This window comes from Apodemus sylvaticus, chromosome 7, assembly GCF_947179515.1.
Source record: "Apodemus sylvaticus chromosome 7, mApoSyl1.1, whole genome shotgun sequence".
NCBI lineage: Eukaryota > Metazoa > Chordata > Mammalia > Rodentia > Muridae > Apodemus > Apodemus sylvaticus.
In genome coordinates this window covers 91,095,323-91,167,411 of record NC_067478.1, presented here as the reverse complement: position 1 = coordinate 91,167,411, position 72,089 = coordinate 91,095,323, and the positions used below count along the sequence as shown (strand labels likewise).

Here is a 72,089-nt window from a genome sequence, read left to right as displayed (position 1 = left end):
AAGTAATCCATGAGTCTTGATTTTTAAGTCTAGCACTTTTTAATATATACTCAGTCTACTGCATCATAAAATTTCATTTCAGTACGACAATATTGGGATAACAATTCCCTTTTGGAATTTGACTTTGAATAGAGGAAATATAATACTAATTTAAACAGTTTTATTTTGATTCTTTACTTTTTTTTACTAATTATTTCTATACACTCAATATTTTATTCTTCACCCTGCCAACTCATGTCCATCCCCCAACTGTTCCATATCTCATACCTATTGCCTCCCCCATTTTCATGTGCCTGTCCTTATACCCCCACCCTACCTGACCTCTACACTACCTGGGGCCTCCAATCTCTGGGAATTAGGTGCTATTCTTTTTTTTTTTTATCATACACTTTTTTGGATAGAAACCAGTTGTTACCTCTCATTTTGAGCTAGAGGGTACTCATTTAAAGATTGGCTGAAATTTGACCCTGGTATTTTTTACCAATGATTTCAGAATCTGTTGCTCTGTTGAAAATGTTTTATCCTGTGGTTACTATTTAAATGAATGATCCACAGATTCTCTTTGGCTCTTTTCAGTGTCTTGATTTTCTTTTCAGTAGCATTGTTAGGATGTGGACCTGAATTGTCTGAGTCCTAAATTGATTTCTAGGTTTCACCCATCTGAATATTTGAATTCTCTCTGTGGTCACTGATTTCTTTGTAAAGTATGCCTTTGACATTTTCATTTCTATATATTTCCCTGTTCTACATAATCCATAAAGTGAACCAGAGTGTGATCCTGTCCTTTTTGATTCCCTTCTTGTGTTTTTATGATTCAACCATACCTTAGAATGATCCTGTGCTTTATTATTTTTATGCCTAAATATATTCTGAGAATGGGAAATAGAATATTTTCATCCATTCAGTAGTTAATATATACCTGGTAAATTTACACAAAATGACCTACATGTTTTATTTTTATTTTGCTTGCTTGTTTTGTGAGATTTTTTTTTGGAGGGTGTTTTATTTTATTTGGTTTTGATTTGGCATTCTTTATTTTATTAATTTTTTGTTAGATTGTTTTTGTCTCTGCTTGAGAAATAACTGAAGTTGAATCGATAAAGACGTGGGAGGTTCTGGAAAGAGTTGGGAGAATAGAAATAATGAAATTGGTTTATATGAAAATATTTCAATAAAAGTGTAAAACTGGTAGGTAGTTACTTACAAATAAGGTTCTAAAATACACTTATCAATTAGAACCAAGATTACTTTACAAATATTTTCAATTCCACCTAGTATCACTTATAGTTAGAACTTCAAACAAAGTGACTGTTTCTAATTTTTTAAACTGTAATTTTACAATCTTAAGTGTTTCTGTTTCATTACATTTCTGTTACATTGTTTATGATTATAAGCAACATATGAAAGATATCACATCCCCTACACTGCAATAAACATTAGTTATTGTCCTTCTTTTATATTATTTACCATAGGTGGTGATGTGAATGTTTACAGGAAAACCAGCTTAAGATAAAGTGTGTATCCTGTGAGGTTAGTATCAGTATGTAAAATACTGTGCAAAAATATTATCAAATCAACTGCAGATCACTGTCCACCTCAAGATTTAGAGATAGTGCCAATACTCATGACACTGACCTGATCCCATGGTCTGTGGCACCATTCAGGTACCAGGAGAAGGTGGTACTCATGGAAGAAGTAGCAGTAGTGACAACAGCTTAGGACTATTGAGAAACAGAAACTTAGGAATCCTACTGAAGACAGGCTGATGCACAGTCTTTGAGGCATCTCCATTGTCCAGTCCATTAATAACTATGGTTTTGATGTGTGCTCAAGGTCATCAGAAGATAGAGTTTCGTGCCAAGCATCTTCCCAAAAGAGGATGATGAGGAAACAGGAAAAAAATCTTTGAAAGGAGTTTTAATTGATTAAAAGTGATCAACAATTTCTAATAGACATACATTTTTCATAAAAATATTAACAATTAATTTTGGATACATAAACTGACTACGAGATAGTAAGATTTTATAAAAAGAATTTCTGAGGTTTTAATATAATTTTATTACAGCTGCTCATCTCTATTGTTTAGGAAATATTCAAGAGTATATTATTATTTCATATTAATTAATTGTAAAGGGGAAGCCATGGGACTCTCACAAATTAGTCATTTTAAAGAGTGAAGATAACCTCATGGGGACATTTGCATCAAAACATATCCCTGATATATGTGCAATAGCATTTTAAAAATAGTGAAAAATAATTTTATTGTTATAGAACAATGTGTTCATTCTTTTATATTTCACTATTTAAACATCATCTGTCTTTTGGCTGCTAGCCCAGAAGTTAGATAGCTGGATCCCTTGGTATACATAATTTTAGTTGTAGAAAAACCTTCATTTTGTTGTTCCACCTCATTTCCCATGAGATGCATGTATGAATAAATTATTAATATATTTGACACTGTATGCAGTAAACTTGAATTAAGACATCCCTTTGATTTATATGTGGACCAATATTTGTTGAAAATCAATACCATTCTTCAAAACTGATAAAGATGATCATTAATGTATCTGAAATTGGAATTTTAAAATTTTAATATTAAATATTTAATAAAATTTAATTTCTTAAATGTAAGTCAGGTTATATTACTAATTTTTGAGATATTCATATACATACAACACACTACAGAAATATTTCAACTAATTTGTCTTTCCTAGTGGTCATCCCCAAATATAAGGATATAACTGCAACATTAAATGGACTTAGTCAATTGCTTTATTTTATAAATATGTTTATAAATATTTTTTCATAAATAATTCATTGTGAAATGTATCTACATCAAAAAATTTCAAGTTACATATCTATAAAATTGTACATGATAGCTTGTATTTATATTCATTACTTATATTTGGATATAAAATAAGGAGTCTGTCATTTTTTTCTTTAGATATTTTATGTACTTACATTTCGAATGCCATGTCATTTCCTCATTTCCTGTTTGAAAACACACTATCCCATTCCCCCTCCCTCTGCTTACAAAACCACCTGGCTTCCCTGTCCTGTCATTTCCTTACACTGGAGGATTGACACTTCACATGACGAAGGACCTCTCCTCTTACTGATGTCCAACAAGGTTATTCTTTGCAACAGATATGGGTAGAGCCATGGTTACATAGATGTGGACACTTTGGTTTATGGTTTAGTCACTAGGAGCTCTGGGGGTACTTGCTGGTTCATATTTTTGTTCCTCCTATGGAGTTGCAAACCCCTTTCAGTTCCTTGGGTCCTTTTTCTAGCTCCACCATTGGGTATCCTGTGCTCAGAAAAATGGTTGGCTGAGAGCAGCCACCTCTGAAGAGCCTCTCAGGAGAGAGTTATATCAGGATCCTGACAGCAAGCACTTGTTGGCATCCACAATATAATCTGGATTTGTTAAGTGTATAAGGGATGGATCCCCAGGTGGGACAGTCCCGGTATGACATTTATTTCAGTCTCTGCTCCATACTTTGCCTCTATATGTTCTCCAATGGGTGCTTTGCTACCCTTCTAAGAAGGACCAATATCCACACTTTGGCCTTCCTTCTTCTTGAGTTTCATGTGGTCTGTGAATCGTATCTATGGTATTCTGAACTACTGTGTAAATATCCACTTATAAGTGAGTGCACAACATGTTTGTTCTTTTGTGATTGTTTTACCTCACTCAGGATGATATTTTCTAGTTGCATCCATTTGCCTAAGAATTTCATAAATTCATTGTTTTTAATAGCTGAGTATTACTCCATTGTGTAAACGTATGACATTTTCTGTATCCATTACTCTGTTGAGAGATATCTGGGTTCTTTCCATATTCTGGCTATTATAAATAAGACTGCTATGAACATAGTGGAACATGTGTACTTATTACATGTTAGAACATTTTCTGGGTATTTGCCCAGGAGTGGTATATCTGTGGCTTCAGGCAATACTATGTACAATTTTCTAAGGAAACCCAAAACTGAATTCCAGAAAGTTTGTACCAGCTTGCAATTCTACCAACAATTGAAGAGTGGTTTTCTTTCTCCACATCCTCATCTGCATCTGCTGTTGCTTGAGATTTTGATCTTAGCCATTCTGACTGGTGTGAGGTAGAATTTCAGGGTTGTTTTGATTTGCATTTCCCAGATGACTAAGGATGTTGAACCAAGGTGCTTCTTGGCCATTTCGTTCCTCAGTAAGGAATTCCTTGTTTAACTCTGTACCCATTAATAATAGGTTTATTTGCTTCTCTGGGGTCTAAATTCTTGACTTCTTTGGATATATTGTATATTAGCACTCTATCAAATAAAGAATTGTTAAAGATTTTTTCCCAATCTGTTGTTTGCCATTTTTTTTCCTATTTACAGTACCCTATGCCTTACAGAGTCTTTGAAAATTTATGAGGTCCCCTTTGTCAATTCTTGATCTTTGAGCATAAGCTATTAGTGGTAAGTTCAAGGAACTTGCCCCTGTTCTCTCTTGCTTGAGGCCCTTCCTAGTTTTGTTTTCTATTAGTTGTAGTGTATCTGATTTTATATAGAGGTCCTTGATCCACTTGGACTTGAGCTTTGTTCAAAGAGAAAAGAATGGATCATTTTGCATACTTCTACATGCTAACCACTAGTTTTAAAAAAAACAACACCATTTTTTGAAAATGATGTTTTTTTTTTTTTTTCTCCACTGGATGACTTTAGCTCCTTTGTCAAACAATAAGGTAACCCTAGGTGTGTGAGTTCATTCTGTGTCTGCAATACTTTTCCATCAATCTACCTGCCTGTCACTGTACCAATATCATGCAGGTTTTATCAAGATTGCTTTGTAGTGCAGATTGAGGATTGTGATTATTCCAGAAGTTCTTTTATTGTTGTAAACAATTTTCACTATCCTGGTTTTGTTGTTATTTCAGATAAATTTGAAAATTGATTTTTCTAACTTTATGAAGTCTATGAGTTGGAATTTTGATGGGGATTGCATTCAATCTGTCGATTGCTTTAGGCAAGATGACCATTTTTACTATATTAAACCTACCAATCCATGAGCATGGTAGATCTTTCTGTCTTCTGAGATCTTCAATTTCTTTCTTCAGAGACTTGAAGTTCTTGACATACAGACCTTTCACTTGCTTAATTAGTGTCACACTAAGGTATTTTACATTATTTGTGACAATGCTGAAGGGTGTGGTTTCTCTAATTTCTTTCACAGACTGTTTGTCCTTTGATAGGCCACTGATTTGTTTGAATTAATTAAATAGTCAGCCACTTTGCTGAAGTTATCAGGTTTAGGATTTCTCTGGTGGAATTTTTTGAATCACTAAATATATTATCATAACATCTTCAAAAAATGATATTTTGACTTCTTACTTTTCAATTTGTATCCTTTTAACCTCCTTTTGTTTTAGAATTTCCCTGGCTAGAAGTTTGAATACTATATTAAATAGGTAGGTAGACAGTGTGCAGCCTTGTCTAGTCCCTGATATTGGTGGGGTTGCTTCAAGTTTCTCTCCATTTCCTTTGAAGTTGGTTACTGGTTTGCTGTATATTGCTTTTACATTATTTAGGGGTGGGCCTTGAATTCCTGATCTTTCCTAGACTTTTATCATGAAGGGGTGTATCAAATGCTTTCTCAGCATCTACTGAAATAATCAAGTGTTTTTTCTCTTTGAGTCCGTTTATATAGTTGATTACATTGATGGATTTCGATATATTGAACTATCTCTACAACCCTGGGATAAAGCCAATTTGATCATGATGGATGATCATTTTTAGATGTTCTTGGATTTGTTTTGCAAGAACTTACTGAGCATTTTTTGCATCAATATTCATAAAGAAAATTGGTCTGAAATACTCTTTCATTGTTGGGTCTTTGTGTGGTATAGGTATCCAAGTATTTGTGGCTTCACTGAACTAATTGGGTAGTGTTCCTTCTGTTTCTTTCTTTTGAAAGAGGTTGAAGAATATTGGAATGATGTCTTCTTTGGAGGGCTGAGAGAACTTTGCACTAAACCCATCCAAATGGATGCTGGTATCATTTGGTTGGCAGACTGTTAATGACTGTTTCTATAAAGTTAGGGTTTATGCAGCAATTTTCATAGTTTATCTGATTCTGATTTAACCTTGGTACCTGGTATCTAGAAATTTCTCCATTTCATCCAGATTTTCCAGATTTGTTGAGTATAGGCTTTTGTTGAAAAAATCTAATGTTTTTTTTTGTTTTTTTTTTTTTATTTACTCAGTTTCTGTTGTTACTTTGGGTACGGTCTCTCTTATTGATTTTGTCAAAGAACCAGTTTCTGTTTTTTTTTTTTTTTAATAGATCTTTTTGTTTTTTCTTGGTTTATTTCAGCCCTCAATTTGATTGTTTCCTGTTGTCTACTCCTCTAGGGTATATTTGCTGTTTTTTGTTCTAGAGCTTTCAGATGTGCTGTTATACTGCTAGTATATGCTGTATTTGGCTTCTTTTCTTAGGCACTCAGAGCTATCAGTTTCCTTTTAGCACTGCTTTCATGTTGTCCCATAAGTTTGGGTGTGTTGTGGCTTTATTTTCTCTAAATTCTAAAACATCTTTAATTTCTTTCTTTCTTTATTCCTTGATCAACATCCTTAACCAAGTTATCACTGAGTTGAGTGTTGTTCATTTTCCATGTGTATGTGGACTTTCTTTTGTTTTTGATTTTATTCAAGGTCAGACTTAGTCAATGGTGATCTGATGGGATGCATGGCATTATTTAAGTGTCCTTGTACCTGTTGAAGCCTGTTTTGTCCCTAATAATATGGTCAGTTTTGGAGAAGGTACCATGAAGTTCTGAGAAGAAGGTATATTCATTTTTTTAGGATAAAATGTTCTAAAGACATCTGTTAAATCCATTTAATTCATAACTTATGTTACTTTCACTATGTCTCTCTTTAGTTTCTGTTTCCTTAATTTGTACATTGCTGAGAGTGGGGTGTTAAAGTTCCCCACGACGATTGTGTGAGACATTTTGACCATAAATGTTCAGAATTCAGATTTCTTCTTGGTAGATTTTTCCTTTGACATGTATGAAGGGTCCTTCCTTATCTTCTTTGATAACTTTAGGTTGAAAATCAATTTTATTCCATAGTAGAAAAGTTACTTCAGCTTGTTTCTTGGGACCATTTGCTTGAAAATTTGTTTTTCAGCCTTTTACTCTGAGGTAGTTTCTGTGTTTGTCATTCAGGTATGTTTTGGGCATGCAGCAAAATGTTGGGTCCTGTTTATGCATCCAGTCTGTTAGTCTATTTTTTTAATAGATACAATTAATACAATTGGGGAATTGGGAACTGGATACAATTGGGGAATTGAACCCAGTTATATTAAGAGATAGTAAGGGCAAGTGATTGTTGCTTCCTGATATTTTGGGGACTAGAGATGGAATTATGTTTATATTGCTATCTTCCCTTTGGGTTTTTCAAAGAGAATTTCCTTTCTTTTTCCAGGGTGTCATTTCCCTACTTGTGTTGCAGTTTTCCATCAATTATCCATTGAAAGTCTGGATTTGTGGAAAGATTTTGTATAATTTTTTTTGTCCTGGAATATCTTGGTTTATCCATCAAGGGTAATTGAGGGGTTTTCTGGGTATGGTAGCCTAGCCTGGCATTTGTGTTCTCTTAGGGTCTGTGTGACATTTGCCCAGAATCTTCTAGCTTTCAAAGTTTCTGGCGAGAAATCAGGTATAATTCTGATAAGTCTGCTTTTATATGTCAGTTGACCAGTTTCCCTTACTGCTCTTAATATTCTTTCTTTGTTTAGTGCATTTAGTGTTTTGGTTATTATGTGAAATGAGGAATTTATTTTCTTGTCCAGTCTATTTGGAGATCTGTAGGGCTTTTTTATCCTTATGGGCATTTCTTTTTCTTTTTCTTTTTCTTTTTTTTTTTTTTTTTTTTTTTTAGGTTAGGGAAGTTCTCTTCTATTTATTTGTTTCTTCTTTAAGGGCTTCTACTTACTTCCCTGTGCTATCCTATATTTCTTTCAGTGAGTTTTTAATATCCCCCTTACAGGAATCTATAATCTTTATAAAATAGGATTTTTAGGTCAGCTTCCTGATTTTCAGGTGTGTTGGTTGTATTTGGAGCTTACTGTGGGGGAAGAACTGTGTTCTGTTGGCTGAACTGTGTTCAGCTATGATTATTGGCTTCTGTAGTTTATGTTCTTGCTCTTGTCTCCCACCATCTGGCAATCCCTGGTCTTTGCTGGTCTGGGTGACTCTGTCTGGAGTCTGACTCTTTTGTCACTGGGTTGCTTCAGGTTTCTCATTTGGCCTGCAGCCCTTAATGTAGCAGACCACCTTTGCAGCCTTGAAATGGGGCCTCTTCAAAGGAGCAGAAAAGCTGCTGATCTGTATCTGTGGCTGCAGTATATCTCATGGAAGGCCTTTGAACTGTTGGGTCTACATTGGAACAGTCTAGAACTTGTCCTGTGTTAAGATGTTCTCCAGGGGCCCTTAGGACTGTGGCTTCTGCTTGCTTATATGCAGCAGTACTCCATGGAGTCTTTCATTCTCTTGGGTCTGCTGCCCTGCATATAAGAGAGCACCAGGGAGGTGTTCAGACTGTGGTGTCTGTTGCCCAGTTGTTCTATGTACAGAGGTGCTCCTGTGAGGCCTTGAAGCTGTGGTATCTTCAGGGGACCAGACAAGCTCACAATCAGTTAGTTACTCTGTTGCCCTGTGTTCAGAAGATCTCCTGGGATGCCTCAGACTGTGGTGTCAGTTGCCCAACTGCTCTGAGTGCAGTGGGTCTTCTGTGATGGCACAGGATCTGTGGTGTCTTCAGGGGAACAGCCTGGCTAGCAGTCTGCCCCAACAGGAAGGACCTGTCAGAAAGGGAGCAATATTCAGTAGGCAGAGGTTTTGGGAGTGGTGGGTCCCAGATCCACTGTACTCCAGTGGCAGCTCTGAGATTTGGGGGTGGGAATTGGTTCTTACCAACTGCTCTGGGTACAGCAGATCTTCTGAGGTGGCTCAGGCTATGGTGTCTTCAGAGGATAAACTGGCTATCTGTCCCAGCTGAAAGGACCAGGCTGAATGCTCATTTTCTTATTAAGACCCATTTGGTCTGATATTTCTTAAACTAATCATAAAATGAAAATTTTAGGAACTGATAAAACAAAAATAGAAAAGTTTCAAATATAATAATCTCTGAAGCTCAAAATATTAGCATAACACATTGATCCTCAAGAAAAGTTAGCAAGTGGGGAAGATGAGAGTTATAAAATTACAAAATAAAGTAGGAAAATTCCATTAATGAAGCTTCAAATTTCGGTGACCATATAGAAAAATACTCAATTAGTCCTTCTTCAAGAGACTTAGACTGACTTTATGAAGCAAAACAAAATACCTATATATTCTGTCTACATAAAACTCATTTTAATCTTAAGGTTATAGATAGAATGAAAGTAAAGGGATTGAAAAAAAACATTCTTTGTAAACCTAAAGTTAATGAGACAATAATTTTATCAATAAAGCAAATAACAAATGCAAGAGGGAATGTGTATCTACTATCCATGTAGCTTCTATGAAAATTTGTATAGAATTTCCTCCTACATATGATCTACAATACCACTCTATCACTGGGGTCTCCACTTAGACACTTATACTCAGTTTTATGAATCTCCATTCAAATAATTGAGAAAAGATATACAGAGCGTATTATAGAGAGTTTGTTGCAGCAAAGAGTGGTATATTCAAAATTGATGAGAGACAATGGCCACAAAGGTGATTGTAGACCAATGGGTGATATCAGAGGGTAAAAATGAACTATTGTGCCTATGTATTCTATGAAGGTTTTACACACACACACACACACAGACAAGAATTTTATTCAAACATAAACAAAAAATTGAGTCCTATTAAGGAGAATGCAGAAAACAGAAGATTTTCTCGTTATTAAACCTAAACCAGACTCAGAAAAATAATCATCACAGGTATTCTGTTCTGTATGATCAAAAGACACAAAAGGGCAATGTTTAGTGTTACCATGAAGGGAAGAAAAGAAAATGAAATGGAGATAAATATGAGAAAATTACAATCATATCTATTTATAAAAATGACAAACAAGAGATGAGGGGGACATAACACCTCTCCCCAAAACAAAAGTACCTGGGACCAGTGGGACCCAGACAATTAGGCACAATTTCACTGGCACAGGTTCCTATAAGTCTGGGCTGCTGCCCTGAGCCTACCACGGTGAAAACTTGGAACCCAGTCCCACAAACCCAGAGGAAGCTCCACTCTCAGGCACTTTAACACACCCAGGATGACAGGGGCTTGGTCACAACAGGATCTCAGTATCCCAGAAGCAGCTTGATTCCCAGGAGCTTGGACACACTCAGGATCTCAACAAACTCAGAATCTTGGATTACAGGATCTCAGCATCACAAGTTTACAGAGACAACTTGACTCTGAAGAGTTCTGATACAACCAGGACCACAGGAAGGAGAGGCTCCAGTCAAATATAAGAAGGACATGCATCGCTAGAGATAACCAGAGGACAGGAGGCAAGCATAAGACTATAAGCAACAGAAATCAAGGTTACTTGGCATAATCAGAACCCAATTCTTCCACCATAGCAATTGTTAGATATACCATCACACTGGAAAAGCAAGAGTCAGATCTAAAAATCTCTTCTTATGATAATGATAGAAGACTTTAAGAAGGACATAAATAAGTCCCTTAAATAAATACAGGAGAACATGGGAACAGGTAGAATACCTTAAAGAGGAAACACAAAAATCCCTTAAAGAATTACAGGAAAACACAATCAAACAGATGAAGGAAATGAACAAATTAGCTAAGATCTAAAAATGAAAATAGAAACAATAAAGAAATCACAAAAAAAGAAAACCCTGCAGTTAGAAAACCTAGGAAAGGGATCTGGAGTCATAGACGTAATGATCATCAACACAATACAAGAGATACAAGAGAGAATCTTAGGGGCAGAAGATACTGTAGAAAATATTAACACAAATGTTAAAGAAAATGCAAAATGCAAAAAGTTCTACCTCAAAACTTCTGGGAATTCCAGGACCCAAAGATAATAGGTATAGGAGAGAGTGAATATTTTCAACTTAAGGGACCGGTAAATATCTTCAACAAGATTATAGAAGAAATATTCTCTAACCTAAAGAAAGAGATGCTTATGAACATACAAGAATCCTAAGGAATTCCAAATAGAGTAGACCAGAAAAGAAAATATGTTGATCACTAAATGCATAGAGCTAAGAAAGACTATTAAAAGTTGCAAGAGAAAAGGGCCAAATAACATGCAAAGGTCTGTCAGAATTACACAAGTCTTCTCAAAAGAGTCTGTGAAATCTAGAAGAGCCTTGTCAGAAGTTATACAGACTCCAAGAGTCTACAAACTCCAGCCCAGGCTACTATACCCAGCAAAATTGTCAATCACGTTAGATGGAGAAAAACTATTCCAAGACAAAAGCAAATTCAAACAGTATCTTTCTACCAATCCAGCCCTACCGAATATCCTAGAAGGAAAACTCCAACACAAGGAAGGTACCTACACCAAAGAAATGACAATATACTAAGCATCTTACAATAAAGCCAAAAGGAGAGAACCAGGGGCACAGAACACCACTTGTAAAAGCAAACATATCAGGAACCAACTGTCTTCTGTCTTCAATATCTCTCAATTGTAATGTACTCAACTCACCTATATAAAGACATAAGGTAAAAGACTGGACATGTCCTGCTTCCAAGAAATACACCTAAATAACAAAGACAGATAATATCTCAGACTGAAAGGATGGGAAAAGGTCTTCCAAGCAAATGGTCTCAAGAAAAAAACTGGAGTTTCCAACCTAATATACAATAAAATAGATTTTCAACCAAAAGTTATCAAGCATGATGAAGAAGGACACTTCATATTCATCAAAGAGAAAACCTACCAAGAGAAGTTCTCAATTCTGTACAACCATTGCCCAAATGCAAGGGCATCCACATTCATAAAAGAAACTTTACTAAAGCTAAAAACATACTGATAGGATGCAAGTTTGGTTCAATATTAAAAAAAAAAACCATTAATACTATCCACTATAAATACATGCTCAAAGAATAAATTCAAATGATCATCTCCTTAGATGTAGAAAAAGCATTTAGCAAACTACAACACCCCTTCATGTTGAAACTATTGGAAAGAACAGAAATTCAAGGCCCATACCTAAGCATATTGAAAGCAATTCACAACAAACTAACAGCCTACATCAAATTAAATGGAGACATACTTGAAGCAATTCCCCTGAAATTGGAAACAAGTTAAGGATGAACACTCTCCCCATATCTATTGAATATAGTACTCTAAGTGCTAGCTAGAATAGTAAGTCTAAAAGAGAGATAAAAGAGAAATTGGCAAATAAGAAAGTTATCACTTTTTGCATATATGATAGTATATATAAGCGACCCCAACAATTTAGAATGGCTAAGATCAAAGCCTCAGGTAACAACATATATTGGAGAGGATCTGGAGAAAGAGAAATATTCCTCCATTGCTGGTAGGATTGCAAATTGGGACAACCACTCTGGAAATCAATCTGGCGTTTCCTCAGAATATCAGAAACAAATCCACCTGAATATGCAGCCATACCACTCTGGGGAATATATCCAATAAATGCCCTACCATGCCACAGGGGGCACATGTTCCACTATGTTCAAAGTGGGTTTATTTGATAACCAGAAGTTGGAAACAACTGAGATGTCCCACATCAGAAGAATGGATACATTAAATGCGGTTCATTTGCACAATGGAATACTACTCACCTATTAAAAATGATGATATCCTGAGTTTTTTTTCAGGAAAATGGCAGCAATTAGAAAATAGCATCCTGAGTGAGATGACTCAAGCTCCAAAGAACATGCATGGTATGTACTCAATAATAAGTATATGTTACATTCCCTCAAAAAAGAGTACAGAATATCAAAGATGCAGTCCACATAGCTTAAAAAGTTCAAAAACCTAAAGGGCCCAATTGCTGATATCTCAGTCCCACTTGGTCAGGAGAACAAACCTGTCACACGTGAGAGGGATGGAGGGATCAAAGAGGGAAAGTGAACGGGAGCTGTGGAAAGGGGAAACTGGTCTCCACTAGTCAAAGGCCATGATTCTCAGCTTGCTTATTCTTTGAGTATAGCTTATGCTCTAAGATCAAGAATTGACAAATGGGATCTCATAAAATTACAAAATTTCTGTAAGCCAAAGGACACTGCCAAAAGGACAAAACAGCAACCAACAAATTGGGAAAAGATCTTCACCATCTCTACATTTGACAGAGGGCTAATATCCAGTATATATGAAGAACTCAAGAAGGTAGACTCCAGAGAACCAAATATCCCTATTAAAAAATGGGGTACAAAGCTAAACAAAGAATTTTCACCTGAAGAATTTTGAATGGCTGAGAAGCACCTAAAGAAATGTTCAACATCATTAATCATTAGGGAAATGCAAATCAAAACAACCCTGAGATTTCACCTCACACCAGTCCTAATGGCTAAGATTAAAATCTCAGGACACAGCAGGCGTTGGCAAGGATGTGGAGAAAGAGGAACACTCCTCCACTGCTGGTGGGATTGCAAGCTGGTACAACCACTCTGGAAACCAGTCTCGGGGTTTTTCAGAAAACTGGGCATGACACTTCTAGAGGACCCTGTTATACCACTCCTGGACATATACCCAGAGGATTCCCCAGCATTCAATAAGGACACACACTCCACTATGTTCATAGCAGCCTTATTTATAATAGTCAGAAGCTGGAAAGAACCCAGATGTTCCTCTATGGAGGAATGGATATAGAAAATGTGGTATATTTACACAAGGGAATACTACTTAACAATTAAAAGCAATAAATTCATGAAAGTTTTAGGCAAATGGTTGGTACTGGAAAATATCATGCTAAGTGAGGTAACACAATCACAAAAGAATATACATGGAATGCAGTCACTGATAAGTGGATACTAATTTGCACATAAGCTCTGAATACTCAAGAAACAATTAACATATCGAATGATTCCCAAGAAAAGGAAGGAGAGGTCCCTGGTCCTGGAAAGACTTGATCCAGCAATGTAGGGGAGTACCAGGAGAGAGAAATGGGAGGGGGGGTGATTGGGGAATGGGCAGAGGGAAGAGGGCTTATGGGACTTATGGGGAGGGTGGAACCAGGAAAGGGGAAAGCATTTGGAATGTAAACAAAGAATATAACAAATTAAAAAAAAAAAGAAGTTAGACTCAAGAGAACCAAATAACCCTATTACAAACAAGGTACAGAGCTAAACAACAAATTTTCACCTGAAAAATATCGAGTGGCCAAGAAGCACCTGAAGAAATGTTCAACATCCTTACTTATTAGGGAAATGCAAATCAAAACAAGTCTGAGATTCCAACTCACACCAGTCAGAATATCAACATCAAAAACTCAGGGGACAGAAAATGCTGGAGAGGATGCAGAGATAGAGGAACTTACCTCCACTGCTGGTGGAATTGCAAGCTGATACAAGCACCCTGGAAATCAGTTTGATAGCTCCTCTGAAAATAGGGCATAATACTATTAGAGGACCCTACTATACCAGTCTTGGGAATATACCCAGAGGATTCTCCCACATGTAATAAAGACACATGCTTCACTATGTTCATAGCAGCCCTATTTATAATAGCCAGAAGCTGGAAAGTACCCAGATTTCCCTCAATGGAGGAATGGATACAGAAAATGTATTATATTTACACAATGGAATACTACTCAGCTATTAAAAACAATGAATTCATGAAATTCTTAGGCAAATGGGTAGAACTGGAAAATATCATCATGAGTCAGGTAACAAAATCACATAAACATACACATGGTATGTGCTCACTGATAAGTGGATATTAGCCCAGAATCTTGGAATACCCAAGATACAATTAACAGATCAAATTAAGCTCAAGAAGAAGGAAAGACAAAATATAAATACTCTTATCCTTCTTGGAAGGTGGAATAAAATATCCACAGAAGGAGATACAAAGTGTGGAGCAGAGTCTGAGGGAAAGACCATTCAGAGACTACCCCACTTAAGAATCCAACCCATATACAGTAACAAAACCAGGACACTATTGTGGATGCCCACAAATGCTTGCTGACCGGAGCTGGATATAGCTGTCACCTGGGAGGCTTTGCTAGTGCATGACAAATACAGAGGGGGACATTCTCAATCAGCTATTGAACTGGCACAAGTTCTCCAATGGAGGAGCCAGAGAAAGGACCCAAGGAGCTGAAGGGGTTTGCAGCACCATAGGAGGAACAAAAATATGAGCCACCCAGTACTCCCAGAGCTCCCAGGGACAAAACCATCAATCAAATAATACACATGGAGTTCCCCATGGCTCCAGATGCATAGGCAGCAGAGGATGGACTTGTTGGACATCAAAGGCAGGAAAGGTCCCTGGTCCTGGGAATGCTCTATGTTGCAGTGTAGGGGAATACCAGGACTGGGAAGCAGGAGAGGGTTGCTTGGGCAACAAGTGGAGGGGAGAAGGGTTATGGGATTTTCAGAGACGGGAACCAGGAAATGGACATTTGAAATGTCAATAAAGAATATGTCTCATAAAAAATAATTTGTAGATATCTCAGGGAGATAATACATTAAATATAAACTTGGCATGATATATTAAATATAAAGGTAGTTTGAATGGAAATGTGTGGAATATTACTGTTAAAGATTCATAAATAAAACCATATGTAAATACAACAAAATTTTCCCTTAAGAGATGAATGAAGTCAATGAGACATGAGAGTTCAATATTGGCATAAGGACAAATAACATGCAGATCCCTAAAGAGAAGGTCATATCTTAGTTTCTAAGTTCATAAAGATATATAATGGTCCAGCATATGAAGGAAAGCACATCATTTCCTTTTTATAACTGGAATCTTGCTCTTGGAGAGACTGGTAAAGATATTACTGTTGATTCACAGGTAAGTGCAGTATAGAAGTAAATACATAAATTCTTCTGGTGCCTCCTCTAGTCCATGAGTAAACATGGTCAAAGCTATTTATCCTTGATCTACTTCTTCAGAGGATTAAGAATTGATAGTATATTTTTTGAGCAGCATTTCAAAGATAGTTCCAAGAAATATGAGAAAATAGTTTTGTGTTTGAAATACTTGAAATCCAGGAAACATAGAATTTTACATTTATATCATCCTTTGGGATAGCAAGGACAGGTTAAAAAAATCACTATTTTCTCTCCTATGGTAATTTTATTAAATGGTTTCTATAGTTTTTTGAGATTGATTTTTTAATCAATCTCAAAATTATGTTATTTTTTCCTTACTCTACCTACTTTCAAACAGTGTTATATAATCCCCTATCTTTTTTTTCACATTATGGCCTTCTTTTAACTAATATACATACCATACATACATCCAAACACAAAAACATAGGTACAACCTGCTAGTATTTTTGCATGTATGATTTGAAGTCTATGCTCATGTATGTCATTTATGTAAGAGATCTATCTTGAGGCATCCAAAAAATCTGAAACAAAACTGTAACATTTACAAGTTGTTTTGAACAATTTTTTCATTATGAGATGCCCAAAATGAGACTGATTCCATATGCTTTCCCACAACAGATTTGCATTTATATGTTTGGGGTGAACATAACTTATATAAAATGAATAGACAATTGTAAGATGTAATGTTTTCACACTCAGGTATATAGCATTGTTAAGTATTAATAACATACTGAACACTGGGTCTCCAGAATAAAATCATATTTTATAACTGAATCATTTTACTTATGATAAACAATTCCTGACTTAGTCTCTTATTAACTACAGCAAACAGGTAAGGAATTTTCCAGCACTCCCAGCATATATGTCAAATGTATGGGAGAACAGTTGTAAATTACCTGTGACACTTTACTTTCACTGTTTCATTTTTATGTCCACAGATTCTACTGGAGAAGAATGGGCCTGACAAATGGTTCTTTGGTAACAGAATTCATTCTCAAGGGTTTAACAGACAATCCTGACCTCCAAGTACCCCTGTTCTTAGTTTTCCTAGTAATGTATATGATAACAGCTTTTGGGAATTTGACCTTGATCCTTCTCACTGTACTCAACTCTCACCTTCACACCCCTATGTACTTTTTCCTCTTTAATTTGTCCTTCATAGACCTCTGCTATTCTTCAGTTGTTACACCCAAATTGCTGATGAACTTTGTATTAAATCAGAATATTATTGGTTTTGTAGGATGTATGACTCAACTCTACTTCTTCTGTTTTTTTGTCATCTCTGAATGTTATGTCCTGACAGCAATGGCCTATGATCGCTATGTGGCTATCTGCAATCCACTCATGTATAATGTTGCTATGTCCCCCAAAGTCTGCTCCTATCTTATGCTTGGTTCATATCTGATGGGGTTTATTGATGCCATGATCCATACTGGATGCATTCTGAGACTGACCTTCTGTGATGGGAACATCATCAACCACTACTTCTGTGATCTTCTGCCTTTGATGAAGCTCTCCTGCACAAGTACCTATGTAAATGAGGTAGAGATTTTTATTGTAGGGGGGAAAGATATCACCGTGCCAAGTATTGTTGTCTTTATTTCTTATGGTTTCATCCTCTCCAATATCCTCCAAATTAAATCTACTGGGGGCAGATCTAAAGCCTTCAATACCTGCAGTTCTCATATAATTGCTGTTTCTCTGTTTTATGGGTCATGTGCATTTATGTACCTAAAACCCTCCTCAGTTGGATCTTTGAATGAGGGAAAAGTGTCTTCTGTATTTTATACCATTGTGGTGCCCATGATGAACCCTTTAATCTATAGCTTGAGGAATAAAGATGTTAAACTTGCCCTGAGAAAAACTTTGAGCAGGAGAAAGTTTTAGTGATAAACTTATTTTCTTTGTGACAATTGTGACGGAACCACAATTGTAGTGCCTACTTCACTATCTTAGTTTTTCATCACAGTGAGGCAATGAATATTTTTCTTTCCATATTCATGGTGAAAGTTTTCTTTGTTTAAACAATATTGCCATGTGTAATTTCCATTTTTAAAATTTTTAATATTAATTGTTATTAACTAAATACTTTTTAAAGATGGTTATAGTATTTGTCTGAAAAACGATGGTTTGACAGTGATTAAATAAAATAAAAATGGTTAGTCAATATCATATTGGAAAATGATCTTTAATTTTGTTGCTTTGAAATGTCTGTTTTCTGATTCACTTTTTCTTTACTGATTAGTAATTCAACGTCAAATTTTCTTTAGTCACATAAGTTCATATTAATATTGTAAATATATTTACAATCATGTATATTTATGATGAACAACATTATATTTTAATGAGATTAGAGGCACTTAGTTTTAAATGTTCATTAACTAATATGACTAGACTCTTTTTTGTATGGTTTCAATATATGGCATTTTAAAAATATCATTTCACTAACACAATATTGGGTTAACAATTCCATTTTAGAATTTGCCAGTTAATTGAGGAAATATAATGCTAATTTAAACAGCATTACTTTGATTCTTTTCTTTATCATACTACTTTTTGGATAGAAGCAAGTTGATACCTCTCATTTTGAGCAGGAGGATACATGTTTTGCCAATGTGGCTGGGAAAAGATTGGCTGAAATTTGACCCTGGTATTTCTTTTCTTTTCTTTTTTTTTTTTTTTTACTTTTTTTATTCGATATATTTTTTATTTACATTTCCAATGGTTTCCCCTTTTCTAGCTCTCCCCACTCCCCAAAAGTCCCATAAGCCCCCTTCTCTCCCCCTGTTTTCCCACCCTCCCCTTCCCACTTCCCCATTCTGGTTTTGCCCTATACTGCTTCACTGAGTCTTTCACCAGTGCTTTCAGAGTCTTTTATTGCTTTGTTGACAATGATTTATGGTGTGGTTTCTATTTGAATGAATGATCCTTAGATTCTCTTTAGTTCTTTTCAGTGTCTTGATTTTCTTGCTGATATTTTCCTCTAAGCATTTCAGTATTGTTTTGGGGATGTGCTCCTGAATAGTCTGGGTCCAAAATTGACTTCTAGGTTTCACACACCTAAATATTTTAATCACTGATTTCATTTTAAAGTATGCTTTTGGATTTTTTTTATTTCTATGTGTTTCCCTTTTCTAGAAAATTCATAAAATAAACCAGAATGCTATACTGTCCTTTCTGATTACTTGCTTGTACATGTTTGTGTGATTCGCCCAAACTTTAGAATGAGAGTGGGCTTTATTACTATTCATAGCTAAATATATTCTGAGGAAGGATTATAGAACATTTTGTTATCCATTCAGTAGTTAATATATACCTGTTAAGTTTACACAAATTGAATTAAATGCTTTACTTTACTTTTACTTTGTCTGTTTTGTGAGATTTTTGGGGGGAGGGTGTTTTATGTTATTTGTTTGCAGGTTGGCAATCTTTATTTTATGAATGTTTTATTTTTGTCTTTACTTTAGAAAGAACTGAAGATGAGTGGATAAAGAGGTAGGAGGATCTGAAGGAGTTGGGGGAGTAGAAATGATGAAAATAATGTAAATGAAGTACATTTTGATAACATATAAAACCAGTAGGGTGTTAATTATGAATATTATTCTATTATACACTTATATATTAGAACCAAGTTTATTGTACAGACATATATTTGCAATTACAATCAGTGCAGTTCTACTTGGAGGTAGAACTTCTAACAGATTGGCTGTTTCTAATTTTTTAAACTGTAATTTTAGACTATTAAGTCCTTTTGTTTCATTACATTTCTGTCCATTGCTTATGATTATAAGCAACATATGAAAGATATCACATCCCCTGCACTACAATAAACATTTGTTATTGTCCTTCTTTTATATTATTCACCATAGAGGGTGATATTGGAGTCTAAAGGAAAACAGCTTAAAATGAAATATGTATCTAGTGAGTTTAACAGAAATACATAAAATACTGTGCAAAAATATTTTCAAATCAACTACAGAATACAATCTACCTCAGGATGTATAGAAGGTGCCAATACTCATGACATTGACCTGTTCCCATGGTTTGGAGTGCCTTTCAGGATTCCAGGAGAAGGATTCCCTAAAGGAGACACTAATGGATGCAGAAGCAGTAGGGTCAGCTGCTTGAAACCAGTGAGAAACAGAAACTTTGGAAACCCAAGGAAGATAAGCTGGTACACAGACTTTGAGGCATCTTAGCTCTCCTGTTCATTAATAGGTATTTTGTTGTGTGCTCAAGGTCATGAGAAGGTAGAGCTCATTGTCACACATCTTCCCTGTTAACATCAGCTCTATTCAATGCTAGTCACCACCCAAAAAAGAAGACAATGTGGAAACAGGAAAACAATTTTTGAAAGGAACATTAATTGGTTGGAAGGGATCAGCAACTTTTAATAGTGAGACATACATTTTTCATACAAATTATTATCAATTAATTTTGGATACATAAAACTGCCTAGGAGGTAATAAGATTTTGTAAAAGGAATTTCTGATGTTTTAATGTAATTTTATTTTTACTTGCTCATCTCTTTTGTTTAGGAAATTTTCAAAGAATATATTACTCCTTTTTTAGTTAATGGTAAAATGGAAGTCATGGGACTCTCACAAATTAGTCATTTTAAAGAGTGAAGATGACCCCATGGATACAGTTGCATAAGAGTATATCACTGATGTATGTGCAATAGCATTTTAAAAACAGTGAAAAATTATTGTGTCATTATAGAACAAGATGTTCTTTCTTTTATATTTCACAATTTAAAAATTATCTGTACTTTGGATGCTTGACCAGAAGTTAGATAGCTGGATTCCTTGGTAAACATAGTTTTAGTTATAGAGAACCCTTCATTTTGATGTTACACCACATTTGTCATGAGATATTTGAGACCGGATAAATAAATTTTATTGTATTTTACCACTGTATGTAGTGTTCAGGAATGAAGACATCATACCTCTAATTAATATGTGGACCAATATTTGTTGAAAATATGCACCTTTCTTGAAAACTAATAAGGATAAACATTAATGTAGCTGAAGGCACTTTAATGATGAAATTATTGCCACTCTTTTCAAATACTGGAATTTTGTTGTAGTTTTGTGAACTAAATAGGATGAAATGTTCAAAAATATAATTTAAAGGAAGTTTCAGTGGAGACAACTTTAATGTTGGCTACTTTTATATTTAACTTTGACATAGGCTAGGGACAAGAAAATCTCCATTTGAGAAAATACCTCCTTAAAACTAGACTGTGAAATATTTTGTGATCCACAATTGGTGACCTAGCCCTCTATGAAGTAATCCCATCTGTAGGCAGATGATCTTGAGTCCTATGACAAATAGGGTGAGCAAGCCATGGAAGTGATCCATTAAACAGTGTCACTTCATGGCCTCTGCTAGGTTAATACTGGAGTTCCTGTCCTGACTCCTTTTGATGATGGATTGTACAGGAAAGATGTAAGCTGACATAACTCTTTCCTTCTTAAATGGCCTTTGGTCATGATGTTCTACCACTCCAATAGAAACCTTGTGTAAATTACCATGCAGAAGTGGATAGCTCTACTCCCAGAAAATTATATATTATTGTCAATTGTAGGATACCTTTATGATTTGTGGTTAGATATACAATAAAGGGCATTACTATTGATTTTTAATCACAGCTAAGATTGGACAATGATATCCTGTGGCTGAAGGCAACATGCACTTTATTCACAAGACACTGAGAAATCAACCTGGATCTGACTACAAGATTTTATTCATTTGGCTAGTTATTGTGATGCTAGAATAAGTCATGCAGGCTATTAGTAGAGAAACATTTTCAACGTTCATATCCATTTGTGAACCCTAGAAGCTGAAATGTCTTCCTACCAGGCACAATGTGCTCATTTTCCCAATAGTAGTGTGACTGTTCTAGGGATAAATCTTCATTACATTTTTGAGGTTCAATCAAGAGAAAACTGCATTATATTGTACATTTAACCCTGATCAGTAGCCCATGGTACAGGTAGCCCATAAGCCTTGGCATGGACTCCATTAATACTGTGTTGCTAATGAACATGGTTTTAAACTGCATTTTTAAATAAATGCTTACATCCAGGTATTAGATTCTTTTAGACTTAGAAAGTTTTAAGGAGTAGTAAGTAGCAGAGTTAATGCAGAGACGCATAAAACTGGTCAAGTGCTGAGACTCAGTAAGAGTTTAGTATTCAACTCTAAATACAACATCTATGTTACCCCCAAGTATCAGAGAAGATCATGAAAAAGATTGAAGAAAACATGTAAAAGTCAAAAGATAAGGGGAGGTGTTGATGTGAAGTGTTATCTTTAGGAAAGGACTTAACCATTTCATTGATGACCTTGCAGTGACTATCATAACCTACATTCCACCTGAACAAGATTGGTCCTTCATCACTCAGTCATGGTGATGGGGATATCATTAAGATGGACTCATTCTTGAAGAATCATTGGCAGTTATTGACAGCTAAAGAAGGAGTTTTATCGTACAATGGTATAGCCACTGATAATGTTCCATGTTCTAGTGAATAGATCAAACAAACAGTAATATTTTAATATTGAATATTTAATAAAAATTTAATTTCTTGATTAAAGGAAGGGTAAGTTACCTACTTTGGAAATATGCAGACACATACAACATACTACAAAAATATTGCAACTAATTGTCTATCCTAGTGTTCATTCCCCAATAAAAAGATATAACAGCAACATTAAATAGACTTAGTGATAATAATTGAAAACAATAAATTGCTTTATTTTATAAATTTGTTTATACAACCCTGAGATTTCACCTTACACCAGTCAGAATGGCTAAGATTAAAAACTCAGGAGACAGCAGGTGTTGGTGAGGATGTGGAGAAATAGGAACACTCCTCCACTGCTGGTGGGGTTGCAAATTGGTACAACCACTCTGGAAATCAGTCTGGTGGCTCCTCAGAAAACTGGGCACCTCACTTCCAGAAGATCCTGCTATACCACTCCTGGGCATATACCCAGAAGATTCCCCAGCATGTAATAAGGATATATGCTCCACTATGTTCATAGCAGCCCTATTTATAATAGCCAGAAGCTGGAAAGAACCCAGGTATCCTTCAACAGAAGAATGGATGCAAAAAACTTGGTATATATACACAATGGAGTACTATTCAGCCATTAGAAACAATGAATTCATGAAATTCTTAGGCAAATGGATGGAGCTGGAGAACATCATACTAAGTGAGGTAACCCAGTCTCAAAAGATCAATCATGGTATGCACTCACTAATAAGTGGATATTAGCCTGGAAAACTGGAATACCCAAAACATTATCCACACATCAAATGAGGTACAAGAAGAACGGAGGAGTGGCCCCTGGTTCTCGAAAGACTCAGTGTAGTAGTATAGGGCAAAACCAGAACAGGGAAGTGGGAAGGGGTGGGTGAGAGAACAGGGGGAGGAAAGGGGGCTTATGTGACTTTCGGGGAGTGGGGGACCAGAAAAGGGTAAATCATTTGAAATGTAAATAAAAAATATATCGAATAAAATAAAAATACATCGGAAAAAAATAAATTTTTTATAAATGTTTTTCATAAATAATTCATAGTACAATGTATCTGCATCAAGGAATTTCAAGTTACATAACTAAACAATTATTCATAATTGTATTTCATTTTATTACTTATATTTGGCATATAATATAAGCATTGTCATTTTTATACATTGATAAAATTGTGATTTTGTCAAACTTACCTACATTTCATTTTTCTCTTCCCTCTTGATGCTCACACTAAACATTGGCTTTTTGTGTTTTTCGACTATAAAGAACAGAAAACCTGTGATGAATATTTTTCTGAGTCTGGTTTATGCTTATTAACTGGAAAAATCTTCTGGTTTCTGCATTCTCCCTCATAGAATACAATATTTTGTCTGTGCTTGAGTAAAATTCCAGTGTGTGTGTGTGTGTGTGTGTGTGTATGTGTGTGTGTGTGTGTAAAACCTTCATAGAATACATAGGCACAATAGTTCATTGTTACCCTCTGATACCACACATTGATCTACAATCATCTTTATGGCCATTGTCTCTCATCCCTTTAGAATATAACACTGCTTGCTGCAACAAACTCTCTATGATAAGCTCTGGGCATCTTATCTTAATTATTCTAATGGAGATCCCAAAATCTGAATAGAAAACTCCAAGTGAAGAACCGAGTGATAGAATGGTATTGTCCATCATCTGTGGACGGACAATACTAATTTTCTTAGAGGCTACACAAATACTATATAGGCATTCCCTCTTTCATTTACTTTTTATTGATAAAATTATCACATTCATTTTAAGTTTGCACAGAATATTTTCCCCCCTTACTTTCATTCTATGTGTAGCCTTAAGATTAAAGTGAGTCTCATATAACAGGGTCCTCCAGAAGTTTTCTGCCCAGTTTTCTGAAGAACTGCCAGACTGATTTCCAGAGTGGTTGTACCAGCTTGCAATCCCAACAGCAGTAGAGGAGTGTTTCTCTTTCTTCACATCCTCGCCAACACTAGCTGTGTCCTGAATTTTTAATCTTAGCCATTGTGACTGTTGTGAAGGGAAATCTCATGGTTGTTTTGATTTGCATTTCCCTAATGACTAATGATGTTGAACATTTTTTAAGGTGCTTCTCAGCCATCCGAAGTTCTACAGGTGAAAATTCTTTGTTTAGCTCTGTAACCCATTTTTTAATAAAGTTATTTAGTTTTCTGTGGTTTAACTTCTTGAGTTCTTTGTATATATTGGATATTAGCCCTCTGTCAGATGTAGGGTTGGTGAAGATCTTTTCCCAATTTGTTCCTTGCCAATTTGTCCTTTTGATGGTGTCCATTGCCTTAAAGAAATTTTGTAATTTTATGAGGTCCCATTTGTCAATTCTTGATCTTAGAGCAAAAGCTATTGGTGTTCTGTTCAGGAACTTTCCCCCTGTGCCCATATCCTCAAGAGTCTTCCACAGTTACTTTTCTAATAGTTTCATTATGTCTGGTATTATTTGGAGGTCCTTGATCCACTTGGAGTTGAGCTTAGTAGAAGGAGATAAGAATGGATCAATTCGCATTCTTCTGCATGCTGACCTCCAGTTGAACCAGCACCATTTGTTGAAAAGACTATCTTTTTTTCCACTGGATGTTTTCCGCACCTTTGTCAAAGATCAAGTTACCATAGGTATGTGGGTTCATTTCTGGGTCTTCAATCCTATTCCATTGATCCACTTGCCTGTCACTGTACCAATACCATGCAGTTTTTAACACTATAGCTCTGTAGTACTGTTTGAGGTCTGGGATACTGATTCCCCCAGAAGTTCTTTTACTGTTGAGAATAGTTTTTGCTATCTGGGATTTTTGTTATTCCAGAGGAATTTGAGAATTGCTCTTTCTAACTCTATGAAGAACTGAGTTGGGAATTTCATGGGGATTGCATTGAATCTATATTTCTTTTGGCAAGGTGGCCATTTTAACTATATTAATACTGCCAATCCATGAGCAAAGAAGATTTTTCCATTTTCTGAAGTCTTCTTCAATTTCCTTCTTCAGAGACCTGAATTTCTTGTCATACAGATCTTTCACTTGTTTGGTTACAGTCACACCAAGATACTTTATATTGTTTGTGGCTATTGTAAAATGTGTCATTTCCATAATTTCTTTTTCAACCTGCTTATCCTTTGAGTATAGTAAGGCTACTGATTTGCTTGAGTTGATTTTATAACCAGCCACTTTGCTGAGGTTGTTTATCAGCTGTAGGAGTTCTTTGGTGTATTTTTTGGGGGGGTCACGAAGGATTCCCCAGCATGTAATAAAGATACATGTTCCACTATGTTCATAGCATCCCTATTTATAATAGCCAGAAGCTGGAAAGAACCCAGATGTCCCTCAATAGAGGAATGGATACAAAAAATGTGGTATATATACACAATGGAGTACTATTCAGCCATTAGAAACAATTAATTAATAAAATTCTTAAACAAATGGATGGAGCTGGAGAACATCATCCTAAGTGAGGTAACCTAATCTCAAAAGAACACTCATGGTATGCACTCACTGATAAGCTGATATTAGCCTAGAAGCTTGCAATTTCTAAAACACAATCCACATATCAAATGATGTCCAAGAAGAAGGAAGGAGTGGCTCCTGGTTCTGGAAAGGCTCAGTGCAGCAGTGTACGGGAATACCAGAACAGGGAATTTGGAAGAGGTGGATGGGGGAACAGGGGTAAGGAAGAAGGCTTATGGGACTTGTGGGGAAGGGGGATAAAGGAAAGGGGAAATCATTTGAAATATAAATAAAGAATATATTGAATAAAAAAGTAAAGTGAGTCTCATGTAGTCAGAATATACATGCATTTTGTTTTGCTTCATTGAGTCATTCTATATCTCTTGAACAAGGTCTAATTTATTATTTTCCTATATGGTCACTTGTGGGATCAAGGTGTGAGGCAGTTTGTAGCCTGGTTGAGCAAGCCTTACTCTGGAGACCCAATAAAACATTCTACAAGGGATGAAAACCATGAACTATGCTCCCAAACTGCTGACTCCTCAACTCCATAATCCTATGACCATCAGTCATGCGTGGCCATGTCCCAGGCTCGATCACCTGGCTACAACCAGGATTTCCCTGCCCCTCAGTTACCTGGGTGTCGCCAGGTAACCCAGCCAACTATAAAAGAAGGCTTCTTTTTTCTTTTTTGTCTTTTAAATAAAGATAAAAAAGGCTTCTTGCCCCTCCTCACTCTCTTGTCCCTATCTTAACTCTCTCTCCCCTCTCTGTCTCTGTCTCTCTGTCTCTGTCTCCCTGTCTCCATCACTCTGTCTCTGTTGCTCTGTATGTCTCTCTGTCTCTGTCTCTGTCTCTGTCTCTCTCTCTGTCTCTCTCTCTCTCTCCCTCCCTTTCCTTTTCCCTTGTCTCCCTGTTTCCCCTCTTTCTACATGGTTATGGAGAGCTCTCATCTCTTTGTCTTCTCCTTCTCTCTTTACTTCTCTATCTCCTTTTCTCTTCCTACCTGTTTATAATAAAAAGATTGAAACTATGAACTGTGTCTTCTTATCAAAACCCACTGCTAGAACCATGGAGCAGGCCTCAGCGTTTCCAGCCACCAACCTCCTCTCAGCCAAGCTTGCTCAACAGGTAACAGGAGGCCCATGCCAGAATGGCACCTCATTCTTAGCAAGGACCTTCTTTCCTGCTAGCCAGGCAGTCCTTAGTGCAGTGATTCACGGTCATGCTGGTCATGCCAGTGTTCCCCTAATTCAGGCACCCGCTGTCCCTATCCCCCTATGCGGGCTCAGCCTGCCAGAGTTCTACTATGTGGGACCCACTGCCACAACTCCCCCTCCCCAGCTTCCTTTTTTCCAATAGTCTCTGATAGTTGAAGATTCATTAATGCAATTTTGCCACTTTATTTTGTTGTTTTATGACTTTTATTTTCCCCACTTGTTATTTTTTCTTAAGAAAAAATAGCATTGAAGTGTTATGCTAATATTTTGGTTTTCAGAGATTATTCCATTTGAATAGTTTCCACTTTTGTTTTGGCAGTTCCTATCAATTTTCATTTTATGATTAGTATTAAAAATATCATACCAAAGGGATCTTAAGAAGAAAATGAGAATTCTTCCCAGTCCTTTCTGCTGGAGCAGACTGCTAACCAGCTTGTCCCCCTGAAGAAACCATATCCTGAGCCATCCCATAAAATCTGCTGCACCCAGAGCAGCTGATAAGAACCTCCCACCCCTGAGACTCTAGAGTTGCTGTTGGGAATCAAGTGAAAACAGGACCAATCACTCCTCATATCACCTGCCTCAGAATAGCACTCCCATTCCACCAGGTCCTTTCTACTGCTACAGACTGCTAGCCAGTCTGGTACCCTGAATGAGCCAACACAAGATCTGCTGAAGCCAGAGCAGTCTGGTAACTGTCACCTCAGCCCGAGGCACCCCAGGAGATCTGAAGCACACAGGACAACAGAGCATCTCACTGATTGCCAGCTTGTCCCCTTAAGACATCACACCTTGAAGGTATTCCAGGAGCAACTCAGTACACAACTGAGCAATAGAAAGCACAGTCTGAAGACCTCCCAGAGGCTCTGCAATATGCAGGACAAAGGACCAGCAAAAGAAAATCCTCCATGGAGTTTTGCTGCACAAAGGGACCTATCATGACTCCCCTCTGAAGGACTCAACAAGCAGCTGAAAGAACCAGATGCAGATATTTATACCCAACCAATGGATGAGAGAAAGTCTGAAAGAAGCTGAGGAGGGAAGCAAGCCTGTAGGAGGACCAGCAATCTCAATTAACCTAGACCCATGGATCTCTCAAACATTTGAGCATCAACCTAGCGGCATACTCTAGCTGATATATGGCCCCTAACACATATACAGCAAAGGGCTTCTGGGTCTGAGTTCAGTCAGAGAAGATGTACCTAACCCTCAAGAGACTGGAGGCCCAAGGAAGTTTAGAAATGTATTCGGTGCAGGTGGGGTAGGGACATAAACATGTAGACATAGGGGTAGGGAGGAGGTATGCGGTGTGAAATATTTGGACTGTGGACAGAGTTTGGGGAATAAAATCTGGAGTATATATAAACAAATAAAAGATTAAATAAATAGAAAGAAAGAAAATAAAGGAATGATATGACTTCAATAAATGAAGGAATAATGTCACTTAACAGGATTAAAGGGTATGATGATATATAATGACAAATTAATCAAGATTTCAGGGTATGTGAAAAATTAGTATTGCATAGTGTCCTCTGAGAATCAAAAGTTCAAAACCCTCAGAGACTTGTGTGACACTATGACACAGCAGGGGTAAAGGAATGAAGTAGAAACTTTTCTCTCATGATGAGGTAGGTTGGAATTTCTTTATGCTGTTGTTACCTTTATTCTTTAACCTTACTACATTATAGTTCCAACATCTATATAGGTTAAATTGTTGGAAGTGCAAGTGTCTTTCTGCCCGTAGATCTCTAGGTAAACAAGGTAAACACACAGCATCCCTCTACTCAATGGAGGAGATATAATACCTGTTTTCTCTTCATGTGGGAGGGGTTGGGTATCATTAATGCTATTGTGACCTGTTTGAATATCTATGAAGGCAGATACTTCCTACCTTTAGCTACAGAGGCAGACCTCAGAAAAATCTGCCAGAATGTTTATCCCTGACTTTCCCTCCCTGTCTTGCAATTAATATAACCAATCCTTATGGGCCATGCATACATTCTTTCTTTCCTCCGTGTTTTCCTATCAGAGACCAAACTAGATTATATGCTTTTTAAGCTATAGAACACACTCTCATGCTCAGGTGGCCTTTGTAAAGTACTTTGTAAATAATCATGCCTTGACTTTTATTATGCATCTGGAATTGTAATGATTGTGGGCTCTAAATCTGGAACAGGATGATTATTGTCTTGAAACATTCCCCCAAATGTTACTTATGTATTAGATAAGTTGACAATGAGCTGTTATGGTATCAGACATCCAAAGTATGATCTAGTTTGATGCAGTAAATATGATATGAGTTTTCAGTCCCAACTCTTTTAGGATTAATGACTATGTTAACCCCTAGAAAGTACAGCTTCAATAAATAAATATTATGCAACTTGTTTTGAACCACTTCTTTCTTGGGAAATTATCCAGAATGGAGATTATTCACATATGTCTGTTCTCATATATAGGCTGGCCTTTCCAGTTTTGAATGTACATACAAGTAGAAGTATGATTTGCAAATCCTGGTGTACTTTTGATTGAAAATTGAACCATACATCATTTTTAATAATTTTGATATGTTGAGCAATAGTTTCCAGACAAAACTGCTTCTCATTTGAATCATTTTGTTATTTAGCCTTCAGAGAATCATTTCCAATACCATTGACCCCAGCCATTAATACGTTACTTGTTCTTCATGAAAGTAACTTTATATTACACATATTAGAAAGATAATACGGTATTTCCATTTAGTGTCTTGGATATTATGCTTGTGAAGTGTCCTCATGCTGAACTTCAAAAATGTCTGAAGTGTCCTTTCATTCTTTTTTTTCCTCCAAAATTTATTGCATTATGAAAAAAAACTTCAACTTGCAATCCTTTGACCTCAGCCTTTCAAATTCTGAGATGAGAGATATGTGTGACCACCGAGGATAAGACACAATTTAACATTGAACTGAGTAGACTGAGTTATTGATGGAACATTGATGCCTTCACATGCAGCCTCCTTTCACTGTCTACATAACTAAAACCCACATTTTTTTCATACATTTGGAACAAATAAAAATCAAGGTGAGTATGTACATAGTACATGGTACAGTTTTGTTATACAACCCAGGAAAGGTTTCTAATGTATTTGTAAAGTAACCTCACCAATTTCAGAATAATCCCTACCTCAGTTGTATATGCATAGTCAAAATTAGAATACTGCACTTGAAAATATGAGGCCAAATTCTCACATAATGATTCCAGTAGGTACAGAACAAGATACACTGAATCTAAAAGAAGAGAAAGTGGGAAAAGTCTTGAACTCATTGTCTCAGTGGTAAATTTCCTAAACAGGACACCAGTGTCTCACGCTATCAGATCAAGAAAGGGTAAATGGGACCTCAAGAAAATAGAAAATTTCTTGAAGGCAAAGGACACTGTCAATAAGACATATTGGCAACCTGCAGACTGGAAGAAAATCTTCACTAATCCTACACCCAATAGAGGGTTAATATCCAAAATATATAAAACCTCAAGAAGTTAACCACCAAAATACCAAACATCCCAATAAAAAAAATGGGAGATAGAACTAAACAGAGAATTCACAATAGAAGAATCTTGAATGGCATAGAAGCACTTAAAGAAATATTCAAAATCTTTAGTGATCAGGGAAATGCAAATTCAAACGACCCTGAGATTCCACTTTATGTCAATCAGAAAAGGTAAGATCAAAATCTCAGGTAATAGCACATGTTGGCAATATGTGGAGAAACAGGAACACTCTTCCATTGATGCTGGGATTCCAAACTTTGACAACCACTCTGGAAATAAATCGGGAGTTTCCTCAGAAAATTGGAAAAAGATCTACCTGAACATCCAGATATACTACTCTTGGGCATATACCCAAAAGATACCCCACCATGCCATATGAGCACATGTTCTACTATGTTCATAGTCATCCTATTTGGGATAACCAGAAGCTAGAAAGAACACAGATGTCCCACAACAGAAGAATGGATAAAGAAAATGTGGTTCATTTACACAGTGGAATAATACACAGCTATTAAGGAAGAGGGCATCCTGAGTTTTGTATGCAAATGGATAAAGCTAGAAAATATCATTCTGAGTGAGGTAACTCAGACACAAAATGACATGCATGATATGTACTCATGTATAAGTGAATATTAGCCAAAAAAGACAGAATACCTGGGATAAAATCCACAGAACTGAAGGGTAACAAGTTGAAAGTTCCACATGAAAACTACTCAGTCCCACTTGGCTGGAAGAAGAAAGTGATCAGATGAGGGAAGAGTAAGAGATGGTCCTGGGTGGGAAAGGGGACAGGGAGGAAAACATCATCAGGTATTTGTTGGGGAAACAGGACTGAAACCCTGAGGACCAACAGAAAAAAGGAAACATACAACCTCAGGAGAAAGGAGGTGGGTAACACTCCAGAGTATACCAGGGACCTGGGAGGTGAAAGTTTATCAGGACTCAAAGAGAGGAACCTTAGATGAACTTCCACACAGTGAGGAGAGGGGAAAGTGTAGAGTCCACCTCGTAAGAAAGACAGGGCATCAATTGAAGAAGGGTGTTGCCATCCCATAGTCAAAACTCGGACCCATAATTGTCCCTGTCTGAAAGAACTGCAGGGATGGAAATGGAGAGGTGACTGAGGAAAAGAAAGTCCAGCCACAGGCCGAAACTGTGATCCAGCACAATGGGAGGTCCCAAGTCCTGACAATATTACTGAGCATATGGAGTGCTCACAAATTGGACCTATCATGACTGCCTTCTGGAAGACCTAACAAGCAGGTTAAAGAGTCAGATGCAGATATTTGTATCCAACCAATAGACATAAGCTGGTGACCCCTGTGGTTGAGTAAGGGAAAAGCTAGAAGAAGATGAGGAGGAAGCTGATCTTGAAGGAGAACCAGTAATCTCAATTAACCTTGACCACTGAGTTCTCTCAGACACTGGACCACCAACCAGGCAGCATACACCAGCTGATATGATGTCCCAACACATGTACAGCAGAGAACTGCAGGGTCTGTGTTCAGTCAGAGAAGATATACCTAAACCTCCAAAAAAAGGGGCAGGAGGGAAAGGGGGGATCAGTTGGGGTCAGTGGTGGTGGGGATGGTGGGGACATCTTGTGGAGAGAGGAATGTGGAGGGGGAAGGTACTGAACGTATAAAAGTCAGAGAGTGAACCATGAAGGGGATAAAACCTTGAGAATAAAAAAATAAAACAAAAAATTAGTTAACAATAACTTTAGCAATTTTCCAAATACAATTAGAAAAAAATGTATTAATTATGCTTGGAATTTGTAATCTCACTAATGTAATGCAAAATCTCCTGATATCATTAATATATATTGCACATATATATATTGCATTTTGCTATTAGTTTACACACATATTCAGCTTATCATACTTTCTACTAATGATGTATTTATCTGGAATTAATTCCTTCCTAAAAGAGAACTTGATGTTCATAGCTTATATTTCTCTCTATATTCACAAGTCCAATATATATCCTTAATTTTTTTCATTTAATAAGAAAAATTCAAAAAAAAGAAAAATTCACAATATTTTAACAATACCTTTCTTATACAAATGAACCAGTGAAGAAGTATGTTTAGTAACTTGTCTAACTATAAAGCCTTCATTCTTGTTGTAGTAAGTGTAAAATAATTGGTCTTGTTAATATATTGTTACATAGAAGGTATAAACAATATACTTGCTAAGAAACTTTAATTATTTATCAAAATTATTGAATTAGGGTATATACTAACTTGAATGAGAATGATCCCCATAAGGTCATATGATTGAATGCTTGGTTCTCATTTGGTGGAACTGTTTGAGAAGGATTAGTGGTGTGGTCTTGATGGATTACCTTTGCTCTTATTGGAAGAAGTATTTTACTAGGGGTGGACTTTCAGTTTTCAAAAACCAATCCAGTTCCATCTTTCTATACAACTTAAGCAGATGATCAGATTTATTTCTTAGCAAAACTTTATTATGTTTTATTAACATACTAAACACTTGATCTCCAGAACTTAATCATATTTTGTAAATTAATCATTTTACTCTTTATTAACATTTCTTGACTTAGTATCCCTTACACTCCCAAAAAGCAGGTGAGGGATTTTCAGGTATTCCCTGCATATGTGTCATATTTATGGGAGAATAAGCAGTAGTAAGTTCTCTGAGGCTCTTTACTTCCACTGTCTCCTCTTTTCTCCACAGATTCTACTAAAGAAGAATGGTCCTGGCAAATGGCTCTTTGGTAACAGAATTCATTCTCTTGGGTTTAACAGATAACTCTGACCTCCAAGTAACCCTGTTCTTAGTTTTCCTAGTAACGTATATGATAATAGCCTTTGGGAATTTGACCTTGATCCTTCTCACTGTGCTGGACTCTCAGCTTCACACCCCTATGAACCTTTTCCTCTTTATCTTGTCCTCCATAGACCTTTCCTATTCTTCGGTTGTTACCCCCAAATTGCTGATGAACTTTGTATTAAATCAGAATTAATATTTTTGTAGGATATATGACTCAACTCTACTTCTTCTGTATTTTTGCGATCTCTGAATGTTATGTCCTGACAGCGATGGCCTATGATCGCTATGTGGCTATCTGCCATCCACTCATGCATAATGTTGCCATGTCCCCTAAAGTCTGTTCCTATCTTATGCTTGGTTCATATTTGATGAAATTATGTGATGCCATGACCCATACTGGATGCATCCTGAGACTGACTTTCTATGGTGGGAGCATCATCTACCACTACTTCTGTGATCTTCTGCCTTTGATGCAGCTCTCCTGCAGAAATACCTATGTAAATGATGTAGAGATTTTTATTGTAGGGGGGGGAAGATATCATTGTGCCCAGTATTGTTGTCATGATTTCTTATGGCTTCATCCTCTCTAATATCCTCAAAATAAAATCCACTGGGGGAAGATATAAAGCTTTCAATACCTGCCCTTCTCACATAATTGCTGTTTCTCTGTTTTAGGAGTCATGTGCATTTATGTACCTTAAACTCTCCTCAGTTGGAACTTTGAATGAGGGAAAGCTATCTTCTGTATTCTATACAGTTTTGTTCCCCCGATGAACCCTTTAATCTACAGCTTGAGGAGTACAAATGTAAAATTACCCTGAGAAAAACTTTGGGCAGGAGAAAATTTTAGTGGTAAATTTAATATGTTTGTGACAATTGTGACAGATTCAAAATTTTGTCAATGTAGTGCCTTGCTTCTCTATCTTAGTTTTTCATCACAGTGGGATAATTTATAATTTTCTTTCCATATGTTTGGTGAAGGTTTTCTTTTTTTCAATACTGGAATAATGTATAATTTCAGTATTTACACACAGTAATATTCATCAATATTAATTAAAGGCTTTTTAGAATGGTTATAGAATTTGCTAAACAATAATGGTGTGCCAGTGATTAAATAAAATAAAAATGGCTAGTCAATTTTATATTGGACAATGTTCTTTAATTATGTTTCTATGAAATGACTGTTTTCTGATTGACTTATTTCTTTACTGATTAAAAATGCAACACCAAACTTTCTTTAGTCACGTGAGTCATATTAATATTGTAAAGAAATTATATCATATATATGTATATATATGTATGTATGTATATACACATTTCACATTAGTCATATTAATATTGTAAATATTATATATATATATATATGTATATATATAATGAGCAAGATTATAGAGTTTACTGTGATTAGAAGCCCTTATCTTAAAAATGTGATTTGTTTTTCTTGTTGAGGTTTTCCTCTATGCTTTTAAGTATTGTCCTTGGATGCATTCCTGAATTGTCTGGGACCTAAATTGATTTTTAGGTTTCACCCATCTGAATATTTGAACCCTATATGTGGTCACTGATTTCTTTGTAAAGTATGCCATTGGATATTTTATATCTATGTATATTCCTGTTCTACATAATTTATAAAGTAAACCAGAATACTTTACTGTCCTTTCTGATTCCCTTTTTGTAAATGTTTGTACAATTCATCCAAACCTTAGAATGAGCCCATGCTTTATTATATTTTTATACCTAAAATATTCTGAGAAAGGGAAATAGAACATCTTGTATATCAATTCAGTAGTTATTATGTTTCTGTTAAGATTACACAAAATGAACTACATATATTATTTTATTTTTATTTTGTTTGGTGAGAGTATTTGGAGGGTATTTTATTTTATTTGGTTTTGATTTGGCAATATTTTATTCATATTTTCATTGCTTTTATCTCTGCTTGATAAAGAACTGAATTTGAATTGATAAAGATGTGGGAGGTTGTGGAAAGTTTTGGTGGAGTGGAAGTGATGAAAATAGTGCATATGAAAAATATTTTAATAAAAGTGTAAAACTAGTGGGTAGTTACAAATAATGTTCTAAAATACATTCATTTATTAGAACCAAGATAATTGTAGAGACAAATGTTTGCAGTTCCACTTAGTACCACTTAGAGATAGAACTTCTAACAAAGTGACTAAATTTTAAACTGTAATTTTAGATATTAAGTGTATCTGTTTCATTATATTTATGTTACATTGTTTGTGATTATAAGCAACATATGAAAGATGTCAGATCTCCTACACTGCAATAAACATTTGCTATTGTCCTTCTTTTATATTATTCACCATAGGGGGTGGTGTGGTAGTTTATAGCAAAGCCAGCTTAAGATGAAGAGTCCATCCTGTAAGATTAGTATCAATATGTAAAATACTCTTTTCAAATCTATTGCAGAATACAGTCCACATTAGGACCTACAGAAAGTGCCAATACTCAAGACACTGGCCTGAACCCCTGGTCTGTGGAACCTTTCAGGGTACCAAGAGAAAGCTTCCCTAAAGGTGATACTCATGGAAGAAGCAGCAGTAGAGACACCAACTTGGAAATATTTAGAAACAGATACTCAGGAATCCCACTGATAACCAGGAAATGCCCAGACTTTGAGGCATCTCAGTTATCCGGTCCATTAATAAGTATGATTTTGATGTGTGCTCAAGGTCATTAGAAGGTAAAGTTACTTGCCAAGCATCTTCCCTGTGATCATTAGATCTACTCACTGCTACTCATAAAGGCTTCATCATGACCTCCCAAAAGAGAATGATGAGGAAACAATTCTTTTTGAAAGGAACATTAATTGATTGGAAGTGATCAGCAACTTCTTTTTTTTTAATTTTCTTTTTTTTTTCTTTCTTTTTTTTTATTATTCGATATAATTTATTTACATTTCAAATGATTTCCCCTTTTCTAGCCCCCCCACACCCCGAAAGTCCCGCAAGCCCCCTTCTCTTCCCCTGTCCTCCCACCCACCCCTTCCTACTTCCCCGTTCTGGTTTTGCTGAATACTCTTTCACTGAGTCTTTCCAGAAACAGGGGCCACTCCTCCTTTCTTCTTGTACCTCATTTGATGTGTGGATTATGTTTTGGGTATTCCAGTTTTCTAGGTTAATATCCACTTATTAGTGAGTGCATACCATGATTCACCTTTTGAGTCTGGGTTACCTCACTTAGTATGATATTCTCTAGCTCCATCCATTTGCCTAAGAATTTCATGAATTCATTGTTTCTAATGGCTGAATAGTACTCCATTGTGTAGATATACCACATTTTTTGCATCCACTCTTCTGTTGAGGGATACCTGGGTTCTTTCCAGCATCTGGCAATTACAAATAGGGCTGCTATGAACATAGTAGAACATGTATCCTTATTACATGGTGGGGAGTCTTCTGGGTATATGCCCAGGAGTGGTATAGCAGGATCTTCTGGAAGTGAGGTGCCCAGTTTTCAGAGGAACCGCCAGACTGATTTCCAGAGTGGTTGTACCAATTTGCAACCCCACCAGCAGTGGAGGAGTGTTCCTCTTTCTCCACACCCTCTCCAACACCTGCTGTCTCCTGAATTTTTAATCTTAGCCATTCTGACTGGTGTAAGATGAAATCTTAGGGTTGTTTTGATTTGCATTTCCCTAATGACTAATGAAGTTGAGCATTTTTTAAGATGCTTCTCTGCCATCCGAAGTTCTTCAGGTGAGAATTCTTTGTTTAACTCTGTACCCTATTTTTTAATAGGGTTGTTTGGTTTTCTGGAGTCTAACTTCTTGAGTTCTTTATATATATTGGATATTAGCCCTCTATCTGATGTTGGATTGGTGAAGATCTTTTCCCAATTTGTTGGTTGCCGATTTGTCCTCTTGATGGTGTCCTTTGCCTTACAGAAACTTTGTAATTTTATGAGGTCCCATTTGTCAATTCTTGCTCTTAGAGCATACGCTATTGGTGTTCTGTTCAGAAACTTTCTCCCTGTACCGATGTCCTCAAGGGTCTTCCCCAGTTTCTTTTCTATTAGCTTCAGAGTGTCTGGCTTTATGTGGAGGTCCTTGATCCATTTGGATTTGAGCTTAGTACAAGGAGACAAGGATGGATCAATTCGCATTCTTCTGCATGCTGACCTCCAGTTGAACCAGCACCATTTGTTGAAAAGGCTATCTTTTTTCCATTGGATGTTTTCAGCCTCTTTGTCGAGGATCAAGTGGCCATAGGTGTGTGGGTTCATTTCTGGATCTTCAATCCTGTTCCATTGATCCTCCTGCCTGTCACTGTACCAGTACCATACAGTTTTTAACACTATTGCTCTGTAGTATTGCTTGAGGTCAGGGATACTGATTCCCCCAGATTTTCTTTTGTTGCTGAGAATAGTTTTAGCTATCCTGGGTTTTTTGTTGTTCCAGATGAATTTGATAATTTCTCTTTCTAACTCTGTGAAGAATTGAGTTGGGATTTTGATGGGTATTGCATTGAATCTGTATAGTGCTTTAGGCAAAATGGCCATTTTAACTATATTGATTCTACCGATCCATGAGCATGGGAGGTTTTCCCATTTTTTGCGGTCTTCTTCCATTTCCTTCTTCAGTGTCTTGAAGTTCTTGTCATACAGATCTTTCACATGTTTGGTAAGAGTCACCCCAAGATACTTTATACTGTTTGTGGCTATTGTGAAGGGGGTCATTTCCCTAATTTCTTTCTCAGCCTGCTTATCCTTTGAGTATAGGAAGGCCACTGATTTGCTTGAGTTGATTTTATAACCTGCCACTTTGCTGAAGTTGTTTATCAGTTGTAGGAGCTCTCTAGTGGAGTTCTTTGGGTCACTTAGGTAGACGATCATGTCGTCTGCAAATAATGATAGTTTGACTTCTTCCTTTCCAATTTGTATCCCTTTGACCTCCTTATGTTGTCGAATTGCCCGAGCTAGTACCTCAAGTACAATATTGAAAAGATAAGGAGAAAGGGGGCAGCCTTGTCTGGTCCCTGATTTCAGTGGGATTGCTTCAAGTTTCACATTCCAAATGATTCTCCCTCTCCCGGATCCCCCCTCCCCATATGTCCCATAAACCTTCTTTTCTCCAACCCTTCTCCAATCACCTCCCTCCTTTTTCTCTGTCCTTATATTCCCCTCCAATGCTAGATCAATCCTTTCCAGGATCAGGACCCTCTCCATACTTCTTCATGGGAGTCATTTGTTATGCAATTTGTGCCTTGGGTATTCAGGGCTTCTGGGCTAAATAATATCCACTTATCAGAGATTGCATTCCATGTGTATTCTTTTGTGATTGGGTTACCTCACTTAGGATGATATTTTCCAGATCAAACCATTTGCCTAAAAATTTTGTGAATTCATTGTTTCTAATTGCTGAGTAGTATTCCATTGTGTAAATATACCACATTTTCTGTATCCATTCCTCCTTTGAAGGGCATCTGGGTTCTTTCCAGCTTCTGGCTGTTATAAATAAGGCTGCTATGAACATAATGGAGCATGTGTCTTTTTGCATGCCAGGGAATCCTTTGGGTATATGCCCAGGAGAGGTATAGCAGGGTCCTCCAGAAGTGTCATGTCCAGTTTTCTGAGGAACCTCCAGACTGATTTTCAAAGTGGTTGTACCATCGTACAGGCCCACCAGCAGTGGAGGAGTGTTCCTCTTTCTCCACATCCTCGCCAACACCTGAGTTTTTTACCTTAGCCATTCTGACTGGTGTAAGGTGAAATCTCAGCGTTGTTTTGATCTGCATTTCCCTAATGGCTAATGATGTTGAGCACTTCTTAAGGTGCTTCTTGGTCATGCGAATTTCTTCAGGTGAAAATTCTTTGTTTAGATCTGTACCCCATTTTTTAATAGGGTTATTTCATTCCCTGGGGTCTAACTTCTTGAGTTCTTTGTATATATTGGATATTAGCCCTCTATCAGATGTAGGGTTGGTGAATATCCTTTCCCAATTTGATGGTTGCCGTTTTGTCCTTTTAACAGTGTCCTTTGCCTTACAGAAGAACCTTTGTAATTTTATGAGGTCCCATATGTCAATTCTTGATCTTAGAGCATAAGCTATTGGTGATCTGTTCAGGAACTTTTCCCCCGTGCCCATGTCCTCAAGGGTCTTCCCCAATTTCTTTTCTATTAGTTTCAGTGTGTCTGGTTTTACATGGAGGTCCTTGATCCACTTGGAACTTCTAATAGTGTGACATACATTTTTCATAAAAATTATTAACAATTAATTTTGTATACATAAAACTGACTAGGAGGAAATAAGATTTTGGAAAAAGAATTTCTGCATTTTTAATATAATATTATTTATACTTGCTCATCTATTTGATTTAGGAAATTTTCAAAGAGTATATTACTCCTTTTTTTTAGTTTATGGTAAAAGGGAAGTCATGGGACTCTCAAAAATTAGTCATTTTAAAGAGTGAAGATGGCCTCATCATCTATTTGCATAAGAACATATCCCTGATGTATGTGCAATAGCATTTTAAAATAAGTGAAAAATCACTTTGTTGTTATAGAACAATGTATTCTTTCTTTTATATTTCTCAATTTAAAAATCATCTGTGTTTTGGCTGCTTGCCAAGAAGTTAGATAGCTGGATCCCTTGGTAGACATTGTTTTAGTTTTTAGAAAAACCTTCATTTTACTGTTTGACCTCATTTCCCATGAAATTCATGGGACTAGATAAATAAATTATTATATTTGTCCACTGTAGGCAGTGTACATGAAGAAAGACATCATACCACTGATTAATATGTGCACCAATTCTTTTGGAAAATCAATACCTTTCTTGAACACTAATAAAGATGGGCATTAATGTAGCTGAATTTTAAAATTTAAAATTTTAATATTAAATATTTAATAACAATTTAATTTCCTATATGTAGGTCAGGTGATATTACCAATTTTTGAGATATTCATACACATACAACACACAACAGAAATATTGCCACTAATTTGTCTTTCCTAGTGGCCATCCTTACATACAAAGATATAACTGCAACATTAAATGGACTTAGAGAATTTTGCTATTTTATAAATATGTTCATAAATGTTTTCATAAATAATTCATAGTGAAAAGGTATCTGCATCAAGGAATTTCAAGTTATATATCTATAAAATTATTCATATTAGATTGTATTTTTATTTATTACTTATATTTGGCATATAAAATACTTTGTCATTTTTTCTATAGATATTTTATTTACATTTCAAATATTATCCATTTTCTTGTTTCCCCTCTGAATACCCACTATGCCATTCCCTCTCTATCTGCTCACCAACCCACCCACTCCTGCTTCCTGTCCTGGTATTCCTCTACCTTGGGGCACATGACCAATGGCCTCTCCTCTTATTCATGTCCAACAAGGTCATTTCTGCTACATATGTGGCTTGAGCCATGGATGCCTCCATATGTAATCTCTGGTTGGTGAATTAGTCCCTGGGAACTCTGGGGGTACTTGTTGGTTCATATTACTATTATTGTTCCTCCTATGGAGCTGCAATCTTCTTCAGTTCCTTGGGTCCTTTTTCTAGCTCCTCCACTAGGGACCCTCTGCTCAGTAAAATGGTTGGCTGAGAGCAGCCATCTCCGTAAAGCCTCTCAGCAGAGCACTGCATCAGTCTCCTGTCAGCAAGCACTTCTCAGCATCAACAATAGTGTCTGGATTTAGCAAATATATAAGGGATGGATCCCAAGGTGGGGCAGTATCTGGATGGACTTAATTTCAGTCTCTGATCCACACTTTGTATCTCTTCCCATGGCTACATTGTTCCCCCATCTATGAAGGACCAAAGTATTCATACTTTGGTCTTCCTTCTTCTTGACCTTCCCCTGTGCCCATGTGCTCCAAACTCTTCCTCACTTTTTAGTCTATTAGATTCAGTACATCTGGTTTTATGTGGAGATCCTTTATCCACTTGGACTTGAGCTTTGTACAGGGAGATAAGAATGGATCAATTTGCATTCTTTTACATGTTGACTGCCAGTTGACCCAGAACCATTTGTGGAAAATGCTCTCTTTTTTTCCACTGGATGGTTTTAGATCCTTTGTCAAAGATCAAGTGACCATAGGTGTGTGGGTTCATTTCTGGGTCTTCAGTTCTATTCCATTGATCTTCTTGTCTGTCTCTGCACCAATACCATACAGTTTTAATCTCCATTGCTCTGTAGTAGAGCTTAATGTCAGCAATGGTGATTCTACCAGAAGTTCTTTAAGTGTTGAGAATAGTTTTCACTATCCTGGGTTTTTTCTTATTCCAGATAAATTTGCAAATTACTCATTCTAACTCTATGAAGAAATTCTCTATGAGTTGGAACTTTGATAGAGATTGCTTTGAATATGTAGATAGCTTTAGGCAAGATAGTCATTTTTGCAATATTAGCCCTGCCAACCCAAGAACATGGGAGATCTTTCTATCTTCTGAGATCTTCTTCAATTTCTTTCTTCAGAGACTTGAAGATCTTATCATACAAATCTTTCACTTGCTTGGTTAGAGTCACACCAAGGTATTTTATATTAATTGTGGCTATTGTGAAAGGAGTCTTTTCCCTAATTTCTTTTTCAGCCTCATTATCCTTTGAATGTAAGAAGGCTAATGATTTGTTTGAGTTAATTTTATATCTAGCCACTTTTCTAAAGTTGTTTATCAGGTTTAGGAGTTCTTTGGTGGAATTATTGAGGTCAGTTAAGTATACTATCATATCACCTGGAAATAGTGACACATTGACTTTTTCCTTTCCAATCTGATTCCCTTTGAACTCCTTTTGTTCTCTAGTTGCTCTGGCTAGGACTTCAAGAACTATACTGAACACATAGGGAGAGAGTGGACAGCCTTGTCTAGTACCTGATTTCAGTGGAATTGCTTCAAGATTCTCTCCATTTAGTCTGATGTTGGCTACTGATTTGCTGTATAGATCTCTGGACTAAACTCATCTGGTCCTGGGTATTTTTTAGTGGGGAGACTATTAATAATTGCTTCTATAGCATTAGGGGTTATGGGACATTTTATATAGTTTATCAGATTCTGATTTGACCTTTGTACCTGGCAGCTGTTTATTTGTCTATTTCATCCAGATTTTACAGTTTTGTTTAGTATAAGCTTTTGTGGTAGGATCTAATGATTTATTGAATTTCATCAGTTTCCTTTTTTATATCTCCCTTTTCTGATTTTGTTGATTTGGATACAGTCTGTGACCTCTGGTTAGTCTGGCTATGTTTTTTTTTTTTATTCGATATATTTTTTATTTACATTTCAAATGATTTCCCCTTTTCTAGCCCCCCACTCCCCGAAAGTCCCATAAGCCCCCTTTTCTCCCCCTGTCCTCCCACCCACCCCTTCCCACTTCCCCGTTCTGGTTTTGCCCTATACTTTTTCACTGAGTCTTTCTAGAACAAGGGGCCACTCCTCCTTTCTTCTTGTACCTCATTTGATGTATGGATTATGTTTGGGGTATTCCAGTTTTCTAGGTTAATATCCACTTATTAGTGAGTGCATACCATGAGTCACCTTTTGAATCTGGGTTACCTCACTTAGTATGATGTTTTCTAGCTCCATCCATTTGCCTAAGAATTTCATGAATTCATTGTTTCTAATGGCTGAATAGTACTCCATTGTGTAGATATACCACATTTTTTGCAACCACTCTTCTCTTGAGGGATACCTGGGTTCTTTCCAGCATCTGGCAATTATAAATAGGGCTGCTATGAACATAGTAGAGCATGTATCCTTATTACATGGTGGGGAATCCTCTGGGTATATGCCCAGGAGTGGTATAGCAGGATCTTCTGGAAGTGAGGTGCCCAGTTTTCGGAGGAACCGCCAGACTGATTTCCAGAGTGGTTGTACCAATTTGCAACCCCACCAGCAGTGGAGGAGTGTTCCTCTTTCTCCACATCCTCTCCAACACCTGCAGTCTCCTGAATTTTTAATCTTAGCCATTCTGACTGGTGTAAGGTGAAATCTCAGGGTTGTTTTGATTTGCATTTCCCTAATGACTAATGAAGTTGAGCATTTTTTAAGATGCTTCTCCGCCATCCGAAGTTCTTCAGGTGAGAATTCCCTGTTTAACTCTGAACCCCATTTTTTAATAGGGTTGTTTGGTTTTCTGGAGTCTAACTTCTTAAGTTCTTTATATATATTGGATATTAGCCCTCTATCTGATGTAGGATTGGTGAAGATCTTTTCCCAATTTGTTGGTTCCCGAATTGTCCTTTTGATGGTGTCCTTTGACGTACAGAAACTTTGTAATTTTATGAGGTCCCATTTGTCAATCAATATAGTTAAAATGGCCATTTTGTCAAAAGCAATATACAGATTCAATGCAATACCCATCAAAATCCCAACTCAATTCTTCACAGAGTTAGAAAAAGCAATTAACAAATTCATCTGGAATAACAAAAAACCCAGGATAGCTAAAACTATTCTCAGCAACAAAAGAAATTCTGGGGGAATCAGTATCCCTGACCTCAAGCAATACTACAGAGCAATAGTTTTAAAAACTGCATGGTATTGGTACAGTGACAGGCAGGCAGATCAATGGAACAGGATTGAAGATCCAGAAATGAACCCATACACCTATGGCCACTTGATCCTCGACAAAGGGGCTGAAAACATCCAATGGAAAAAAGATAGCCTTTTCAACAAATGGTGCTGGTTCAACTGGAGGTCAGCATGCAGAAGAATGCGAATTGATCCATCCTTGTCTCCTTGTACTAAGCTCAAATCCAAATGGATCAAGGACCGCCACATAAAGCCAGACACTCTGAAGCTAATAGAAAAGAAACTGGGGAAGACCCTTGAGGACATTGGTACAAGGAGAAAATTTCTGAACAGAACACCAATAGCGTATGCTCTAAGATCAAGAATTGACAACTGGCTATGGTTTTATCTATCTTGTTTATTTTCAGAAGGAACCAGTTCCTGATTTTGTTGATTTTTTTTTTTTTTGTATAGTTCGTTTTGGCTTTTCTTGGTTGATTTCAGCCCTTAATTTATTTCCTGCTCTCTAATCCTCTTGGGTGTATTTGCTTCTATTTGTTCTAGAGCTTTCAGATGTGCTGTCAAGCTGCAAGTATACATTCTCTCCAGTTTCTTTTTTGAGGCACTCAGTGCTATCAGATTTTCCCTTAGCACTGCTTTCTTTTTGTCCCATAATTTTGGGTATGTTGTGGCTTCATTTTCATTAAATTCTAAAAAGTCTTTAATATCATTCTTTATTTCTTCCTTGACCAAGTTATTATTCAGTAGAGTGTTGTTCATTTTCCATGTATATATGGGCTTTCTATTGTTTTCATTGTTATTGAAGATCAGCCTTAGTCCATGCTTATCTGATAATATTCATAGGATTATTCCTGTCTTCTTGTATCAGTTGTGTCCTATTTTGTGCCAAATAATATGGTCAGTTTGGGAGATGGTACTGTAGGGAATGCAATAAGGAATTGTGGTCTCTCGAGTACCTGTGAAGGAGAGCTGCCCAGCTAGCATGGGAGGGGAGTGTGGAGGGGTTGGAGAGGAGGGGTGTTCTGGCACAGGCCCTGTGTGTACCTCTAGAGGAATTCTGGCAGGGCAGGATAGTCTTTGGTCCTTTTTGTCTGCTGAAGATGCTGAGTCCCATTCCATTGCTCCTTCATGGCAGGTTTTGATAGGAAGATGCATCTCAAGGTTTCAAAGCTTTATTATAAAGAAGTAGATAAAGAAAAAGAGATAGAGAAGTAAAGAGAGAAAGAAAAGATAGAGGTGTGAGAGCTGGCCATGACCACATGAAAAGAGGGGAGAAGAATGGGTAGAGAGATGGAACAGGTGGGCAAGAGCTTAAGGGCAAGAAAGAAAAAGCAAGGAGGGGCCTGTCATCTCCTTTTAACCCAGGCTGGGTTACCTGGATGTTGCCATTTTTACATTAGGGAAATTTTCTTCCATAATTTTGTTTAAGATATTTACTGGCTTTTAGGTTTGGAATTTTCACTCTCTTCAATAACTATTATCCTTAGGTTTGGTCTAGTCATTGTACCCTGGATTTCATGGGTGTTTTATATTAGGAGATTCCTATTTTTTGCATTTTCTTTAACTGTTGTGTCAGTGTTTTCTATAGTATCTTCTACACCTCAGATTCTCTCTACTATCTCTTGTTAATGATACTTAGATCTGCAATTTCTGACCTCTTTCCTAGATTTTCCATTTCTAGATTTGTCTCAGTTTGTATTTTCTTTATTGCTTCCACATCCACTTTTAGGTCCTTGACCAATTTAAGCAAATGCTTCACATTGTTGATATTATTTTCCTGTACTTCTTTAAGGGATTTATTTGCTTCTTCTTTAAGGGCTTCTAACTATTTACCTGTTGTTTACTATATTATTTTCAGTGAGTTACTTATGTCCTCCTTAAAGGACCCTATAATCTTCATGAGATAGGATTTGGTCAGCATCCTGATATTCACATGTGTTGGTATATTCAGGGCTTTCTGTGGTAGAATAACTGGGTTCTGATGATGCCCACATAAATTAGCTTCTGTTGCTTATGGTCTTGCTCTTGTTTCCCACCATCTAGTTATCCCTGGTGTTTGCTGGTCTGGGAGACTCTACCTATAGTCTGCCTCTTTTGTCCCTGGGTTGCTTCAGTTTCCCCATTAGGCCTGAGCACCTGACTTTAGCAGAGCACCTTCACAGCCCACCAACTGGGGTCTCTTCAGAGGGGCATAAAAGCTGCTCATCTGTTGCCATGGATGTAGTTGATCTCATGGGAAGCATTTGTTCAAACTGTTGGGTCTTCTGCAAAGCAGTCAAGCTCTTGTCCTGTCTTAAGATGTTCTCCAGGTGCCCTAAGAACTGTGGTTTTTGCTTCCCTGTGTGCAGCAGAACTACATGGAGGTTTTCATTCTGTCGGGTCTGCTGATGTGCATGTCAGAGAGCACCCAGAATGTTTCAGACTGTGCTGTCCATTGCCCAGTTACTCTGTGTACAGAGGAGGAGCTTCTGGGAAGCCTTCAAGCTCTGATGTCTTCAGGGAAGTGGACAGGCTGGCCATCAGTTAGTTGCTCTGTGGTTCTGTGTGCAGAAGGTCTCCTGGGATGCCTCACGCTGTATTGTCAGTTGCCCAACTGCTCTGAATGCAGTGGATCTTCTAGGATTGGTCAGAATATGGTATTTTCAGGGGAGCAGAATGGCTAGCAGTCTGCCCCAACAGAAAGGACCAGTCAAAATGCTCATTTGCTTATTAAGACCCATTTGGTATGATTTTTTTTAAAACTTATCATAAAAAAATTATATGAAATGCAAAATAAAAATGGAAAAGATTCAAATGGAATAATCTCTGAAAATCAAAATATTAGCATAACACAGCAATCCCCAAGAAAAGTTAGCAAGTGGGGAAAATAAGTGTCACAAAACAACAAAATAAAGTAGCAAAATTGCATTAATGAATCTTCAACTATAACTAACCATATAGGAAAATAATCATTTAGACCTTATTCAAGAGACTTAGACTGACTCAATGCAATAAAACAAAATAGAAATAAGTGTCTGTTAAAGAAACTGTAAAGCTCTTACACTAGTAACTTAACATCACATCTGAGAGCTCTAAAATAAAAAGAAAAAAGACTCACCCAAGGGGAGTAGTTAGCAGAAAATAATCAAAACCAGAGCTAAAATCAACCAAGTAGCATCAAACACAACAATACAAAGAATAAACAAAACCAAAAAGTGGTTCTTTGAAAGAATCAGCAAGATAGATAAATACTTAATCAAAGTAACTAAAGGTCCAGTGGCACTATCCAAATCATCAAAATCAGAAATTAAAAGGAAGTCATAATCACAGAAATGGAAGAAATTAAAAAAAAATCATCAGATCCCACTACAAAGGCCTATATTTAATAAAACTGTAAATTGTAGATGAAATGGGTGGTTTTCTAGACAGATACCACATATCAAAGTTAACTTAAGAGGAGTTACTCCTCTTCAAAAAGGGTAAAAAAAAATCATCAGATCCCACTACAAAGGCCTATATTTAATAAAACTGTAAATTGTAGATGAAATGGGTGGTTTTCTAGACAGATACCACATATCAAAGTTAACTTAAGAGGAGTTACTCCTCTTCAAAAAGGCATATATCTCACAAGAAAACAGAAGAAGCCATTAAAAACTTCCCAACCAATAAAAGTCTATGGTCAACTGAATTTAGTACAGAATTTGGCCAAACCTTCAAAGAAAACCTAATACTAATATTCCTCAAACTATTCTAAAAAATATAAACAGAAGTAATAATACCTATTCCATTCTATGAAGCCACAATCACTATGATACCTAATCACCACAAGAACAGAACCAAAAAAGAGAACTTCAGACCAATCTCACTTACAAATATCAATGCAAAAATACTCAATAAAATTTTGGCCAACTGAATCCAAGAACATACCAAAGCCATCATTCACAATGATCTTCCTAAAAATGATGCAAGTTTGGTTCAATACAAAAATCCATTAATAATATCCACTATATAAGCAAACTCAAAGAAAAAATTCACAGGATCATCTCCTTAGACGCAGAGAAAGCATGTGACAAAATACAACACGACTTCAGGTTAAAAGTATTAGAGAGAACAGGAATTCAAAGTCCATACCTACACATATTAAAAAGTAGTTCATGGCAAACTAACAGCCAATATCAAATTAAATGGAGTCATACTTGAAGCAATCCCACTGAAATTGGAAACAAGATAAAAGGTGTACTCTCCCCATATCTATTAAATAGTACAATAAGTGTTAGCTAGAACAGTAAGACAAAAAAAAGAGATCAAGGGGATATGAATTAGCAAAGAAAAATATATAACATTTTTCATATGATATGACAGTATACATAAGTGACCCCAACAATTCTACCAGAGAACTTCTCCAGGTGATAAACTACTTCAGCAAAGTGGTGGACAAAAAAATTAATTCAAATAAATCAGTAGGCTTCCCTTATGCAAATGATAAACAGGATGAAAAAGAAATTAGGGAACCAACTTCCTTCACAATATCCATAAATAATATTAGGGTAACTCTAACCACTCATGTGAAAGACCTGTATGACAATAATTTCATGTCTCTCAAGAAAGAAGTCAAAGAAGTTCTCAGAAAATAGAGATCTCCCATGCTCATGGACTGGCAGAATTAATATAGTAAAAATGGCCATCCTACCAAAGGCAATCTACAGATTCAATGTGAAAATCATCAAAATCCCAACATAACTCTTCAATAACATGGAAAGAGTAATTCTCAAATTTATTTGTAAAGGAAAAAACTCAGAATAGTGAAAATAGTTCTTAACAGTAAGAAATGGCTGCAGAATCACCATCCCTGATCTCAAGCTTTGCTACAGAACAATAGTGAAAAAAGGGGATTGGTACAGAGACAGAAATGTTTATCAATGGAATAGGATAGAAGACTCAGAAATAAAAACATATACTTTCTCATACTTGATCTTTGGCAAAAGAAGCCAAACATATACAATAGAAAAATAAAACATCTTCAATAAATGATGCTGGTCTAGCTGGCTATATGTATGTACAAAAATGAAAATAGACCCATATGTGTCATCTTGCACAAATCTCAAGTTCTAGTTGACCCAGATCTACAACATAAACCTCGATACACTGAATTTAATAGAAGTGAAAGTAGGAAAGACCCTTGAACTTATTGATATAGAATAAAATTTCCTAAACAGAACTCCAATGACTCAAGCTCTAAGATCTAGAATTGATAAATGGGACCCATGAAACTGGAAACCTTCTGCAAGGAAAAGGACATAGTCAATTAAACAAAATGGCAAACTACAAATTGGGAAAAAATCTTCACTAACCCCATATCTGATAGAGGGCTAATAACTAAAATATATAAATAACTCAAGAAGCTAAGCACCAAAAAAATAAAACCAACACAATCAAAAATGGGGTATAGAACTAAAGCGAGAATTCACAAGAGAGGAATCTTGAATGGTTGAGAAGCACCTAAAGAAACTTTCAAATTCTTTAGTGATCAGAAAATGCAAATTATGACCATGAAATCCCACCTTATAAAAATCAGAATGGTTAAGATGCCCTCAGGCTACAATACATGTAGGAGAAAGAGAAATATTCCTCCATTGCTGGTGGAATTGAAAACTGGGACAACCACTCTGGCAATCAATGTGGAGTTTCCACAGAATATCGGAAATAAATCTTCCTGAAGAACCAGCCAAACCACTCTTGGGAATATACCCAAAAGATGTTCTACCATGCCACAGTGGCACGTGTTCCACTATGTTCAGAGGCCTTATTTGTGATAACCAGAAGTTGAAAACAACCCAGATGTCCCACAACAGAAGATTGGATACACTAAATGTGGTTGATTTACACAATGGAATAGTACTCAGCTATAAAGAATGAGGATATCCTGAATTTTGCAGGCAAATGGGTGGAACTAGAAAATAGCATCCTGAGTGAAATAACTCAGACCCAATGTGCATGCATGATATGTACTCACTAATAAGTAGATATTAGCCCTCCCCCCCCAAAAGTACAGAATATCCAAGATACAGTCTACAGAACCCAAAAAGTTAAAGAACCTGAAGGGCCCAATTGGGGATGTCTCAGTCCCACTTGGGCAGGAAAATAAACCTATCAAATGTGGAGAGGGAGGGAGGGACCTGGGAGGAAAAGTGGACTGGGGCAGTGGAAGAGAGGAATCTGACCTGATTTTTGGTGAGAGAAAAGGACTGAAGCCCTGAAGGCCAGCAGAAAGAATTCAAACAAGCAAACTCTGGAGCTAGGAGGTAGGGGACAACAGAATGCACCAGAGATCTAGACTCTCAGGACTCAAATGGAGGGACATTAGATGGAATGCATAACAGTAGAGATTAGGAATTTATAGAGCCTACCTTCAGCAGGAAGACAGGGTATCAAGTGAGGGATGGGGTTACCATTACACAGTCTAAACTCTGACCCATAACTGCTTCTGTATGGGAAAAGCTGCAGGGATGGAACTGGAGAGAAGCCCGACAAAAAGAGGATCCAGAGACAGGCCCAAAGTGGGATCCAGCTCAAGGGGTGGTCCCAAGGCCAGACACTATTACTGAAGATATGGAGCGCTCACAAAAAGGGACATATCGTGAGTGCCTGCCAAAAGACCCAACAAGCTGCTGAAAGAGTTAGATGCAGATATTTTACCCCAACCAATGGACAGAAGAATTGGGAATACCTGGAAGAAGCTGAGGAGGATGGTGATCTGTAGAAGAATGAGCAGACTCAATTATACTGGACACCTGAGATCTCTGAGAACTGGACCAGCAGACTCAATTATCCTGGACACCTGAGATCTCTGAGAACTGGACCAGCAGACTCAATTATCCTGGACACCTGAGATCTCTGAGAACTGGACCACCAACCAGGCATGACACACCAGCTGATATGAGGTCCCCAACACTAACACAGCAGGGAATGCAGTATCTGAGCTCAGTCAGGGAAGATGCTCCTTAACCTCAAGAGACTGGAGGCCCTAAGGTGGGAGGAGATCTATTAGGGTAGGAAAATCCTTGTGTAGACAGAGCAGAAGAAGGAGGTAGGCGATGTGCATCAGTCAGATCATGGACCAGGACGGGGATAAAATCTTGAGTGGAATAAAAAGAAAAGATTACATAAAAACATTAATAATTTTGCAATCTTCCAAGTACTCTTACAATAAAATATTTGAATGATGCTTGATATTTGCAATCTCCCTATGTATGCAAAATCACCCAAAAATACCATTTGCTAATAGTTTACACAGATATTCAACTTAACATACTTTCTACTAATCTAATATCAGTAGATACCATTATTATCTACTAATAATGTATTAATCTGCACTTAATTCTTTCTTAAATTCAGTAATACTTGGTGTTCATGGCTGATAGCTCACTATATCCTCAAGTACAGAAACATTCTTAAAGATTTATCTTTCCATTTTCATTTAATATGAAAATTATCAGGTAAAATTCATAATTTTTTAACAGTTCCTACGTTATACAAATGAATGTGGAAAGCAGATATATATATATATATATATATATATATAGTAACTTGTCTGAGAATATAGCCTTCATTCTTATTGTAATGAGTATAAAATCATTGGTCTCATTAATATATTTTAACATATAATGTATGAAACTAATAAATTTGCTAAGAAATTTTTAATATATATAAAAATTATTTAATTAGGATGTATACTGGTTTGAATGAGAATAATGATGATAGGGTCATATGATTGAATGCTTGTTCCCTAATAGGTGGAACTGGATGAGAAGGATTATGGGGTGTGGTCTTGATGAACTGATTACCTTTTCTCTTATTGGAAGAAATGGTTTACTGAGGTGGGCTCTGAGTTTTCAAAAAAAAATCCTGTTCCAGCATTGTATACAACTTAGGAAGATGATCAGATGTGATCTCTTAGATACTATTCCAACCCAATGTCTGTGTGTAGAATGTTCCTTGTCATATTGTTTATGAACTAATGCTCTGAAACTCTATAAAGCCCGCAACATATTTCTGTCCCTTATATACTGCATGCATCATGTTTTTTTTTTTATTATTTCACACAAATCTAAGATAGGGTAAAACAGAGCAAAGTGATTCTGTAGAGCAGCAGTGTTGATTAATGACACAGTACTTATTCAGAAGCAGGTATGACTTCTTGGGCTTGATACAGTTCACTGAAAATAAATGCAGTAAGAAGCACAACTTTAAAAAATTTATTTGTAGATATCTCAGGAGAGATGATACATTAAATATAAACTTGGCATGATACATTAAATATAAAGGAATTTTGAATGGAAATCTGTGGAATATTACAGTTTAAGAATCATAAACAAAACAAAATGGAAATACAAAGAGTTCCCTTAAGAGATGAGGTCAATGGAAGATGAAAGTGCAATATTGGCCTAAGGAGAAATGACATACCAATCCCTAAAGAGAAGGACATAACTTAGTCCCTAAGTTCATAAAGATTTATCATGGTCCAGCAAATAAAAGAAAGCGCCTTATTTCATTTTTGTAACTGGAATTCTAGTCTTGGAAGAGACTTGTGAAGATTTTACTGTGGATTCACAAGTAAGTGCAGCATAGAAGTGACTACATAAATTTTCTGGTGTCTCCTCCAGTCCAAGAGTGAACATGATGAAGGATGTTTATCCTTGATCTAGCTCTTCAGAGGATTAAAAATTGACACTATATTTTATTATCATCATTTGAAACACATTTCCATAAAATATGAGAAGTTAGTTTAGTGCTTAAATTCTTGAAATCCAAGAAACATGGAATTGCAGATTGATATCATCCTTTGAGGTAACAAGGACAGGTAAAAATATCCATATTTTCTCTTCTAGGATAAGTTTATAAGAAAAATTCCTACATTTTTTTAAATTGACATAATTATATTATTTTCTCCACCCTCTACCTATGTTCAAACACTGTATAGAAACCCCTATGCTTATTTTCATGTTATATCCTTCTTTTCACTAGCATGTATACCATACATACATCAAACACACATGCTAATATTTTGGCATGTATGTTTTGAAGTCGATGTTAATGTGTATCTTTAATGTAAGACCTATCTTGAGGCATCCATGAAATTTGCAACAAAACATATAACATTTACAGCTAGTTTTGAAAGTTTTATTCATTATTAATTGCCCAAGATGAGGCTAATTCACATATGCTTTCCCACAACATACTTGTTTTTTTGTGTTTGGGGTCAACCTAACTGAATGAATAGACAATCCTAAGATGTAACATGTTCAAATTCAAAAATATAGCAAAGCATTGTTAGATATTATTAACATGCTAAACACTGGGTCTCCCTAGAACACAATCATGTTTTATAACTGATTCATTTTACTCTCGTTTAAGATTTCATGCCTTAGTCTCCTATAGATCCCATGAAGTAGGTCAGGGATTTTCAGGTATTCCCAGCATATGTGTAATATGTATCTCCAAACAAAAAGTTGTAAATTCTCTGTGGCACTTTACCTGTTTCATTTTTATCTCCACAGATTCTATTAGAGAAGAATGGTCCAGAAAAATGGCTCTTTGGTAACAGAATTCATTCTCAAGGGTTTAACAGATAACCCTGACCTCCAAATACCACTGTTCTTAGTTTTCCTAGTAATGTATATGATAACTGCCTTTGGGAATTTGACTTTGATCCTTCTCACTGTGCTCAACTCTCACCTTCACACCCCTATGTACTTTTTCCTGTCTAATCTGTCTTTCATAGACTTCTGCTATTCTTCAGTTGTTACACCCAAAATGCTGATGAACTTTGTTCTAAAGAAGAATATTATTGGTTTTGCAGGGTGTATGACTCAACTCTACTTCTTCTGTTTTTTTTGCCATTTCTGAATGTTTTGTCTTGACAGCAATGGCCTATGATCGCTATGTGGCTATCTGCAACCCACTCATGTATAATGTTGCCATGTCCCCCAAAGTCTGTTCCTATCTTATGTTTGGTTCATATTTGATAGCATTTTCTGATGCCATGATCCACACTGGATTCATCCTGAGACTGAACTTCTGTGATGGGAACATCATCAACCACTACTTCTGTGATCTTCTGCCTTTGATGAAGCTCTCCTGCACAAGCACCTATATAAATGAGGTAGAGATTTTCATTGTTGCAGGGAAAGATATCACTGTGCCCAGTATTGTTGTCTTTATTTCTTATGGCTTCATCGTTGCTAATATTCTCAAAATAAAATCCACTGGGGGAAGATCTAAAGCCTTCAACACCTGCAGTTCTCACATAATTGCTGTTTCCCTGTTTTATGGGTCATGTGCATTTATGTACCTAAAACCCTCCGCAGCTGGATCTTTGAATGAGGGAAAAGTGTATTCTATATTCTATACCATTTTGGTCCCCATGATGAACCCTTTAATCTATAGCTTGAGGAATAAAGATGTTAAACTTGCCCTAAGGAAAACATTGAACAGAAAAAAGTTTTAGTGATAAACTTATTATGTTTGCCACAATTGTGACAGAACCAAAATTGTGTCAGTGTAGTGCCTGCTTCTCTAACTTAGTTTTTCTCCACAGTGTGGTAATTTAAATTTTCCTTTCCATATTTTCGTGAAAGTTGTCTTTGTTTCAACACTGTTGTCATGTGTACTTTCAGTATTTAAAAGTTTTAGAACTAGATATTATTAATTTAAACATTTTAAAAATTCTTATGTAATTTGCTCTGAAAAAAATGGTTTCCCAGTGAATAAATAATATAAAAAATGTTAGTCAGTGTCATTATTAGACAATGCTCTTTAATTATGTCTCTTTGAAATGACTGTTTTCTGATTCACTTGATTCTTTGCTGATTAAAAATACAAGCCCAAATCTTCTTTAGTCACATTACTCATATCAATATTATAATGCTATACCATCATTGATGTGTGTGTGTGTGTATTTGTGTGTGTGTGATGAGCATGATTAAAGAGTTTAATTCAAAGGCATACTTTACAATGAAATCAGTGACCACATAGAGTTTAATCAAATTAGAGGACCTTAGTTCAAAAGTGTTCCTTAGATAAAAAGACGAGAATAATCTATTAATCTTGATTGCAATTCTAGAACTTTTTAATATGAACTTATTCTATTTGGCTGTGAATTGAGGAAATATAATGCTAATGCAAATACTTTTACTTTGATTCTCCTCTTTATCATACTCTGTTTTGGATAGAAACAAGTTTTCACCTCTCATTTTGACTAGGAGGATATATATTTTGCCAGTGCATCTGGGAAAAGTTTGGCTGAAATTTGATCCTGACATTTCTTACCAATGCTTTCAGAATATTTTGTTGATCTCTTGACAATGCTTTATGTTATGGTTACTATTTGATAACTATGCTATGGTTAACTAACTCACAGATTCTGTTTTTTTTCTTTTCAGTGTCTTGATTTCCTTGTTGAGGTTTGATTCCATGCTTTTCAGTATTGCCTTTGGGATGTGTTCCTGAATTGTCTGGGTCCTAAATTGATTTCTAGGTTACAATCTTCTGAATATTTGAATCCTCTATGTGGTCACTGATTTTATTGTAAAGTATGCCTTTGATTTTTTTTTATTTCTATGTATTTCCCTGTTCTAGATAATTCATAAAATGAACCAGAATGCTGTACTGTCCTTTCTGATTCCCTTCTTGTAAATATTTGTACAACTCATCCATACTTTATAATGAGCTTGTGTTTTACTATTTTTGATAGGTAAATATATTCTGAAAAAGGGATATAGGACATTTTGTTTATCAATTCAGTAGGCAATATATCCATTAAATTTATACAAAATGAACTACATGTTTTATTTTATTTTTATTTTGCTTGTTTTGTGAGAGGTTTTGGAGGGTATTTTATTTTATTTGCTTTTGGATTAGCAGTCTTCATTTTATTAATATTTTGTTAGATTAGTTGCATCTCTGCTTGATAAAGAACTGAAGTTGAATGAATAAAGAGATGGGAAGAACTGAGAAGTGTTGCAGGAATGGAAAATGATGAAAATATTGTATATGAAAAAATATTTTAACAAAAGTATAAAAACAGTAGGTAGTTACTTATGAATAATTCTCTAAAAATATACATATTTACTATTACCAAGTCTATTGTATAGACATGTGTTTTTTAATATTTTTATTTTCTATATTCTTTGTTTACATTCCAAATGATTTCCCCTTTCCCAGATCCCCCCTCACCTTATGCCCCATAAACCTTCTTCTCTCCATCCATTCTCCAATCACCTCCCTCCTTTTTCTCTGTAGACATGTGTTTTTAATTCCACTCACTACCACTTAGAGGTAGAACGTCTAACATATTGGCTGTTTCTAATTTTTTAAGCTGTTATTTTAAACTATTAAGTTTTTCTGTTTCAATACATTTCTGTTCCATTATTTATAACTATAAGCAATATATGAAAGATATCAGATCCCCTATACTGCAATAAACATTTGTTATTTTCCTTATTTTATATTATTCACCATAGGAGAGGATCTTGGAGTTTATAGGAAAGCCAGAATAAGATGAACTTTAAATTCAGTGAGATTAGCATCACTATGTAATATACTCTGCAAATATATTCAAATCCACTGCAGAACGCAATTCACTTCGGGATATAGTGACAGTGCCAATACTCATGACAGTGACTTGTTCCCATGGTCTGATATGCCTCTCAGGGTACCAGGAGAAGACTTCCCTCAAGGTGATACTCATCGAGCCACTAGCAGAAGGGACAGCAGCTTTGAAACATTCAGAAACAAAAACTTGGGAATCCTACTGAAGACAGGCTGATGTAGAGACTTTGAAAGGCATCATAGCTATACTATCCATGAATAAATATGATTTTGATATGTGCTCATAGTAATCAGAATATATAGTTCATTGCCAAACATCTGTCCTGTGACATCCATCTTCTCACTGCTAGTCATAAAGACTATCACACTGTAAAAGAGAATGATAAGGAAATAGAAAAACAATTTTTGAATGTAATATAAATTGATTGGAAGGTATCAGAAACTTCTAACATTCTTCATACAAATTATTTACAGTTATGAATACATAAAACTGGCTAGGAGGTAATAAAAGTTTATAACAAGTGTTTCTGAGGTTTTAATGTAATTTTATTTATACTTGCTCATCTCTTTTATTTAGGAAATTTTCAAAGAGTATACTATTATTCATGTTTTGTTGATGGTAAAAGGGAAGTCATGGGACTCTCACAAATTAGTCATTTTATATAGTGAATATGGCCTCATGGAACCATTTGCTTCAGAACATATCTCTGACATATGTGTAATAGCATTTTAAAATTAGTAAAAAAAAAACTTTTGTTTTTATGGAACAATTTGTTCTTTCTTTTATATTTTATGATTTAAAATCATGTGTCCTTTGGCTGCTTGCCCAGAAGTGAGATAGCTGGACGCCTTGCTAGACATAGTTTTAGTTTTTCTTCATATTGCTGTTCCACCTCATTTCCCATGATATACATGGGACTAGATGGATAAATTATTATTATATTTTACCCCTGTATGTAGTATACATGAATGAAAACATCATATCTCTGATTAATGTGTAGACCAATATTTGTCATTAAGAGAATCTATCTTTTTCTTGAAAATGAATAAAGATAAGCATTAATGTAGCTGAAAATTTTTTATTGGTTGAATTATTGCTATTCCTTTCAAATATTGACAATTTCACTGTAGCTTTGTATATTAAACAGGAAGATATGTTCAAAAATATAATTTAAGGGAAATTTTAATGCAGACAACTTTTATCCTGGCTACTTTTTTACTTATCTTTGATAAATGTTAGGAATATCTTTTAATAGGGAAACTCAATTGAGAAAATGTGTCCATAAAACTGGACTGTGGAATATTTTTGCAATCCCCAATTGGTGGGCTAGCCCACTATGAGGTAATGCCACCCATGGGCAGGTGATCTTGAGTCCTATAACAGATAGGGTAACCAAGTCATGGAAGCAAGCCATTAAGCAGTTTTTCTTCATGGCCTCTGCCAGGTTAATACTGGAGTTCCTATCATGCAAGCTGAAGTAACTCACTCCTTCTCAAGTAGCCTTTGGTCATGATGTTCTACCACACCCAATAGAAACCTTAGCTAAAGCATCATGCATGAGTAGATAGCCCAACGCCCAGAAAATTACATATGTTTGCCAAATATGTGATATCTTATGACTTGTAGTTAGGTATACAATATAGATACATATATATAGATAGATAAACATTACTATTGATTTTTTGACAACCAATAATAGATAGTGATATCCTATGGCTGAAAGTACCATGCACTTTACATTAATCACAGTACACTGAGAAATCAAGCTGGATATGAGCTAGATGCTTTTATTATTCTGGCTAGCTTTTGTAATACTGGAATATATCATGTAGGATACTGGTAGAGAAGCATTGTCAACAGTCTTATCCATCTTTGAACACCAATGCCTTCCTCCCAGGCACAATTTGGTCATTTTCCTGGTAGTAGCATGACTGTTCTAGGAATAACTATTCAACACATTTTTGAGGTTCACTCAACAAGAGGAAAGTCTGCATGGTTAGTCAACCTATGGATGCATGAATTCCAGACCTGATTTTGAGGTGGGTAGACAGGCATAACCAGCTTCAAACTGTGATATACTGTTCTGTATAGAAAAACTGATGTATTTTTTAAAGCACAGTATGGTGAAGCAGGACTGTATGCCTTATGGGGCCAATGCTGAGGCACTCCCCTCCCTCCCAGCGCTAGTCATATGAAGGATCTAGTAAAAAGTAAAGCTTATTTGGAGGCATGAGAAGGGAGTTGAGAAGTGAATAGAGGCAAAGAAAGAGAGGAGACAGAGAAGGGGGGAGGGAGAGAAGAGACAGACAGACAGACACACACACACACACACAGAGAGAGAGAGAGAGAGAGAGAGAGAGAGAGAGAGAGAGAGAGAGAGAGTAAATGTTGGGCAGATCTTACAAGGAATGCTAATGTGCTAAGTAGAATAACCCCAAAAAGACTCTGCCTGCTGGGCAGTGATTTAACAAGCCTTTAATCCCAGCACTTGGGAGGTAGAGGCAGGCAGATTTCTGAGTTTGAGGCCATCCTGGTCTGCAGAGCCAGGGCCACACAGAAAACCCTGTCTCAAAAAAAAAAAAAAGAAAAAGAAAAAAAAAAAGACTCTGCCTACAAAGCTGATTAACTGGTAAAAACATCTACAATATGGAAAGTTTGATATGCAGTTGAAATGATAGCCTAATGCCCATATCTTTGGTGCTACCTTTAGCCACTGGAAGAACCATCACTTTCCCACCTTTGTATTTGACCTAACACACACACACACACACACACACACACACACACACACACACACACTCACACACACACACACACCAGCAAACTCAAAACATTCCTGGACTGCATTAATATAACAATGCTCTACCAATAGAAGGGCAAAAAATAATGCTATCCATTAACTTGTGAGACCTATAGTTTAGATTCCTGTGCCCGATTATTATAACCCACAAATGTTTCCACCAATGTACTTTTAAAATGCCATGATTTATAATTTTATTCTGCTATATGAAAAACTCTATGAAACTCCTGCCACATTACAGAATTGTATTCAGTGAGACACACAAATCCTTTTTACTGGGCTGTGAAAACTTAAGCTAGGATCCAGACTAAACATACTTCAAAACACAATATGGGCTACAAAATACAAACTATTTATTAACTAGATTATTTACCCAAAAATAGACAAATTTTAATTTTGTATGTTTGGTATCATTTGTCTCAATTTTCAGTTTATTTTTATTTTTTGCTATTTACTCTGAGTGACCAGGCTGGCTTGGACACAGTTTTCTGACTGTAGCCCCTTGACTATGTACATTACACTATTGGGCCCACTTGATATAATTTTAATATATTTTATCCAATAATCTCAAATGTTCCAAGAACAGAGTGGGTATGTGAAAACCCTAAAATATATTAAGACAAAATGAGGGTGAGTATCTAAGCACAGAGGCACTGAGAACAAAAGTATCAAAGTATAGAGGTAGGGTGACTGTCAGATCAGGATTTATTGAGGCACTTTTGTAATAAAAGAAAGATAAAATATATATATATATATATATATGGAAATGTTTTTTCCTTCAATTGGTACACCTTCAGGGCTGTGGTCTCTATGTGAGAGAAGAGAGTGTGGACACATGGCATAGGAAGGTTGAGGATTTTATGCAGTAGAAAGCAGTTGTGATGGAAAATTGCATTTACAAGCAATGTCACAGAGATAGATACAAAGGGTAGGGAACTTCCTGCATCTGAAAAGCTCACAGGTGTCACTAGCGAAGTCAAGTGTCCCAGTCTACCTGAGGCTTTTTGTCATTAATACTTTAGGGACAGTATCCTAAGTGTTTTTCCTATGCATTCCTGGAGATGTCATAAGAATGTTTTCTCATGTATTCTATCAGAATATTAATTATGTTAGAGGGCCAGAGAAGACAGTTCAGTAAATCAGAGCAATAACAAACAATAAAGAAGGAAGCAAAAAAATTTTAAATGTATTTGTGAGAAATACCTGTAAGAATGCCAGGTTTGAGTGGGTTATGAAATACCTCAGAAATCTTTACATCTAATTTTAAGAAAGCGTGAGGTCAGATTCTGTGGGAAAATAACATCAGAAACATGGTAAAAACCTGAAAACTAACCACAAAAATAGTTTTTCCTGAAGAAAAGAGATAGTTGGAATCTGGGAGTTCAGCATTAGCTCCAGCATGGAACACCAATCATCCCCAAGGAGAAGGGTATTCTTGAATAAAAAACTGAGTCTCCAAGGAAGCATAGCTATAAAAGCATCTAAATAGCATCATCTCATCTTCCTTCTAAATATGGTATATGTTTCCTTGGAAGAAGTTAAAAATGTTTCTGTCTTCCTTATGATGTTTTACACGAAATTGAAGCATATAAAATGACTAATGTCTCTTTTTAGGAGGCAAATATGATCAAAGTAAAAGCTGCTTTTCTTTACAGAATTATGGCTGTAATTATTAAACAAAAACTGTGATTCAAAAAAAAAATGTCCAGAGCATTCAAAAAAGTAATTTTATGCACGATTCTTTTAGAATGTACAGTCCCAGTGCTTTGGACCTTAATGTCTTTGCAGAGAAAGAGGAACAAATACCAATGAAAAGGACCAATAAGATTTCTCTCTTGAATAGCATAAGTTCTAAAATCTATTCATAATAAAATCTTAAATTTTCTTGAACATATTCATTGAGAAATAATATTTTATGGAAGGGTTTACAGTGTGATGTATAGTACTTATTTTGACTACAAATCCCTTTTGAAATGACACAATATAAAGGCTCATTCACATGTGCCTCTCCTCGATGTTAATATACACTTGTGTTTTTGTGTAACTATACATACAATAAGATAATTTCAGGTGGCTCCAGCTGGGACCATCCTCTGCACAGAGCACTATATCTAGCTGACCACCCAGGAGTGTGGAGAGGCATGAGAGCACAGGTAAGACCATACTTGCTGCACAGAGAAACCTGTCCAGAAACCCTAGGCAGTCTTCCAGTTTCTGGCTCCATCTGGGGACCATCTTCTGCAGAGAGTTCAATATCCATGTGGCACAGGGAGGCAGCTAACCTCCCAGGAGTCTAGCGAGGCCTAAGATCAGAGGTAAGAGTACCTCTGCTGCTCAGAGAAACCAGCCTAAAACCCTGCCCAGGAGCAGCCTGGGACAGGAGCATTCTGATTTTCATCTGCACCCAGAGCTGATTCTGAGTCACAGAGCTACATACAAAACACTACACAAGAGAGCTGGTCTCCCATAAGTGCCTATATACCTCTCTTTAAATTCATAGCCTATGAGGAACCTGCCCAGAGACATCAGGACCCAGGAAACAAGGATCAGCTGGGGATAGTATCTTTCTGGTTTCTATCTGTACACCTGAGCTGACCCTGAATCACAACTCCCCATACCTAAATTCCTCCCTGAGAGAACAGGTCTCCCAGAAGTACAGAGACACAGGCTTACAGGACTGATAAGCCACAGTCAGAGACAGCAAGACAAGCTAACACCAGGGATAACCAGATGGCAAAAAGCAAATGCAAGAACATTGCCAACATATAGTAAGGCAACATGTTATCATTGGAACCAAATTCACCCACATCACTAAGTGAATTCCCCAACACACCAGAAAAGCAATATTTGGAATTGAAGTCACATCTCATGATGCTGATAAAGGACTTCAAGAAGGATATAAATAACTCCCTAAAAGAAATACAGGAGAACATGGGTCAATAGGGAGAAGCCCTTAAAGAGGAAACACAAAAATCCCTTAAAGGATTATAGGAAAACACAAACGTGTGAAGGAACTAAACAAAACTACCCAGGATCTAAAAATGGAAAAAAGAAACAATAAAGACATCAGAAATGGAGACATCTCTGGAGATAGAAAACCTTGGAAAGAAATCAGGATTCAGAGATGCAAGCATCAACAACAGAATACAAGAGATGGAAGAAAGAATCTCAGGTGCTAAAGATACCATAGAAAATATTGACTCAACAGTCAAAGAAAATGCAAAATGCAAAAAGCTTGTGACACAAAACATTCAGAAAATCAAGGACACAATGAGAAGACCAAATCTATGGATTATATGTATACAAGTTTAAAAAGCCAGTAAATACCTTCAACAAAATTATAGAAGAAAACTTCTATAAAAGAAAGAGATACCCATGAACAAACGAGTACCTACAGAACTCCAACCAGAATGGACCTCAACAGAAATTCCTCCTGTCACATAATCAAAAACACTAAATGCACTAAACAAAAAAAGAATATTAAAAGCAGTAAGGGGAAAAGTTCAAGTAATATATAAAGGCAGACTTATCAGAATTACACCAGACTTTTCAACAGAGACTATAAAATCTAGATGATCCTTGGCTGATGTCACACAGACCCTAAGAGAACACAAATGCCAGCCCAGGCTACTATACCTAGCAAAACTCTCAGTTACCATAGATAGATAAACCAAGACATTCCATGACAAAAAAAAAAAAAAATCACAGTATCTTTCCACAGATCCAGCCCTTCAAAGGATAATAAATGCAAAACTCCAACACAAGTAGGGATACTATACCCTAGAAAAAGCAAGAAAATAATATTCTTTTAACAAACCAAAAAGAAGATAGCCACACAAACATTATTCCATTTCCAGCACCAAAAATATCAGGAAGCAAAAATCACTTTTCCCTAATATCTCTTAATGTGACTGGATTGAATTCCCCAATTAAAAAAAAAAAAAACCTAGACTAACAGACTGGATAAGTAAACAGGAACCAACATTTTGCTGCATACAGGAAACCCACCTCATTGACAAAGACAGACACTACCTAGAGTAAAAGGCTAGAAAACAATTTTTTGAGCAAGCTATTCTAATGATGAATAAAATTGACTTTCGGGTAGAGAGATGGCTCAGTGATTAAGAGCACTGACTGCTGCTCTTCCAAAGGAAAAATCCCAGCAACCATATGGTAACTCAGAACCATCTGCAATGAGATCTGACGCCCTCTTCTGGAGTGTCTGAAGACAGCTACAGTGTCCTTGATATAATAAATAAATGAACCTTTAAAAAATTGACTTTCAACCTAAAGATATCAAAAAAAAAGATAATGAAGGACACTTTGTTATTTTTCATACTCATCAAAGGAAAAATCTACCAAGAAGAACTCTCAGTTCTGAACATCTATGCTTGAAATGCAAGAGAACCCACATTCATAAAAGAAACTTTACTAAAACTCAAAGCACATATTGCATCTCACACAACAACAGTGTGGGACTTCAACACCCCACTCTCAACAGAAACGAAAGATAGACACAGCGAAAGCAACAGACTTTATAAACCAAATGGATCTAACAGATATCTTTAGAACATTTTATCCTAATATATATATATATATACCTTCCTCTCAGCACCTCAGAGTACCTTCTCCTAAATTGTCTATATTGTTGGGCAAAGAACAGGTCTCAACAGATAGAAGAAGATTGAAATAATCCCTTGCATCCCATCAGATCACCACAGACTAAGGCTGGGGTCCAATAACAACAAAACCAATAGAAAGCCCACATACACATGTAATATGAACAGCCTCTACACAATAATAACTTGGTCAAGGAGGACATAAGTAAAGAAATTAAAGATATTTTAGAATTTAATGAAAATGAAGCCATAACATGTCCAAACATATGGGACACAATGAAAGCAGTCCTAAGGGGGAAAACTGATAGCTCTGAGTGACCCCAAAAGAAGCTGGAGAGAACATACACTAGCAGCTTGACAGCATACCTAAAAGCCCTAGAACAAAAAGAAGCAAATGCACCAAAGAGGAGTTAACAGCAGGAAATAATTAAATTCAGGGCTAAAACCAACCAAGAAAAAACAAAGAAAACTCTTTTAAAAAAAATATCAACAAAACCAGGTGATGGTTCTTTGAGAAAATCAACAAGATAGATAAACCCATAGCCAGACTAATAAGTGGGCAACAAGACAGTATCCAAATCAACAAAATCAGAAAAAGAAAATGTAGACATAAAAATGGAAACTGAGGAAATAAAAAAATCATTAGATCTTTTTACAAAAGCCTATATTCAACAAATCTGGAAAATCCGAATGAAATGGACAAATTTTTAGAGAGCTACCAGGTACCAAGCTTAAATCAGAATCAGATAAACTATCCAAACTGTCCATAACATCTACATTTATAGAAGCAGTCATTAATAGTCTCCCAAACAAAAAGAAGCCCAGAACCAGATAGTGCAGAGTTCTATCAGACTTTCAAAGAAGACCCAATACCAATACACTTCCAACTCTTCCACAAAATAGAAAGAGAAAAATCTTTTTTAAAGTGGCATGGTATTGGTAGAGTGATAGGCAGGTAGATTTATGAAATAGAATTGCAGACCCAGACAGGAACTCACACACCTATGGTCACTTTATATTTGACAAAGAAGCTAAAACCATCCAGTGGGGAAAAGGCAGTATTTTCAACAAATGGTGCCATTTCAACTGGGGGTTAACATGTAGAAGATTGCAAATCGATCCATTCTTATCTATGTGTACAAAGCTGGAGTACAAGTGGATGAAGGACCTCCACATCAAACCAGGTACACTGAATATAATAGAAGAGAAAGTGGGGAAGAACCTGGAGACCATGGGCACAGGGGAAAATTTCCTGAATAGAACACCAATAGCTTATGCTCTAAGATCAAGAATTGACAAAAGAGACCTCATAAAATTGCAAAGCTTCTGTAAGGCAAAGGACACTGTCAATAGGACTACATGGCCACCAGAAAGTGGGAAAAAGATCTTTACCCACCCTACATTCGACAAAATGCTAATGTCTAATTATACAAAGAACTCAAGAAGTTAGACACCAGAGAACCAAATAACGATATTTAAAAATGGGGTACAGAGCTAAACAAAGAATTTTCATCTGAGGAATATTGAATAGCTGAGAAGCACCTAAATAAATGTTCAACTTTTTTCTTGTCATGGAAATGTGAATCAAAATAACCCTGACGGTTCACTTCAAACCAGTCAGAATGGATAAGATCAAAAACTGAGGAGACAGCAGGTACTGGCAAAGATGTAGAGAAAGAATTTCATGTATTCATGAATACATGAAATTCTTAAGCAAATGGATAGAACTAGAAAATATGATCCTGAGTGAGGCAGCCCAATCACAAAAGAACACACATGGTATGTACTCACTGATAAGTGGGTATTAACCCAGAAGCTTGGAGTACCCATGATACAATTCACAGACAAAATGAAACCCAAGAAGAAGGAAGAACAAAGTACAGATACTTTGGTCCTTCTTAGAAGGAGGAACAAAATACCCAGAGTAGGAGACACAGAGACAAAGTATGGAGCAGAGACTGAGGAAAAGACCATCCAGAGACTGCCCCATCCAGGCATCCATCACATATACTATTATAAAAGTCAGGCACTATTGTGGATGCCAACAAGTGCTTGCTGACAGGAGGCTGATATAGCTGTCACCTGGGAGGCTCTGCCAGTGCAAGACAAATACAGAGGGGAACAGTCTCAGCCAGCCATTGAACTGAGTACATGATCCCCAATGGAGGAGCTAAAGAAAGGACCCAAGGATCTGATCAAGTTTGTAGTGCCATAGAAGGAACAAAAATATGAAGCACCCAGTACCCTCAGATCTCCCAAGGGCTAAACTACCAACCAAAGAATACACTTGGAGGGAGCCATAACTCCAGATTCATATGCAGCAGAGGATGGCCTTGTTGAACATCAAAGGAAGGAGAGGCTCTTGGTCTTGAGAAGGCTAGATGTCCCAGTATAGGCAAAAGTCAGGATAGGGAATGGGGGAGTATGTGGATTGGTGAGCAGGGGAAGAGGGGTGGATTATTGGATTTTCTGGGGGGGGGGAGGGCAGAACTGGGAAAGGGAATAACACTTGACATGCAAATAAAGAATATATCTAATTAAGAAAAAGAAAAGATAACGTCAGGTGGAAAAACAGAAAATTTCAGGTGGATTCTCTTACCAATTCACCATTAATTGAAATTAATAGGTGAACATTAGATGTCCAAATACTTTTTATTTTGAAAGATTGAATTTTTTTCTGCTTGGGCAATTTTCATTCCCACTAGATTCAGCAACCAACATTATGCTGCCCTTTAGGTGACAATAATTGTTATTTGACTTCACATAGATGATACAGTATTTCTTCTAACATTTTCTTTGTTTATTTTTAGTTTTCATAGTGGCTTTGTTGTCAAAACGAACTCCACAATCTGTAACATTATGAGTAAGCCTAAGGTTCAACAGAAATAAACAGAAAAATATCCTAGGTTTAGAAACTGAGAAATGTCAGAGTCAGTATAAGTGCAAACAACAGTGTCTTATTTAATAATCTGCATTTCCATGAGAGAGGCCAATTTCTCTAGATTTTTGGATTTTTGTGAATTGGCCATTAAGGAGTTGGTTTTGGGTTTTTGTTTGTTTGTTTGTTTTTCTTTTTGTTTTTTTTTTGTTTGTTTTTTTGCTTGATATTGGAAATACTGCTCATGATCCTAAGTATGCTGAAGACCAATAGGGAGATAGGTCACTAGCAGAATGCTAAAATTTTTCCCTGAATCAAGAATAGATAGTACTAACAAAGATGGATAAGAAGAAAGGAGGGAAATTCACTCCTTTGCATTGAATTTGCCCTTTGGCTTTGAATTTTCAAGTAGTCAGATTAGAAATATTAGGTCCCTAGTCAAAGCTGTGGTCTATTAGTGATGGGCTTTACTGTAACTAAACTCTCTGATGCTAGTTGGGGAAGAAAATGTTCTTCTATACCATGGTATCATGAAAGGCTGGTTCAAGAAATTTGAAGCTATTGGTTTATTGACATTCAATCAAGAAACTGACCATTTGAAATAGAAGTTATGTTTCTGAATTTTTCTTTTCCTTAATTTCACTTATTTTCTGTCTCCACAGAATCTCTGAGAGAATGGCTTTTGAAAATGCTTCAATGGTAATTGAGTTCATTCTCATGGACTCATCTCAGCATAACAGATTAACCTGACTTCAAAATTCCATTGTTCCTATTCTGTGTTGGAGAATTTGACCTTAATCATTTTAATTGTGATAAATTCTTACCTCCAGACAACCATGTACTTTCTCTTGTTTAACTTGCCTTGCATAGATCTCTGTTATTCTTCTGTGATCACACTCAAAATGCCGATGAACTTTATACAAAAAAAGAATGTTATCTCTTACACAGGATGTATGATCAAGTTATACATCTTTTTTTTTGTCATTTCTGAGAGTTATGTGCTGACGTCAATTGCCTATGATCGCTATGTGGCAATCTGCAATTCACTGTTGTATAATATTACCTTGTCTTCTAAGGTATGTTGTTATATGATAATTGGGTCATATTTCTTGAGATTTTCAGGTGCAATGATTCACACTGGATGCCTCCTGAGACTGATATTTTGTGTAATGGAAATACCATTAACCACTACTTCTGTGATCTCCTCCCTTTGCTGTTAATCTCCTGTACCATCACCTATGTCTATGAGATAGAGCTGTTCATTGTAGCAGGAAAAGACATAATTGTGCCCCCTCTCATCATCTTTATTTCTTATGGCTTCATCGTCTTCAGCATTCTCAAAATTAAATCCGCTGATAGCAGGTCCAAAGCCTTCATCTCCTACAGTTCCCATATTCTTGCTGTTTCTTTGTTCTTTGTGCCTTTTTGCATCTCAAACTTACCTCAGCTCTATCTGTCAATGAAGGGAACATCTCTTCTCTTTTTTATACCATTGTAGTACAATTGATGAACCCTTTAATTTACAGCTTGAGGAACAAAGATATCAAAGTTGCCTTGAGAAAAACTTTGAACAGGAGAATATTTTGATCAGAAACTGGATACCATATTTGCTGTCTGCAGGGACACAAAAGGATCACTAGGTACTGTAACACCCTGAGCTTTAGATTTCTGGTGGTGCAAACCACCAGGGGTGTGCCTGCACTCAGGAACTGAGCAAATAGGCGGTTCATCTGCAAGCAAGCCCATTGCAGGACCTGTGTCCTATGTGAGAATCAACAGAGGGAGTGACCCCCCACCACAACTTCTTCCCTCCATAATAGAGCAGACAGAGAACACCTGGTTGACCTTGACAACCTAAGTATAGCATTGCTTGAGGCAAGACTGAGAAGGGCTTCAAAGGCACAAAAGAGGAAGCCAGCATATCAGTAATCTGTGCCAGAAGAAACCCAGTCATCCAGTGGTGCAAAGATAATCTTAAAGATCCAGAGTAGGTTGAAGAACCAGCCAGTGACAATAAGACCATCTAACACCTGGGAGAACCAGATGGCTAAAGGCAAACATAGGAACGTTACTAACAGAAACCAGGACATTATGGCAGCATCTGGACCCAATTCTCCAACATTAGCAACTCCTGGATACCCCAACACACCAGAAAAACAAGATTTGGATTTAAAATCACTGGTCATGATGCTAGTACAGGAACACATGAAGGACATACTTACAGAAATTCAGGAGAAAATGGATCAAAAATTAGAAGTCCTTACAAGGGAAACACAAAAATCATTGAAAGAAATTCAGGAGAATACAAAAGCCAATAAGGAGGAAACGCAAAAATCACTTAAAGAAATACAGGAGAACCTTGATCAACAGGCAGAAGTCATGAAAGAGGAAACACAAAAATCGCTTAAAGAATTAGAGGAAAACACAAACAAGCAAATGACAGAACTGAGCAAAAATTTCCAGGATCTAAAACAGAAGTAGAAACTACTAAGAAAGCAGTAAGGGAGACAACTTTGGAGATAGAAAACCTTGAGAAGAAATCAGGGACCATAGATACAAATATCAACAACAGAATACAAGAGATAGAAGAAAGAATCTCAGATGCCGAAGATACCATAGAAGCCATGGAATAAGCAGTTAAAGAAAATGTAAAATGCAAAAAGCTTGTAACTCAAAATATCCAGGAAATCCAGGACACAATGAGAAAGCCAAATCTAAGGATTATAGGTATTGATGAGAGTGAAGATTTACAACTTAAATGGCCAGCAAATATCTTCAACCAAATTATGGAAGAAAACTTCTCTAACCTAAAGAGAGAGATGCCCATGAATATACAAGAAGCCTACAGAACTCCAAACAGACTGGACCAGAACAGAAATACCTCCTGTCACATAATAATCAAAACCCCAAATGTACTAAACAAAGAAAGAATACTTAGGGCAGTAAGAGAAAAAGGGCAAGTAACATATAAAGGAAGACCTATCAGAATTACACCAGATTTCTCACCAGAGACCATGAACGATAGAAGATCCTGGGAGGAGCTCATGCAGACTCTAAGAGAACACAAATGCCAGCCGAGACTACTATACCCAGCGAAACTCTCAATTACTATAGATGGAGAAACCAAGATATTCCATGACAAAACCAAATTTACACAATGTCTTTCTACAAACCCAGCCCTACAAAGGATAATAGGGGGAAAGCACAATTACAATGAGGGAAACTATACCCTGGAAAGAGCAGGATATTAAGCTTCTTTCATCAAACCCAAAGAAGATAACCATACATGTGTAAAATTATAAACAAAAATGATAGGAAGCAATAACCACTACTCCTTGATATCTCTTAACATCAATGGACTCAATTCCCCAATAAAAAGACATAGACTAACAGACTGGTTACGTAAACAGGACCCTACATTTTGCTGCATACGGGAAACACACCTCAATGTCAAAGACAAAAACTACCTTAGAGTAAAAGGCTGGAAGACAATTCTACAAGCAAATGATCCCAGAAAACAATCCGGAGTTGCCATTCAAATTTCAGATAAAATTGACTTTTAACCTAATGTCATCAAAAGAGACATGGAAGGTCAAAGGAAAAATCCAACAAGAAGAACTCTCAATCCTGAACATCTATGCCCCAAATACAAGGGCGCCCTTATTCATAAAAGAAACTTTACTAAAGCTCCCAGGGATGCAGGGATGGTTCAATATAAGGAAATCCATAAATGCTATCCACTACATAAACAAACTCAAAGAAGAAAAACCACATGATCATTTCATTAGATGCTGAAAAAGCAGTTGACAAAATTCAGCATCCTTTCATGCTAAAAGTCTTGGAAAGAACAGGAATTCAAGGCCCATATCTAAACATAGTAAAAGCAATGTACAGCAAACCGGTAGCCAACATCAAACTAAATGGAGAGAAACTTGAAGCAATCCCACTAAAATCAGGGACTAGACAAGCCTGCCCCCTCTCTCCATATCTTTTCAATATAGTTCTTGAAGTCCTAGCTAGAGTAATTAGACAATAGAAGGAAGTCAAAGGGATACAAATTGGAAAGGAAGAAGTCAAACTATCACTATTTGCAGATGATATGATTGTATAATTAAGTGACCCTAAAAACTCTACTAGAGAACTCCTACAGCTGATAAACAACTTCAGCAAAGTGGCTGGCTACAAAATCAACTCAAGCAAATCAGTAGCCTTTATATATTCAAAGGATAAGCAGACTGAGAAAGAAATTAGGGAAATGACCCCCTTCACAATAGCTACAAACAGCATAAAGTATCTTGGGGTGACTCTAACCAAACAAGTGAAAGACCTATATGACAAGAACTTCAGATCTCTGAAGAAGGAAATCGAAGAAGATCTCAGAAAATGGAAAAACCTTCCATGCTCATGGATTGGCAGGATTAATATAGTTAAAATGGCCATCTTGCCAAAGGCAATCTACAGATTCAATGCTATTCTCATAAAAATCCCAACCCAGTTCTTCATAGAGCTAGAAAGCAATTCTCAAATTCATCTGGAATAACAAAAAACCCAGGATAGCTAAAACTATTCTCAACAGTAAAAGAACTTCAGGGGGATTCAATATCCCAGACTTTAAACTCTACTACAGAGCAATAGTGATAAAAACTGCATGGTATTGGTACAACATCAGGCAAGCAGATCAATGGAATAGGAAAGAAGACCCAAAAATGAACCAACACACCTATGGTCACTTGGTCTTCGACAAAGGAGCTGAAAGCATCCAGTGGAAAAAAGATAGTCTTTTCAACAAATGGTGCTGGTTCAATTGGAGGTCAGCATGCAGAAGAATGCACATCGATCCATTCTTATCTCCTTGTACCAAGCTCAACTCCAAATGGATATACCTATACCTGCAATGTTGGTCAAGGGCCATGGTAAAAGCTGACATATCTATATTGCTTTTAGAGAGTATTATATTGTTGTTTAATGAAGGATACAAAAACAAGAATGCAAACACAAAGACACAAAGAGGATTTTATATTTGATTTCAAATGAGAAATGCAGCTAGTTGTCTCTCTGGTCATACAAACAACTTCATATACTTTTAATCAAATCAATGGAAAACTGTTATGTTTGCAATAAG

At 36.5% G+C, this 72,089-nt stretch overlaps 1 protein-coding gene and 3 pseudogenes across 2 annotated transcripts; all 4 read left to right on the top strand.

Moving 5' to 3' along the window:
• Positions 1-14,874: 14,874 nt before the first annotated feature.
• Positions 14,875-17,908, top strand: LOC127690014 (olfactory receptor 145-like). Of its 2 annotated transcripts, XM_052189581.1 has the most exons (2): positions 14,875-14,894; positions 16,987-17,908. In XM_052189581.1, the coding sequence occupies exons 1-2, from the start codon at positions 14,875-14,877 to the stop codon at positions 17,906-17,908; spliced, it is 942 nt and encodes a 313-aa protein (XP_052045541.1). The 2 variants fall into 2 exon arrangements, with proteins under 2 accessions (XP_052045541.1, XP_052045542.1); XM_052189582.1 differs by lacking the exon at positions 14,875-14,894 and having other exon boundaries at positions 16,973-17,908.
• A 15,580-nt stretch (positions 17,909-33,488) lies between these two features.
• LOC127689104 (olfactory receptor 8B3-like) lies at positions 33,489-34,418 on the top strand (annotated as a pseudogene).
• Positions 34,419-53,633: 19,215 nt separating this feature from the next.
• Positions 53,634-54,567, top strand: LOC127690013 (olfactory receptor 145-like; annotated as a pseudogene).
• A 13,075-nt stretch (positions 54,568-67,642) lies between these two features.
• Positions 67,643-68,554, top strand: LOC127689033 (olfactory receptor 145-like; annotated as a pseudogene).
• The last annotated feature ends 3,535 nt before the right edge of the window (positions 68,555-72,089 follow it).

What these genes read in the sequence shown, in the direction of transcription:
- LOC127690014 (XM_052189581.1), top strand. Translation starts at nt 14,875, where the DNA reads ATGTGCTCACTGATAAGTGG. An exon ending in ATGTGCTCACTGATAAGTGG is followed by an intron (nt 14,895 to 16,986) that starts ATATTAGCCCAG and finishes AATGGGCCTGAC; the next exon opens with AAATGGTTCTTTGGTAACAG.